Below are 56062 nucleotides of genomic sequence, written 5' to 3' on the forward strand. Positions count from 1 at the left end.
CGCTACCGGGCCGGCCGCAGCTTGCAGCTCTTGAGAGCTTCCCATGTGCCAGGCACTGGGTTAATCATGGAAGGTGGATTCCCTCATGCAGCTTCAGACAGCTCTGTGAGTAGTGGATAGAAGCTGCGGTGATTGCTATGGAAAACTGGGTTTTCCCCAGGCCAGAGGCTCTGCTGATGTGCCCGGGAGCCCTGAAACCCCAGAATCAAGACAAGCAGCCTCTTCCCTGGCTGGAAGCCCCACCCCCACTTCCTGTCTTCCTGACCTGGGGCTCACTTGAGCCAGGGCCCACGTGAGGCAGTGTGGCTGGAAGGAGGCGACCCTCTCCTCCTGCCCACAGCCTGGCTCTGCTCTCACACAGCGGCCCTTGGGTCTCCTCTGTGTCTGTCTGCTCTGGGCTCTGCAGGAACAGCCTCAGCTGGCCAAGACTAGGGGCGGCTCAGCAGATTCTCACAGCTACTGACCCTGGAGCATGACCCACTCAGCTGCTGTGTGCAGCTGAAGACACTTCCAAGAGCTCCGGGTGGGGAGGGCTGGACAGTCCCCTGACACAGGGAAGGTGCAGTGGACCTGGTGACAGTCCCAGTCTTCCCCGAGGGCGGTGCAATCTGAGGGGCAGAGGTACCTGGGAGCCCCATAGTTCCACGACTCTGTACCCCTGGCTGCTGAACAGCTTATCAGTCACTGTCCAGTAAGAAACAGAACCTCTCTATGCATTTTGAACAGAAGGAATTTGATTTGGAAGGAGGTTACACAGGTGAAAGAAGATCCAAGAAGCACCCCAGAGATTAACAACATCCAAAAGACACTCCAGGGGCTGGCCCCGCGGCCAAGTGGTTAAGTTCGCTTGCTCCGCTTCAGTGGCCCAGGGTTTCACTGGTTTAGATCCTGGGCACGGACATGACACTGCTCATCAGGCCATGCTGAGGTGGCGTCCCACATGCCACAACTAGGAGGACCCACAGCTAGAATATACAACTATGTACTGGAGGGGTTTGGGGAGAAGTAAAAAAAGGAAGATTGGCAACAGATGTTAGCTCAGGTGCCAATCTTAAAAAAAAATAAAAATAAAAAAACACGACACTCCACTCCTTTGGCTGGAGGGACAGGCAGAAGTAGTGTTATTGATATCCAGGACCTGAAGCTTCCTGACAGAAACTGGAAGCATAGCCAGGCCTGTCCAATGGGACCTGACACCACGAGGGGGGGGCCATCCAGGGGGGGCGGGAACCATGGAGAAGACCAGCACAAGCAGAGATGCTGCCTGAAGCAGAGAAAGGGAGAAATACCCTGGGTTCTCTTATCCTCCCTCCTGCCAGTGCTTCCCGTTGGCCAAACCCACCAGGAAACTAGAGGGCCAAGGAGCCTGGGAAGCAGTTCCCTGCAGTGTGGAGCAGAGCAGGGCAGGGGATGAAGACGAGAGCAAGCAAACAAATAACCAGCCTCTGGTGAGGTGAGCTGCTCAGAAGGGGTGGCTGCAACTCCTATGCCCACTCTGGCTGAACCTTCCAGGAGCTGAAAGCTGTCCCAAACCTGCAGCCACTGTTTAGAGCTCTCTTTTCATTCACAGACTGTAAGGATGTCCAGACCCCTGATGACAGGCAAATGGGCCCAAGACGAGGAACCCAGAACCACCCTGAGATGTCCTGGAAACATGGAGGTTGCCTGAGATCTCAGCGTTAACTGAACAGCAGCAGCTGGTCCTCCTGAGCCCAGTTATGCCAGAGCCCATGAGGACAGATCTGGTCCCCTCTTCTCTTTGTTCCCTAATCTGCTACTGGAGCCTCCAGCAAGGAACCTTGGTCCCCAAAGCTGCTGGGTCCCCTAGGAACACCCCAAGAAGATGCTCCTGGTTGCAAAGGGCCCTGAGCCCAGGACCAGAGTTGTTGCTCCAGCAGTATCAGGGTGCCTGATTATTGCCTGCCCGACTTGTCCAGGTGCAGTGGACAGCAGAAAGCCCTATTGCTGAAGACAGGCTGGAGAATCTGGGCCGCTCGCGTTCATGAGCACTGCCCTGGATGAGAAACCTGCCCAGCCTGACCCACTTGGCAGCACCAGGGATGGCAGAGGAGGGAAAGTCCCAAGAATGCTTTGGGGTGCATTCTGAGGAAGGGCTGTACCCAACCTCAGCCAGGCCCTCAGCAGCCTGGACCAGGGGGCTTCATCTACATGGGTCAGGGGCCAGGCCTTGTCACTATTCCATACAGGGAGAAAGACAGGCCTTGCAAAACTTCCTCCAAATTTCATGCTCTCTCTTCTGAAGTTCCCCATAATAATGATAACTGTGTTTATGGAGCACAAATGAGCCAGGTGCTGGGCTAAGTGAATTTATCTTAGTATCTCATTTAATCCTAAAAAGAACCTTGAGAGATAGAGACTATGGAGATCCTCAGGGGTGGGTCAGAAAGTATGGCCCACAATCGAATAAAAGTCTGAAGACAGCAATGACAGTAATAACAGCATAAAAGGAAAACAGTGCTCCCCGGAGATCTAAGGAAGGAAAATTAATGTTTGAGGAAGTAGTGAGAAAGCGGAGACACACGAAAGCATTTCACAGGAAATACAAAAATGTGAAACTACCACCTTCCCTCAGTATCCCCAGGCGATTGGTTCCAGGCTCCCACAGACACCAAAATCCCTGGAGCTCAAGTGCCTTCTATAAAATGGAGTAGTATTTGCATACAACTTATCCACATCCTCCCATGCACATTAATCATCTCTAGATTATTTATAATACCTAATCCAATGTAAATGCTAAGTAAATAGTTGTTATACTGTGTTGTTTAGGGAATAATGACAAGAGAGAAAAGTCCGTACATGTGCAGAACAGACACAACCACCGTAGGCCTTCCAGCCCACGACTGGTTGACTCTGTGGATGTTGAACCCACGGGTAGGGAGGGCTGACTGAAATTCTTCAGTGGAGATTCTCCACCCACAACAGTCAACCCACACTCAGGCAGAAGACGCAAAGAGAAGGCTAGTCATGGCCCGCACAGTCTCCACCCAGATTTCACATTAAAAAACAAAAACAAACAAAAACCCTGGTTACCACCAAGAACAAAACAAAAAGACGACCCACCAACCGGGAGGAAATATCTGCAAATCATATCTGAAGCAACCCAAGTGCCCTTCTATGGATGAGTGGATAAAGAAGATGTGGTATATACATACAATGGAATACTACTCAGCCATAAAAAAGACAAAATTGTCCCATTTATAATGACATGGATGAACCTTGAGGGTATTATGTTAAGTAAAATAGCCAGACTGAGAAAGATAAACACCCCATGATTTCACTCATACGTGGAAGATAAATAAACACATGGACAAAGAGAAGAGATTAGTGGTTACCAGAGGAGAAGGGGGTTGGGGGTGGGCATAAGGTGTAAAGGGGCACATTAATATACTGACTAACAAATAATAATGTTCAACTGAAATTTCACAATGTTATAAACTATTATGACCTCAATAAAATAAAAAACACCCTGGTTTCCAGCTTCTCTTAAAAAATCAGAATGTTTGGTACCACTGGACCCTCATTCTGATGTGGCAACATCGGTTGGAGCCACGAAGCTGCAAGCTCATTTAGACTGAGCGTGTATGCTCTGGTCCAACACAGTCCCCACCACTCCCTAATGTCTTTCATCTGGGTCTTCCTCTCATTTGCACCACCTGCCTGGCACCACGGAGCATTTACTTCAGTTTGACTCCATGGCACCTCCCAAGCCTACCTCAGCTAATTGGTAGAGCCCTGCTGCCACCTGGTGGTCATAGCTCACCTGTTCTGTCTACACAGCAGTGGTACTCCTGAAGTCATCCACAACTATTCACGCCACGCCGAAGTTTCATTTACTCCTCTCATTCACCCTGTGAGAAGAGGAATTGTACCCGTTTTACCGAGAAGAAAACAGAAAAGGTAAGCTGAGAAAATACTGATAAGAAAACAGATGAGCAAGGTTGAGAGAATGGATTGTTCAGGATCCCAGCCCCTCAGGATGCTGCCAGGAGTGCAGTCCCGCTTTTTTCTCATCCCGAGTCCAGAGTATTTTAGTCTCTGCCCTACCACAACAGGCCCGAAAAGGACTCTTCCAGGCCGGAAGTCAGGTCCTGGTGGAGGGAGTCAGGGGCGCCTTGATAAGCCAGAACTCCACAATGAGTACATTGCAGGCAGGGGCCTCACCAGCTTCTTCTCATGCAAAAACCATGATAGGTGCATTTGCTACTTGTCTATTGGCAAGTAGACCTTGAACTCAGGTGTTCTAAGTCCAAGCGCCGGGCACTTTTCACACCACCTGCCTCCCCAGGCCTGAGCAGCTTCTCTTTCCCTTTTCATTTCCCTAAACCTACTCATCCCACAAGGCCAGCACCTGCCCCACCTCCTCCAGGAAGGGCTTCCTGACCACCTCAGCCACCCCAAAACTCCCCGTTGTCTGAGCACCTGGTCCATAGGCCTCCTCTGGGGCGGACAGCATCTTGCCCCTTGGTGCCAGGTGGCTGCCTGATGCTCATGTTGTTGCTACAGCTGACGGTGAGATTCCTTGGAGGCAGGCTGTGGTGTTCCCATCCCCTCTGGGATGTTTCCCTGAGCAATACGTACTGAATATCTGTTATTTGAGGCATGTGACGGATGCTTAGGGAGATTTCTGGATGAACCAGAGCTTGCATCCTAAAATACAACCCTGGCATGTCACTCCTCTGCTTCAAACCTTTCAGTGCCCCCTCCACTGCCTCAGGATAAAACGCAAAGCTCCTTACCATGCTGACCTCTTTAAGCATCTCACTGCACCCACCACGGCTTCACGCACCTGTGTGCTAGCTCTACAGCATTTCAGTTCTCCGACGAGCCACGCTCGCTCTCAGCTCTGGGCCTTTGCACGTGCCCTCCACCCCACCTTCACCTAACCCTAGTTACTCATCGGGCCTCAGCTTGGATATCACTTCTTCCAGGAAGACTTCCTAAGTTGCCAAGTCTGAGTCAGGGACTGCCCCTCTCGGGCTCTGGTGGCACCTGTTATTGCCCTATCCTAACACTTCCACTGTCTGTAACTAACTTCTCTGTCTCCCTCACCAGACTGTGGGCTTTGGGAGGACAGGACCCCGTCTGCCTGATTTCTCGCTGTACCCCCAGCAGCTAAGACCAACTCTGGGAGACACCAAAGGTGTGCAGTAGACACTCATTAAGTGAACACCTGAATGAGTGAGGTGCCATATTTATGTACAGCAGGTGTCAGTGAACAAATGTCACACTGGGGCATCTGACTACCCAACGGTTAGAGTCACACCAATTCCAGACACACTTCCATCTTTGAAGTCCTTTATTCCCAGTAGTTCACATCAGTTATTCACCAAGCTAGAGCTTGTCATATTAATCAGAAATTCACTCATCTTTCCTTTGATACTGTATCTTGGCCTCACGTCCAAAACTGGGTTGGGGCCCCAAAGGTTGAAGAGCTCTCAGTCCGTCGCAGGGAGCGAGGGGCACCCTTGGGAGTCAGTCTCCAACTCCTAAAGTCTTATTTGGTTCATAGGCAAATGCTTGAGCAAGTTTAATACGTGACAGTCCAACAGTGAAATACATAAGACACAGTGCAATGGTTCCAGGCATTCGAGGGGAAAAAAGGGCACATTACACAAAGTCCCCTGGAGAAAATTCAGGCCATTCTCCATCTTTTCAATATACATTTTCTCACCCTTCAGTGACTTTTAATCTCATTCGCTGGTCTACGAGAAACCATAACTCATGTGCTACTGAACCCATTCTTATTTTCCCTTCATGAGACAGATTTGATTCCAAGTGTACTTCAGTTTTCTCCCTTACGCCTACAAGAACATCCAATTTTGCGCAGGTCCCTTTTAACGGCACTTAATAAATATACATTCTGGGACCTGACAAAACAGGCTGTCCTCGTTCAAACCACCTCTAAAGCTGCCTGTTCAAAACATCTGAGCTAGTACAAAGCTCAGACAGGGCATGTCCTAGCTTATAGTTGTGGCCATTTCTGACCCCACGACTATCTCGTCCACCACTACGTGGCTAGGGCAGAGGTCTCCAACCCTGGCCAGACACTAGAATTCTGGAGAACTTTTTGAATTCCTGAGGCTCGGGCTACACCCCAGACCAATTACATCAAAATCTCTGGGGGGGGGGGGCGGGGATCCTGGCGTCACTCATAGTTGAAAGCTGCCCAGATGACTACAGAGAGCAGCCATCTCGAGAAGCCCTGAGCTCGAGTTCCAGCACACAGGAGCTCTCACAAGCACTGTGGACCCACCAATGGATTTCCTACTTTATCATCTGCTCCTCCATGCTTCCTATTTGTATCAGAAAGCTGAGCAGGAAAGAGAAAGGAAAATGAGTCAAGAGCATCTGGTACAGTGAATTTGGCGCCAGGAAAGGGATGGTGGGGACTGAGTTTCTCTTGTATTATGCAGGCTTCAAGCTTTCAGAAGCCCAGAGGAGATGAGTTAAGGACTGACACAGACATGTCTCTATTTCTTAAAATTAGCCCTCCCAAAACCAGAGCTAACAGCTTTAGGCACTATATTATAATCACATAGAGATGTTCTTGGAAATAAGGCTAAACTGCCACCTGCTTTTACACACACTCTAACTTGGGCTGGTTCCAAAATTTGTAATTCATATTAAAGATCAGGCTGGATCACCTTTTCCCTCTTCTGTGAACCTGGCAATTTATCATAGCCCAGAGTGACAACCGAGAAGGGATGATCCAACAGCAGCTGCACCCAAAACTGCCTCTCTGTCTTCCTTGAACAGGAAGTGGTTTTCAATTTCCAGGTTCTAGAAAGGGATGACCATAGGGTTTGACCTCACTGAGTACAAGAGATTGGCTGCCTAGAACGCAAGAAGGATCCTGAGGTAGATCCTGGGTTTACGCGAAAGGATGCCATGTTGATTAACGACATCGGCCGTGGGCCTGGGCATGGGGCATGGCGGCAGGAATGCTTCCAGTGCAGGCAGGGCTGGCCGATGCTGGGGCCATCCTGACACCACTTCCAACACATCCTGCTTCCAACGGCAATTTACATTTATACCACACCCTGCAATGCAAGGAGCTTCCACATCCTTAGCCTCACGTCATTCTCACCGCAAAACTGTGAGTTAGGGCTTTATGGATGGGAAAACTGAGGTGGTGTCCTATGTCTAAGGTCCCACAGCCAAGTGACTTCACGTCCACTGTTGCCTCCAGGCCTTGGCAGGCTCTTGAAACCACTGGAGGTTCCTCTGGCTCCCCAGCTTCCAGAAACAGGAAACCAAGCCATTACCTAACCTCCCCCACCCACCAGGACTTTAACCACCTGAGGCACAGTTTCCCCTGTGATTTGCATGCGCCTTTGTCTCCAGTCCAGAGAACACAGCAGCAGTGTACAACTGCTGCCAGCAGCCTCGTGCGCCACACCTGACATACCCTCAAAATCCCCTCTTACCTGGAACAGCCTCTGACTTTGCCTACACACATTCCAGAACCGTGACTTGGTGACGCCCACTCCCAGGCCCCACCAAGAGTCTTCTGGGAACCTCTGCACTGCCCGGACAAGCCCGCTGGAGAGGGCTCCCAGAGTTCACCGCCCAAGACAACTCAGCTCCCAGCAGGGAGAAATAAAAGGTGACTGGTCGGCTATGGTGTCTCCTGATACCACATGTGGGGAGGGAACCGGCAGGCCAGCCCGTTCTGGACTTCTCCAGCGCCCCTCCCTGCAACCACAGAGCACACAGGCAGCATTCACCTGGGTGACCCACTCGCATGGGCAGGCCCAGATGGGGCAGAGGTAAGACTGGCCATCAGCTACAAGTCCTCATCAACTTGACCCGCCATCCAGGGTGTGAGACTCCAGGTTGGGGCAACCTCGTAAGCAGACATAACGAGTGGTCCTGGCTGGGGTCTTCCATGCCCACCCACGCCAGGCACTCTTCACGGCCCCCTCCTTTTCTGGGTGCCCTTCATCCCACTCTGGCCTGATCTCCCGTTCCACCCTCGCCTTCTCTTTGCTTTTCTTCTCTCCTGGGGTCATAGCCTCTAAGCCTCCCCCCTCTCTTGCCAAATGGGCTCCAAGGAGGGCACCCTAAGAGGGCAGACTCCAGCCCCACGGAGCCGGCCTTGGGGCCCTGGCCAGGAAGCTGGAAGGCACATATCCCCGCTGTCCGTCCACTTCCACAAGGCTCCACTCCGGGTTCCCCTTCTTGTCCTGGGCCTCCAGCACAGTCACTGGCTGGCCTGCCTGCAGACTCACTTCATGGCTGCTTCTGGCCAGAAAGGGGTACACTGCCACCACCTGAAACACATGGGGAGCGACACAGAAATGGTCAGGGTGGCAAAACAGACAAACCCAACCCAGAGAGGCTATTTATCCTGTTCCCTCCCACCTGACTCAGCGCCCATAGCTGGGCAGCCACCGCCTCCCAAGCACATCGTTTGTGCTAAAGACACGGCTACTTCTGCTCCTACCTTCCCTATGGCAGACTCTATTCCAGCACTTTGCCTGGTTTTGATTTTCACAATTCTATAATTCTCTTTGCCCCATTTTTCAGATAAGGAAATTGGGACTTGGAGAAGTAAAGAAATTTACTCAAAATCACACAGTAGTGAAGCTAGGCCTGTCTGGCCTCAGGACGAGTGCTCTCAGTCCACGCAGCCAACTCACTGAGCAGAGGACTCAGCACCCTCCCCGATGCCGCCCAGATCTAAGGGTGTCATCAGCCCAGGCCAGTTTCCCAGCTTGGAGTAGAGACAGGAGGTTTGGTGACTTGGTTATGTTTTGGGGAGAGGCATCAAACTGGAGTAAAAACTGGAGGGGAGGGCATTTATTAGGCTAATATTTCACCTCTCTGCGCCTCTGTTTTATCATCCGCAAAATGGGATTAGGGACAGCCTCCCCTCCAGGTAACTGTGGGAATTGAATGAATGAATGCCTGTGTCTGGTACATAGTAAGGGCTCAATAAACGCAGGCTGCTTTGACTATTTTTACCATTACTGTTATTACTGTGGACCAAGCCTCAGGACCAATCAGGAGCAAGGGAAGATGTGACCCCATGTGAGTCCCACTGAGCAGCCCCACAAACAAAAAGGAAACTGCTGATGTGTCTGCGTACATGGACAGCTGAGCTCACCCACGTGAGCCCCTGGGTGGGGGTTCCCAGAGACACTGCTCACCCTGGCTGGGGCTGGGCCTGAGTGGGATCCTTGAGGGTCCTTTGCTGATAGGTGGGACTGTCCAGCAGGAGGCAGCCTGGGTGCAATACTTCTGGCTAATGCTCCAGGATCTTGGCCTGAGTGGCTTCCTGGGAGAGTGTCACAAGCTAAACAGCACAGCTTCTGCAGGCTTCTATGCAGCCCACTCCAGGCTCCTCCAGCCGCCCTGGCCAGAGGCACCCCACAGCTATTCACTGCAAGCACGTCCTCATTGCCTCTGGGCTCCCGCCCCTCAGCCTGGGTTCTCTCTGTTGCTTAACTGTCACCTGCAAAGCTCTCCTTTCTGCTGACGGTAACTGTGAGCGTAGCCTCCATTTATGGAGGCTCACACAGGCCCGGCGGGGCTTCACAATCTCATCCAATCCTCACAGTGACCCCACTGAGCTTCTTCCCCCTTGGGGACTCTGTGCCTGAACAGCCAAATCCTTAAATAGCTTCCTATCAATTCTTTTTGTTTTGAGATATAATTCACATACCATAATATTCACCCTTTACAGGGTAAAATTCAGTAGTTTTTAATATGTTCACAAGGTTGTGTAACTATCACCCCTTCTAATTTCAGAACATCTTTATCACCCGCAAAAAGAAACCCCATACCAGCTAGCAGTCACTTCCCATGCCCTCTCCCCCGAGCCTCTGCCAATCACGGATCTACCTTCTGTCTCTATGCATTTGCCTATTCTGGACATTTCCTACGAACAGAATCATACGATACGTGGCCTTCTGTGTCTAAGTACATGTATCAGCACTCCATTCTTTTTTATGGCTGAATGATATTCATTTATATGGATATACCACATTTTGTTTATCCATTCTTCAGTTGATAGACACTTGGGTTGTTTCCACTTTTTGGCTATTATGAATAACGCTGCTATGAACATGCGTGTACATGTTTCCCATTGCTTTTAAGAGAAGACCAACACCCCTGCCAAGGCCACAAGGCCCTGCCAGCCTGGCCCTGCCCACCTGTCCAGCAGCACCTCATTCTCCCTGCCCCTCACTCTTTCCAGCCACAATGGCCTCACCCAGTTCCTCAGGGCCCCCTATCCTCCCCTGTCACTAGGCGTTTGCATTCTCTGTGTACGCTTTCTGGAGCACTCTTCCCATGTGCACCCCAAAACACCCCCTTTATCCAATTAATCCCTACTCACCCTTCAAATCAGAGAAAAAGCATCATTCCTCTCAGAAGAACCTTTGCTGAACCCCTCCCACACCCAGGGCTCTGGCACTTACTGTGTGATATTGTGATTTATAAGAAATACACATTGCTCATTCAGATGACCAAAATATATTTCTCATATATATTTGGTCTTCATCCATGGTTCTGGACTCACAGCTCCCCAAACCCTCAGAATTTCCTAAGTGTTGAGAGAGATAAAGGTATCGTTTGTGATGTGATGAGGTGACTTTTGGAAGCACCTAAGGATGGGGCTGGCTGCCAGGAGAGCCGACCACGTGATCAGCGGGTCGGAGCTTTCAGTCCCACCCTCTGACCTCCAGGCACAGGAGAGGGGCTGGAGGTTGAATCAATCACCAACGGCCACCAACGGCCAATGATTTAATCCATCACACCTATGTGATGAAGCCTCCATAAAGACCCAAAAGGAGAGGCTAAGAGAGCCTTCAGGTTGGTAAACACGTGGGGAATTGGGGAGAGGGCATGGACGCCCCCCACCTTCCCACATACCATCCCCTATACATCTCTTCCATCTGGCTGTTCCTGGTTGCATCATTTTATAGTAAACCAATAACCTAGTAAGTAAAATGTTTCTCTGAGTTCTGTGAGCCGCTCTAGCAAATCACTCAAACCCGAGAAGGGGGTCGTGGGGTCCTCTGATTTACCACCTGTCGGTCAGAAGCACAGGTGACAACCTGGACTTGAGATCAGTGTCTGCAGTGTGGGGGGACAGTCTAATAGGACTGAGGCCTTAACCTGTGGGGTCTGATGCTATCTCTGGGTAGATAGTGTCAGAAGTGAGCTGAATTGTGGGACATGCTGCTGGTGCTCAAGAATTCTTTGTTGGTGTGAGGAACACCCCCTCCCATTTTGGAAATTGGGTCCAGGAAGCTAATTCAACTGCTATAACTTTACGATTATTCATATGACTGTTTTATTAATTGCTGTTCTCCCCTCCCCAAGATTATAAATTTGAGGAAGGCCAGGACCGAGATTTACTTTTGCCCGTCATTTTCTCTCTCTCATCTAACACAGTGTCTGGCAAATACTGAATGAATGAATGAATGAACAAATGCCACTTGCCCTACTGATGGGCAGCAAAGGGTTAGCTCTCTGTTGTTGATGTGGCAGGGACAGGAGGCTCCCTTCTCCGGTCCACCTCTGGCCAGGACACTAATGTGGCCACTGATCAAGGCCATGGGCTCACAGGATGGTGGCCCCTCCAGAGGAGGAAAATCAAAGCCCCACTCTAGGTGGCCGTGGGGAGGCAAAACCCACCCCTCTCCCAGACTCACCTGGGTCATGGTTGGGACAGAAGAGACTGGCACTGGAGTGGGCTCTGGTGTTAGATGTCGGGAGTCCTCGTGAGGCCCCGCCTGTCCTCTGAGCTCCTTGTCCCTGTAGACGACGCGGTACAGCTCCAGTTTCCCAGCTGGCACATATCCTCGATGTCCTACAGGATATGTAGAACATTATCTGGCTGCAGAACAACCATCCCCATCCCTTTTAGCGGGAGAGGAAGTCACCACTGTTCGTGGATATGAATGCCCCCAGCACAGCTTCTCAGCCCTAAAGAGGACCTGAATAGGTAACCTGGGAACCTCACAAACCCACTTCCACCCCACCCCGCTTCCAGGGGTTTCCAGCTTCTGCTTACACACCCCCAGTGACACGTAGCTCATTCCCTGCTAAGGCAGCCCACTCCGTTTTAAACAGCTCTGACAGAGATACAAAGTTCTTCCTCGGACTGGTGTGAAAACTGCTTTCTTAGTCCCCTACCCCTCTAGGGGCAGCCCTAGCAAGGTTGCTTCCTTGACCCAGGACAGCCGGTTCTAGAAGGCAGAAATTGCCTTTCTCCTCCCCAAATGCCCCCAGTTCCTTCACATGTAGCGACTACCCCAGTGTTCCTCTGGCTGTTATCGTTATGAATGGCCAGCACTGCCCTAGAGCTTGCTAGGTACCAGGCCAGCATTTGATTATCTAGTCTTCCCACCAACTCTCCATTTTACGGCGGAGCCAACCGAGCTCAGAGAGGCTCCATGACTTCTCCAAGATCACACAGTTCGTAAAGTAGCAGAGCTGGGGTCCAAACCCAGTCCTCTTGACCCCAGGGGCCTCACTTTAATCTCCATGCAGCAGTTTTGCAAGTCGAGTCATGAGACTGTCCTTTCATGATTTCTGCTGGATTTGTACTGTTTCTTAATTTTTTAATAGACTCACTTTTTAAAACTTAGTCTTGCACCATACAATATGAATAAAATCCTGGTTTTATGTACTAGCTATGTTTTTTCTAATACACACTAAAATACTTAATAATTGCAATAAACTATCTGAAGGGGGAGAAACTCTACATAGACAGCACCACTCCCGCCAAGTAGTCCTGTGTGACCTGCATCTTGTGGTCACATGCCCTTCTCTGGAAGACACTCTGCTGGACCATCTCCTGCTGGGTTCACCTGCCTCCTGCCTCCTGCCCCGTTACACCGGGGCACCCAGAACTGAAGAGCACACCCAACGGCGTGGCAAGTGCAGAAGGAACAGGATAACCCCTCCCTCAATCTGGATGTCTGTCCACGTAGCTGGGATCCAAGCATCCCTGCTCCGCATATCTGCATCTTCCAGGGTGATGCTGAAGTTCTCTCCATACAGCTCCGTTACCCCAGTGGTCTGTGAGGTCCCCAGGGTAGGGTCCCTCTTCCTTGCATAGCACCCAGCAAACAGTAGGTGCTTGCTAACGGCTGTTGCAATGAAAGACTGAATTCCTCTTTTTGGCATTCCATGTACCACACTAAGCCAGCTGTGCCCCAAGCCCTGCATTTTCACCTCTGCTCATTCCCATGCAGGATTTGCACAGCCAGCCTGGCCACAGGAGTGCCTGCATCTCCCCACTGGCTCCTGTTGGGTGGTTTTCCCAGAGGGAGGAGAAGGGCTCACAAAGTCCCACGTACCCCCAGTGTCCACCAGCCAGCGGCTGCTATTGCCTTTGGTGTCCTTGTTTTGAAGGAGGGCCACAACTTGGCCCCGTGGCAGTGTCAGGTCCAGAGTCCCAGCCCCGCTGATGTTGCTTGTCACCTGGTACAGCTTTCCCGGGCCATACCTGCTCAGGAGGGCCTGCACTTGGCGTTCAGCCCCTGGAAGGAGCGGCTGGGGGAGGAGGGAGAGAGACAGACACAGGTGCGTGAGTGGGCGTGCAAAAGCCGGCTCCAACGTGTGCCCACATGCTGAGAGCCAGTTGCTCTGGGCCCATCCTGCCTCTGCCGCCAATGGGCCCATCCCAATCGGGGCAACAGTCTCCCTCTAACACATGGCTGGATTAGACGAGAAGCACATGCTCTTAGTATCGAACAGCATCTCAGAAGAAACCTCTAATTTCACCTCTAATATCCTTCCCAAGTCTAAATTTCTAGGATTTTCTAAAATTCTAATTCAGGTTCTGAAATTTCTTAGTTCCAACACTCCAGGAGTGCACCCCAAATTCTGCCCATAGCATCAAACTAAGTTATCCCACAGGAAAAGGCCTTACAGAGGTCTTTCAACCCCAAGGAGCAACATTATGAGCTCCATGTGGACACCACGCCTTACTCATCCAACATCTTTTTTTTTTAAAGATTTTATTTTATTTTTCCTTTTTCTCCCCAAAGCCCCCTGGTACATAGTTGTATATTCTTAGTTGTGGATCTTTCTAGTTGTGGCATGTGGGACACCGCCTCAGCATGGCCTGATGAGTGGCGCCATGTCCGCGCCCAGGATTCGAACCGGCAAAACCCTGGGCCGCCACAGTGGAGCTCACGAACTTAACCACTCGGTCACGGGGCCGGCCCCTCATCCGGCATCTTAAACAGCCAGCACAGGGCTGACACATGCAGACCCTCACACACGTGGGAGTAAAGGGAATGCTATCTTTTATTCCACGAGTTTTCAGTCCACAGGTATTTATTGAGCACCTGCTGTTTACAAGGCACGGTAAGCCTTGTGAATGGTATAGCAGGAACACAGGAGAGAGTTTTTCCCTGAAGGAAACTGCCGTCTAGCTGGAGAGAGAGACTCAGTGGCACTTTCAGCTCATCCAAAAATCTCCTGGCATTGCCTTTGTTTTTTCATTCACTGCTTCCCGCAAAAGTATCAGCAAGAAGGCACTCAGGGTGATTGGCCCATTTTTGTAAAATAAAGAAGAAACTAAAAATGTTGAATATAGATATACTATATATTATCTCTTATGATAAACAAATAGGTAGATAATGTATATGTATTCACCGTGTTCTACATGGCCATCTCTGGGTGGGAAGGTGCTGGGTGTAGGGCCGCCCTTCAGGGACATTTGGGCACAGACCCTGCCATTACCGATATTCCAATGGGTTCACTGAATGGGTTCAGGATCAAGAACCAGGAGGACCGATGTTTCTAAATAGGCCCTGACACGGAAGTGTGGAGACGGGGAGCTTTTTTTCAGGACAGTGGTGTCAAGGTGAGTACAAAAGCGAGTGGTGTAGCCAACATCGGTCCACTTTCTCTAGTCCAGCAGGCCCCCTGCTGTGCAGAGACCAGCAGCACTCCCTGGAGGGACTGGGGGACGTGTGTAAAGACATCACTGGGACTGCTCCTGTCCTGGATGGCCACCTCACATCTGTGGGTCCTGTACCCTTAGCCAAATAAGTCAGGAATTTATGTGCAGTGCGCACGCACACCTGTGTATGGCAGTGGGGGGTGTTCTGGGGAGAGATGGGGAAGGGGGGGTCTCTTCTCTTCCTACCAATTTATAACATACACTGGGATTATGCTGTTCCCATTTGTTTCTTCTTTTTGTTTTTCTGTGCCTTCTCTTTTTTCTACAATCAGCACGGACTGCTTTTCCAACAAGAAAAATGTTATTTTAAGCAGGGACAGGAGGTTCCCGTGACTCACGTGAGTGGCTGCTCTGTTCTGCTCCCAAGCTGCAGGGCCCATGGCCCACACCTCTGCCAGGGCAGTCTCAGTGTGGGGGGAGGAGGCAGGGACAGCTGCGACCTGAGAGGCATCAGCCGCCCCTTGGAGTAGACGTGCATCTCTGATGTCTTTGCCCTCCCCTGCACGCTGGCCCGACGTGAAGGTCGCCTGTATCTGTCTCTGGGTCCTTTACTTGTCTCTGGGTCCCCAGGCCCCCTTCTCCCTTCTGGGGAACCTTGGAGCTGTTTCCTGACCCCTCACTTCTCGTCTCCCATGGGCCTGGGTACATTCAGTCTTCTCACACCCGGGTTGTGTCACACTCTGGGAGCCCCTTCTCCCTCCAGCTACTTCAGTTACTTTAAAAACATATAAGACCTGGGTCTAGCCTCCAAGTGGACTGGAAGATACGCTTTCCTTCATTTTAGAGAAAAATACTTTAGCAAGAAAAGCACTTGGCTAGCCAAAGTTTTATAAACCATAAAGCAGCTGAAACACTGTCTTTTGCGACTAAAAATTCCACAGCAAAAAGAAAATTTAAATGACTCCTTACTCAAACTGTGTATTCACCCTGAGTGCTGGTACAGTCATACGTTGCTTAACATCAGGGACATGGTCTGGGAACACCTTGTTAGGCAATTTTGTCGTTGTGTGAACATCATAGAGTGCACTTACACACACCTAGATGGCACAGCCTACTACAGACGTAGGCTGTATGGTACTAACTTATGGGGCCACCAGTGTATGTATGGTCCGCCGTTGACTGAAACGTCATTATGTGGTGCATGACTGTATTTGAAGCAGGTTCAGTGAGGAGGTGGTGAGGAAACAGTAAATTTTGATGAAAAATTTGAAGAAGTTCCAGGTTTTTAGATGTTAGTGCCACTTGCCCATTATTATATCTAATTTCACTTAATATTAAAATGTTTGGGTTTTCTTATTCTTGATCTAAGAGTTCTATTCTGCTCTTATGCTTACTGGCCATGAAGAACAGGTGTGCATGGGGGTGTGAACCCCGCCTGACCCCACGCCCAGCTCGCAGGGAGAAAGGAGCCAGGGAGAGGGGCGATGTCCCCGCAGGTACCAGGAAACGCTGGGAAACGAAAAGGCAAAAGAAATAGGGGATTGGGCCTCCGCCCACCGGCAGGTGAAGGAGTGACGGTCTTTAGGATGGACAGTCTTTGTGGGGAAGGAAGGACACTTACTTGTATGGTAGGAGGTGGCAGCACTTTCTCGAAGTTCTTCTGAAAGGAGTGAAGCTGGTGACTGGTCTGGCCTAGTGCATCCTCCACCAGTTTCCTGAAGGCCAGCTCAGGGATGTGGTGGTGGGGTAGCTGGCGGGGGGACAGACACTGTCAGCAGAGCCTTCGTCGGGAGAGAGGGGACAGGGAGACCCTGGCAGTCCACACTCTGGCTCCAGGTATATTAAGATGGGCCTTTCTGTCACGGTCACCTGTTGTTTCTGTCTGCCTACTGCCCCACTTCCCTTTCAGAACGCATTCTGCTGGGGCGTTGAGTAGCACTGCCCATCCTGGCGCTCCAGCCCCAGGTCTGGCAGCCATGGCATCCTTTCTCCTATCCACCACGATCAGTCCAACGATTGGACAGTGGATCCAAGCAAGGCCAATTGAAATCCTCCCACCAGATCTAGAATATGAAGGCTGGAACAGCAGGGTCGCTCTTCCTTTGGATCCTGAGATGTAAAGGTAAACGCTTGCAGCTCTTGTGGGCCAGCTCTCCCATCATGCAGGAAAAAGCCTGCCTGAGAATAAAGCGAACCCAGAGAGGGAACCAGAGCTGGGGAAAGTCAGAGTCCTGACAACATCATTGGTACTGAATGCTGATGGGCCTGAGGCTGGGTTCCCTCAGGGCCTCCTATTTATATAAGTCAACATGGTCTTCTTTATGCCTGAGCTGGTTTGGAACCCAAGGAGCTCTGAGTAATGCTCCATCCTCAGACCTTGGTGCTGTTAGGCATCTCCTGCATTCTTATCACACACCCTAGGCATGAGAGAGACCCCGCAGCTAACAGAGACGTGTCCTTTCTGCTTGTCACTAAACTCACTGCTCTTGGTTCTGTCCTAGAGCCGCCCGCCCACCCCCAGGATGCAGACAGATTGAGGTTCTACCCTGCAGGCCCTTCCCAGGCCTCACAGGACTGGTCCAGGTGAATGGGCCATGGGCACAGACAAAGCTGGCATCATCACTGACAGGCCCTCACATTCTATATTACAGGGGCAACCAAGAAATGCCCTCCTTCTGCTTTTATAAAGTCGACCCCCCCCCCCCACTGGCATCCTGTAACACTCCCCAGCCCTGCACATCCCCTCCAAATAAACAGGGGTCTGGCAGCCCTGGAGAGAAAGCTAGAGGGCGGGGAGAGAATGAAAGGATCGTCTAATCAGATTTACCCTCTGCCTTCAGGGAAGAGAAATGCTTTTCTGCAGATGGCTCAGGCGTAACTCAATTCAAAAAGAGCATCTGAGACAGAACTAGAGACTAAATGCAGTGAGGGACAAAAAGCAGCAGCCCACAGTCCCAGCCCTCCTCAAGGAGGAGAAACAGCTTCATCCGTCACGCCAGCAGAAGGCAGACTCTGAGAATGCTTAGCAGGGGCACAACCTGAGGGCTGCTGGAAGATAGGGGATGGGGAGATGGGTTCTCCCACCTGGGGGAGGGGATTCTGAGAGCTTCATGGAGAGACTCATTCATCTGTCACATATCTAGGGAGTTCTTCCCATACACCACACACTGTGAAAGGCACTGGGGATGATGAGGAGGGGCATGCCAGGCCGAGGAAGCAGTCTGGGCAAAGGGACTGGGGTCACACTCAGACGTGGTGTGCTGGAGGTGAGGGCTACAGGCATAGAGTGGGACTATGAGCTGGAAAGGCAGTGAAGGGGTCAAATTTTAGAGGAATTTTCATGGAACAAACTGGATGGGAAAGCTGAGCTGGGCAACATGGAGCACAGGAGACAGCATGTGGTACAAGGAGTACTGAAATTACTCCGGAGGTTGGACCCACAGGCCATTCAGCTCTGATGCTGACATCAGAGAGAGATCTGAAAGCAGCTGAGTATTCTTGCCTATATCAACTCCAGTCTTCAAAATTCTAAAATCAAAGTTTGTACTTAGAGGTTTGTCCAAACCTCTCTGTGACCTATTTATGCTTTCAGCAGACAGCTCCTCTCACCAGCTGTCGAGCATTATGGTTCAGAGCCCAGGCTCTATAGAGTTGAACTGCCAGGGTTCAAATCCTACTAGCTGTGTGGCCTTGGGAAAGCTGCTTAGCCTCTCTGAGCCTCAGCTTCCTTTTGAAAGGAGGACAGTAAGAACACCAACTCTGTAGGGTTATTGTGAGGATTAAGAGAGAGAATACACAGAAGGTGCTCCACACAGATACACAGTAAGTACTCATGGGGGAGGCAGCTGCCAGAAGCAGTAACAGGAGCAGGAACACCAGCTCGAGACACTGACTCCTGACAGTATAGAAGGGACCTTGCCTCTGTCATCAACTTCTAATCCACCCCAGGGAGCAGTCCCAAGGTCTGCTATTTTCCCAGCAGAGCCTCCTCTGCTTCTGAGTTCCAGAACCTGGAAGTGCCTGGAATCCCAGTTCTATCCTTGCTTTCATGGTCTGATGCCATTAATGGAGGGAGAAGATGCACGAGAGAGAGCCAGGAGGTCCCCTGGGCTCCTCCTAAGCACCTGACGGCCTGTTTGGAAGGCCCAACCTCAGTCCATCCCAGCTCCTGCAAGCAGCGGCCTGCAAGGGCGACAAGGCCTTGCCTGGCTCTTCCCCAGAGGCGCCGCAGTCCCAGGGGCCTTACCTGAGCCAAGCTGCCCTCTGCCCTCTGCAGCACCTGCTTGGCAAGGTCCCTCTGGAGGGCCACGAACGTGCACAGGATCTGGCGCAGCCACTGCACGGCCAGCTGGTTAAACTGCGGGAGCTCGGCCACCAGCATGGAGTTGAGTGCCTGGTACGTGTGCCGGGCCACCTCCTCCTCGTAGGACACACTGCCCACCTCCAACAGCTTCTCTTCCACCCGCTCAAAGTCCAGGAGTTTGTCCAGACGCTTCTTGATCAGGTTCTGAGGGCCGGCCAGGGTTTTGGCCAGGCTGCACAGTGGCTGCCACACCAGGCCTTCCAGCCGCCGCTTCTGTGGGGAAGGGTGGGCTTGGGAGGCTGGGAAGGAAGTGGCAGAGGGCAGGCACTGGGAAGGGGCTGGGAGATAGGCAGGACCAGGCTCCAGTCCCACCCCTACGAACTAGCTGTGACCTCCAGCATGTTTTCTAACCTTTCTGGGGCTCTCAATGTGCCCACCTGAATACATATAAGCCAATACATGTAAGCCAATACATGTAAGGAGCTTAGCAGAGTGCCGGGCACAGAGCAAGTATTCAGTGTATGTCACTTCATATCATCACCGTGCACAGATCTTGAAAAAGATTTTGTATCGAGTGGTATCAAAAGCACAGTCTTTAGGGCTCAGATGCCAGCTTGCCAGTGACATCTGAATAACCCAGGAGGGCACCCTCTCTGGGCCTGAAGCTCTCATGCGCAGAATGGGGCTATTAATAGTATCTGCCTCATAAGCCATGTTGCAAGGATTAAATGAGGTGAAGAATGTAAAGGGCTTAGCGCAGTGCCTGGCGGATAGAGAGGCTCCACAAACGTTAGCTGCAGCTATTTTTATCAGGAGAATGCACTGATGATAATCTCCGTCCTGCTCACTATCCGGGTGGTTATGAGCGTGACAATCCTGTGAACTGCCTGACGTCGAAATACCATTCTTTCAGGCTCTGCCACCTGCCCACCAAAGAAAGGGGAGCGGAGAAGTCCCACTCACAAACTCCGGGAAGGCCTGGAGCTGGAGGTCTCTCGTCAGGCTGCAGTACTGCACCACCGGCCCCCCGCCGACGTCCAGGTCACACTCCTGCGGCCGGAAGTGGAGGAAAGCCTGGACCGGGGCGGATGGGGGACAGCGAATCACAGCCTGTCGTGGCCATCTCACACCTGAATCCCTCTCCACCATGCCCCCTCAGAGGTTGTCCAGGCTGTCCGCACACCTGCCATGACAGGGAAGCACACAGCCTATTCTGTCCTTGCACATCTTGAGTGATTAGAGAGTTCTTCCCTAGACTGAGCCAACATCTTTCTCCCTATTCCAGTGCTTCCCAAACTGCACATATTTGCCCATCACCTTTGTGATTTTTTTTTTGCCATGTCCATATTCCACATGTTCTAGTAATACTTTTCTTTAAATCAACTAACTATTCCTATTTAAGTCAATGCATTAGGGGGCTGGCCCCATGGCTGAGTGTTAAGTTTGTGCGCTCCGCTTTGGCGGCCCAGGGTTTCACGGGTTCGATCCTGGGTGCAGACATGGCACTGCTCACCAAGCCATGCTGAGGCGGCATCCCACATGCCACAACTAGAAGGACCCACAACTAGAATATACAACTATGTACTGAGGGACTTCAGGGAGAAGGAAAAAAAACAAAAGGAAGATTGGCAACAGATGTTAGCTCAGGGCCAATCTTTAAAATAAACAAACAAACAAATGCATTAAAAAAAAACCACCTTATGTCACAACCATAAGGGGAAAGCCAGTAATAATCACCATAAGTAGGCATGTATGAATAATAGCTATAAAAACAAACACTGTTATTAAGTTCTGTCTGGACGTCACTGCCTGCTGCTCCCAGCCGGAGACCTGCTCCATCTGTGTCAGACACGCCAGCGAAAGGCTTTTCTTAGACTCAGGGAATTGAAAGAGGGAGTCGCCTTCTCACTTGGGGATCCACGTCAACACTGTACCTGTTGTGTTAAGTCCTGCATCTATGGAAATGCAGCCTTATATATATATATACGTCCAAATGTCCACAGACCCTACAAAGCCAGCTGTCTCTCCCCAGGCCCCACGATTCCTTCTTAGGACACAGCTCTGAATGCCTTCCCCTTCTGGTTCACTGTGTTGCTCAGACCCTTCCACTGGGGGTCCAGGATGGAGCAGGAATACGCAGCGAGCTCTCCCCACACGGGAGCGTGGCCCTGTGACCTCACTCCTTTTACACACTCCCGATAAGGCCACCCCAAATCCCACTATCCAAAGAGCCTGTTATCGTCTGACTACGCTGGTCTGCGCAAACAGATGTGATTAACAACAAAACCATGTAAAAGGGACGGAGTGGAAGCAATGAGTCAGCAGCAATGACAAGAATGAAGGGGGATCTGGGCACAAGGAAAATGACATGCTGGACGGTCACGCAAACTGGTGTTCCTGCGGGCTGAATGCAGTGTGTAGAAATATATTGTCTTGGGCCTGCAGAGCATTTAAATTTCTATTTAATTAGTTGCTCACGTGGATACATCATGAGATTTCACCTGCAAGTCTGAATTTCCACGGTTTTTTTCTTAAAATCGGAAGAGCAGACTACACTGAGTCTACCTTCCCACAGAGCAGAGACTCCCCTGAGATTTTATCCCCTTTTAGATTTTATTCCTTCCTTCCTTCATTCAGTCATTCAAATCCCAAATATTTTTATAAATTTCACTACTGGAAAGTCTCATAAAGTGTCTGTTAGATATTCAGCCTCACACATACGTACACATTTCACTCAATAATATTACTTGCCAGGCCCCTCCAGGTTCCTGAGTTTGTCACCTGCTCCAGGTGCTGGTCTGGAAGGGTCCCTCTGGAGGGCTCTGAGCGCAGTGAATTTTGACCCTGCCCAGTGAGAACCTCACCCCCTGAGAGCTCAACGGGCTACTCAGAGCTCATGCCCTACTCAGACGCCCTGGGGGCTGAGGAGCCCTCGCACATGGCCCTGCTTCTGGCCTGCAGCCAGTGACTAGATGACCACCTCCTTTGGGCTCCTGTAGCTGGTGCCTTTGCCAGCTTGTCCGATGAGCCCCACATACCTCCTGCCTGGGGAACCCGGCCCAGCCCAGCCCATTATTAACGGCAGGCAGGATCCTCACCTCCAGATTATCCAGGTAGGCAGCCACATTGTTCTTCGTCTCCTTTACACACAGCGACACCCAGTGGAACCTTTCTTCTAAATCATCAAATTCTTTGTCTTCCGTCTGGCGGTAAAGTTATGCTCGTGAGGGCCCAGAACATCCACACAGGGGAAAGGTACATCCCACACCCATGTCCCAAGTCCTCACTGGGATCACATCAACAGACCCGCGCATCAGAATCACTTCCCCCAGCCCCCAAGCTGAGCGGGATGGTTAGAGGCAGTGAGTGCAGCTTAGTGGTTTTATATTCAGACCATGGAATCAAACACTCAAGCATATGAGTCCTGGTTCATTTGCTTCTTAGCTGTGTGACCCTAGGCAGATATTTTACCCTCTCTGGGCCTGTCTTCTCATCTGCAAAATGGGGTAATAGGAACACCTACTTCACTGTGGATCAAATAACACCTGGTTCAGAGTAAATACTCAATCTTGGTCTGCCCAGACCCAGAGATTAGCACTTCTCCTATCTGTATAAAGAGATGCTCAGGGAAAGAGTAGCACAAGATGCAGTGGAGAAAGCCCTCCCCTGGCTCTTCAGAATCAAGTGGGGGTGCCAACTCTGTCTCTTCCTGGCTATGCAACGCTGGGAAGTCACTTCACTCCCTCAGCCTCAGTTTCCCTCATCTCCACAAGGAGTCTAAGCCCCCTGCCTTGCCCACTGACAGTCTTGCCCCTTGGGATGGTTGGGACGAGACCCTTGCTGCCCATGCTCACCCTGGGCACGAGCCCCGCCTCCTGCTTCAGCAGCTGGCTCAGCCGGGTGGTCTTTTTGGAGAGGGTGTGCGTGTTGATGCGGGCCAGGCGCTCCCGGAGGGTCAGCTGCTCCACCCTGGTGTACTTGGAGGCTGCAGGGACAGGGGAGAGGCAGGGTTCGGGGACCAAAGCTGACCCAGGAAAGCAGGCGTCCCTGACACACCAGGCCAGGCACCCGCTTGGGCCCACTTCTCAAACATCAGGGTCACGCCCATCACCACGCTGGGCATGGAGGAAAAGCACAGGGCTCGGAGCCCTCCCTTTGAATGGAAGCTGTGGTGAACAGCTCCCTGCCTGCTTGACTTTGCCAAGCCACCACTTCTTGAGCCTCAGTTTCCTCATCTGTAAACGAGGCTCACCACCTCACAGGATTGCTGGGAGGATCCCATAAGACGATGGGTCTGAATGTACTTTCTAAAGAAGAACCCAAGCGGGAGGTGATTGGCCTGAGGTCCCTCAGCCAGTGTGAGCCAGGCCGGGTGGGAACCACGCTTTCTCAGTCCTGGCTCAGGCTTTCCCCCCATGTGCCACCTCCTGACCTGGATGGAGAAGCAAGTGAGGAAAAAATCCGAAATTGCCAGATGGAGTCTGGTGTGGGAGGGAAGACCACGGGCCTGAGAGTGAAAGCTAGCTCTGTCCCTTACCTGCTCTGTTACCTGGAGCAAAGGACTGAAGCTCTCATTTTACCCAACTGTGAAATGGGGCTGACAGTGCCACCCTCAGAGGGCTATTGTAAGGATCAAACATGACAACGAATAAAAAATGCATCACAGTTAGCCCTTAAGAAACATTAGCAAAATTATCCGTATTACGTGCCTCAGTTGTGCAACTGAGTTTCTCTCTACTCGGGACACGGCTTCATTTTCCAAACCTTTCTGTTTCAACAGCCTGAGAGGCACAGTTCCCCACCTTCCTCTGCCCCTCACCCCCACCCCAGGATACACAATGCTCTCTGCCTCCCCAGTGTTTGTTTCTCCTCCACAGTATAGCAGCCACGTGGTTTTGATAGGACTGACCTCACTTTAGCTCAAGGAGTGGGTGCTGACTGGTATAAGCCAATTCATATAGTCCCATCCGCTGGCTACAGTGATTGGTTCAAAGAAGGGTACATAACAAGACCTAAGCCAATCAGCTCATGGCATTCGCCTAACCATAGTGATTGGTTCAGGGTGAGCACACGACCCAAACGGGTCCTATCAGAGTGAAGCTACAATTTAATTTTTACTGTTAAGGGGAGAAAGGTCCTGTCTTGTCCTGAAGGGTGTGGCTGCAGACGTGAGTCTTGGAACAGCTATAGCTATTTACTACTATGAGGGAGGCCAGCCTGAAGAGGAAGAGGACACACAGTAAAGAGTAGAGACAAGAGAATTACAGGGAAATGAAGCCAGCACCCTAATCAAGCCCTACCTAAAGCCCACATTATCTCTGGACTTGTAGTTACATGAGCTACTACATGCCCTCTATTGGTGAAGCCAGTTTGAGATGAGTCTTTTGGTAACTAGCAGCATTCTCACTGCTCTACCCTAAATGTCCTGAGTCCTTACCCACTTCTTTGCGCCTCTTGTATTCATTGATGTTGGCGTTCACATCCTGGAGGGCATGGGTAGCCCTCTGAAGGACAGGGTAGGCGCTGGCATCAGGGAGTGTGTTCTCCAGGATTTTCTGCAGCAGCAATGGGTACTTGGTAATCCTCTGCAGAGGGATTACCAGTAAGAAACTGAGGCCTGAGGATCCAGCTTGTGGCCTGAAGGAGAAGGCGGGTGTTAGGTCAGTGAAGCCCATCCCTGGGGGAACCAGAGGGCCTGGGCTCTAGCCCCAGCTCTGCCAACTGTGTGATCTCAGGCAAGTCCCCCTCCTTCTGTGGTCCTCAGTTTCCCCATCTATAATTCCTGAGGTCTAGCTGTTGGACGAGTGCTGCTAGTTCTCGCTTTGCCCCTTTCTGGGCCTTGGTTCCCTGTCTGTACCAAACGCAGTGGTCAGTTCTCTGCCTGAGCTCAGCTTACTTGTCTCTCGACAAGAGACACAGCTGACCACTCCCTCTTCCTCAAAACACTTTCTTCTTTCAGCCCCAGAGGTGTCCTTTGTCCAGCTTCTCATACTCCACAGGCTGCTCTCTTGGCCTCCTCTGCCGGCCTCTCTCCAATGCCAGGGTGCCCTGGGCCTCCTCTCCTCCCTCTCCACTCACTCTCTGCCTGATCTCACTTAGTCTTACGGCTTTACACACGTCCCAAACCCAGATCTCCACTTCCAACTTCTGCCCAGAGCTCCAGACTCACACGGTCCACTGCCTGCTTCTCATCCCCGCTGGGGGACATCCCAAACACAACTCTACGTGCTGGTCGGTCATCCACATGATATTTCATTAATGAAATGGTTCTGCTGCTTTAAAAAAGAAGTTTTTAAAATCACAGGAACTTAATGTTTAGAGATGCATTCAAAGCATTTAAAGGTAAAAAGTCATCTGCATTTTCCTTTAAATAGTTGAGCATGAAAATAGATGAAGCAAAAAAAACATAACACTGGTTCATTTCAGGTGGTGGGTATATGAGCGTTCATTACATCCTTCTATTTCATTAAAAAAAGTAAAAAAGAAAACAAAACACAGGAACTAATAGTGTCCAGGTCCCTTCCAGATGTACCATTTGTTGCATCGATGACTATTTCTAGTTCCTTTCTCGATGACATCTGGAATTTGCAGAAAGAGCCCCTGAGTCAATGGCATCTAAGAAGAGGCTGCAACAGTCTTGCCTTGATCATGACCAGACCCACATTCTGAGAAACCCACGAGGCCTTCAAACCTCAGTGTCCAAGTGTGTCTCCTCCAAGATGACTCACGGACACAGCTCAGGACCGTTTTCTGGCCCCCTCTCCATGGCACCCTTGCCTCTGGCTCCTCTTTCTATGGAAAAATCTCCAGACCAAATGTCCAGGAAAGATCAACCACGAGGCTAAGGGTAGGCAGGGCAGGTGGGAGCCCCCTCATTAGCTGCAGGGGGTAGGAAGCAGGGGTGGGACTCTCTCTCAGGACACACCTACACTGACCACGTGTTCTCACCACGGGTTTTCTAGTGCTTGGTTGACCACGGGCAGGGGAGGTGGAAACAGTTAGCAGATATTTGTAAAACTGTCCTCTGGGCTTACTTTGCATGGGAAAGGGCCAACTACCTCCTGGGGATAGCTGTTCCCTCACAAATCAGAGGGTAGGGGGTCTTCCAAGAGACAATCACAGCTCTTCCCCACAATCATCGAGGAGTCAGTACAGAATTACAGCAGCCTCTGACACGGACAGCCTTTCTTAGGTAATTTGGAGAAAAGATTTCACGCAGCCTTTCAGACAGCCAACAAAAACTGAAAGACAATCCCCAGAGCTGGGTGAGTGTGGGAAAACAGGCACTCTTACATTCTCTTCATGGGAGTATCAGTTGGAGAGAGCTTTTTGGAGCACGGTTTGGCAATTTGCGAAAGGTACAAACCCTCCGTTCCATTAATCCTACTCTAGAAATCTACCCACAGAAATATCAACTCAAGAGAGCAGGGATGAAGGCAGAAGTTATTCTGCAACTCTATTTATGACAGTAAAAAACTGGAAACAACCCAAATATCCATCAATAGGGCAATGGTCAAATAAACCACAGCCTATGAGCTGCCATGGATAGGAATTCTACACAATCATTACAAAGAACATGGTAGAACTATTCGTACTGTCGTGAAAAGATATTCATGACCATGGTTAAGTGAAAAAGAAAGTTCTAGAACTGCATGTATAGTAGGAGCCCTTTTAAAAATTCATTCTATCTATCTATCCATCCATCCATCCATCCATCCATCCATCTATCTAGACTTTCCCATGGAATGTGTGCTTCCTGTCTGTCTGCCTACCTGTCTGTAAATATACAGAAACTTGGGTGGAAAATGTTAAGTACTAGGGGGAAGGACAGGGAAACAGGAGACCAAGAAGGGATGGACTTTTACTCTTTTAGTTTACATACCTGTGTATTATTTGAATTTTCCTTTTTTCAACAAGCATGCATTACTTTTCTATTTAAAGCAAACAAAAATTGCCAATAAAGGAAAACAAAGGAAATTATTTGCCGTCTCCAAACACTCTGCCTCAGCCATCATTCTGGAAGTGCGGGTGCTTTGTGCTGGACTGATGCGCCTCTGCACTGCAGCCTCCTCCCACCCCGATGGCTACCCCATTACAACAGTCCTACCTAAGGCAGCACTCCCTACCCACGCAAGGATGAGCCTGTGATCCCCTCGCCTTTAGCTGGGAAGCTCTGCCTTAAGACACAGGCTAAACTGAACACCCACTCACCCACCCAAAGAAAGGGTGGGAGGCAGCATGCATTTTGGAATCACAAAGAATCTGATTAGATGGTGCCATCTATCCTAACTGGCTGAGAAAGAACCATTTATGGCTGGTGTGGTGATTCCAGGTGGCCAAGTTCCAGAAACATTCCCATGATCATCAGCACAAGAAAGCGGGGATTACTGCGTCAAGATGGAGGAGATCAGAAGTCACGCTGACGGGAAGAACATCATTCCTGGTGCAACATTAGACCAGAGGTTCTCATCGAGGCCATTTTGGAAACCTGTAGACTCGGGGGTGCTCCAGGCATTTCGTGGGCAGGGAGCGAGGACGCAGGACACCCTGCGAGGACAGACCTGTACTGTGGAGAACTGTCTATGTCTCAGATGGCCCTCGGAGCATTCAGAGACTGAATGAAAGCCTTGAAATGTGCTGCGATGTCAAGAACTGAGACATTTTTTGCGACACTTCAACTCCATCCAGTCCCATGTCATAACCCTGGGAATTGTTATGACATTACCTTTGATAAATAAGACCCAGATCATCTGCAAGAACATCATACTTCCTCCTTTCCTCTGCCTCCCAGGATGTGCTGTTATCCCTACTTCCATTACGTCATTTCCTTCTTTCTCTTACCATATACAAGGAAGTCAGGCTTGTCATCAGTGCCAGCTGCTATTCTAGCACAGACACACTCTCTGCTCTTCCATTTTTCTATGCTTATATAGGACGGCTTCTGACTTTTCTTTCCTTAATCCAAACTTATTTATTGTAAGTAGGTGCAAGCATCTGATGGCTTCATTCTATCTTCCAGTGTAGTGGTGCCCAAGCACTTTGCACACTGAAATATGTATTACTTAATTAGAAATTATTTTCCTTTTATTTCTCCTTTTTATTATGTTAAGTCATTTTACTGATTTTTTTCCCTGTTAGGTATATAGGTAGGCGATATATATATATTTCATATATATTTTATATCTCAAGATAATAAATTCATTTAATGTTTGTTATAAAAAAGGGGCAGCGGGACTGATAGAGCTGAGGACCACAGTGTGGTCCCAGAGAAATATAATCCCTGCCTAGCCAAGATAACTATAATAGCCGGGATTTATTGAGTGTCACTTGTGTGCACTAAGTCAATGTTCCCAGGAGCTGCTGTTATTATCCCCACTTTACACATAAGAGAACTAGGTTCTGAGACTGAAATGGCTCTGCCAAGGTGGGTCAGGGGCAGAGTCAGAGCCGCTACAGGCAGCCTGGCGCCAAAGCCCGTGAGAAAAGCCTGGGCTGGGCTGGCTGGGAAAAGACCAGAGTGCAGACGACATGACAAACAGCAGCCTGTGTGCCAACCAGAGGTCCCCCACATAGTGTTTCTAACATGTCTGAACCAGAGGCCAACAGTTAATGCTCAGGAGACATTACATCAAAATTTCTGGCTTCACCTGAAAAATCAGAGCATCTGACCACAGTGGACTCACATTCCTACATAGCAACTGAGGCAGACGGTTGGCAAAAATGGCTGCAGTTACTCCACTCTCTGCATCCGCATCGTTTAAATATGACTTTGAAGCTCCTCCCATCAAGAAGTGGGTCTATTTCTCCACCCCCTGGGTCTGGTACAGCATGCCAACTCCCAGCCGAGACCTCCAAAGGCCTTGTCCTCCCTCTCCCCCAACTTTCTTTCCATGCGTCTGTCTCTCTCCTCTTAGAACCCTGTGACCACCGTGTGAACAAGTCTGGGCTAGCCCGCAGGACAATGAGCGACTGTGTGGCCAGAGCTGAGTCAGCTCATGTGTCCCAGATGCATGAGAGAGTCCAGCCAAGGTCAGCAAGGCTGACCTGCAGCTCATCGCAGACATGTGAGGGTGCTCAGCCAGGACTAGAAGAATCATTTACTGAGCCCGGCTAAATTGCTCACATGCAGAAGTGTGAGCTAAATAAATGTTTGTTTTAAGCCATTATGTTTTGGGGTGGCTTGTTATATAGCAAAAGCTACTTGATATAGCAATAATCAGCTCAGGCTGGGCTGCAGCTACACTCTATTCAGAGTCTGTTGGCTCTGGTTTGCGACAGTCTCCACTACTCCCTTTTGTCCCACATCTGGCATTTTCCTTCCTTCATTTCAGTTATCTGCCTCACTTCTGTAGAAATGTATTCAATGATCCTTGCAAAAGCCTAAGTTTGTAAGACCCACAAAGAGATGAATCAAAGGGGAAAATGAATGTGGTTTTTCTGGAGACAGGGAGGGGCTAGGACATAGGTACTTGAAAAAGAGGCTTCAGGGGCTGGCCTGGTGGCATAGTGGTTAAGTTTGAGTGCTCTGCTTTGGCAGCCTGGGGTTTGCCAATTCAGATCCTGGGCATGGACCTATACACTGCTCATCAAGCCATGCTGTGGTGGCATCTCACACAGAGGAACTAGAAGGACTTACAACTAGGTTATACAACTATGTACTGGGGCTTTAGGGAGGAAAAAAAAGAAAGAGGAAGATTGGCAATAGATGTTAGCTCAGGGCCAATCTTCCCTACCAAAAAAAAAAAAGGAGGGGGCTGGCCCTATGGCCAAGTGGTTAAGTTCGTGCACTCTGCTTTGGTGGCCCAGGGTTTCGCCGGTTCAGATCCTGGGCACAGACCTAGCACCACTCATCAAGCCATGCTGAAGCGGAGTCCCACATAGCAGAACTGGAAGGATCTACAACTAGAACATACAGCTATCTACTGGGGGCCTTTGGAGAGGAGGAAAAAAAAGGAAGATTGGCAACAGATGTTCGTTCAGGTGCCAATCTTAAAAAAAAAAAAAAAGGTGGCTCCAGGGGGTTAAGGGGTGAGGATAAGATAATGGAGAGGAGGGGGCTGGCCCCGTGGCTGAGTGGTTAAGTTCGCGCGCTCTGCTGCTGGCGGCCCAGTGTTTCGTTGGTTCGAATCCTGGGCGAGGACATGGCACTGCTCATCAAACCACGCTGAGGCAGCGTCCCACATGCCACAACTAGAGGGACCCACAACGAAGAATATACAACTATGTACCGGGGGGCTTTGGGGAGAAAAAGGAAAAAATAAAATCTTTAAAAAAAAAAAAAAAAAAAGATAATGGAGAGGAGGGGAGGTATCAGGAGGCTCCATGTGAGATAACGTCACTTCAAGGACTGAAATCTACACCGTCTTTCTCTCAGGTGTAAAGGGAATGTCTGAGTGAGATAAAATAATCACAATAATAACCTCCGTTCCTCCTACACTATTCTGATTTCCAGAAAACGACCTTCACCTATCTTCACTTGGTGAGCTTGCCCTGGGGAAGATATAAGCCTTTTCAAAACAGAAAAGAGGGGCTGGCCCGGTGGTGCAGCAGTTAACTTCGCGCCTTCCCCTTCAGTGGCCCAGAGTTTGCTGGTTCAGATCCCAGGAACAGACATATGCGCCACTTGGCAAGCCATACTGTGGCAGGCGTCCCACATATAAAGTAGAGGAAGATGGGCACGGATGTTAGCTCAGGGCCAGTCTTCCTTAGCAAAAAAGAGAGGAGGATTGGTGGCAAATGTTAGCTCAGGGCTAATCTTCATCAAAAAAAAAAAAAATAGAAAAGAAGTGGAACAATTCACAGGAAGGAAACACAGATGACTCTTAAATACATAAAAAGATGGTCAATTTTAATTGTAAGAAGATAAATGCAAAACGAAACCATACTGGACATCATTTTTCACCTATCTCAGTAGCCAATCTCTAAAGTTTAATAACACTCTGCTGGGGAGGCCATGGGCAAACTGACATCCCCGTGTGTTGCTCGTGGGACTGTAAATTGGCAGAGCCCTTACAGAGGAAAATTTTGCAATATTTATCAAAATTATCAATACACACTTCCTCTGACCTAGCAATTCCACATCTGGAAATTTACCTAACAGATACATTTGCACCTGAGTAAAATGACATATGTTCATGAATAATCACTGTAGCACTGTCATAATATCAAAAGAATAGACATAGACCAAATGTCCATTAATAGAGTCCAGTTAAACTGTGAAACAGTCACATAGTGGAAGAATATGCAGCTATTGAAAGGACCATGCACTTATGTATTGTGATGGGAAGATCTCCAAGATACACTGAAAGTGAAAAAAAAAATACAAACTTTCATTAAAAATTTTGGAAAGTAAGAGTATATATTTGTATTTGCTTGTATATGCACAAAGGAACTGTGCAAAGATCCATAAGTAATTTTAAATGGTTACCTTACCTTTGGGGGTGGGAAGAGCATTCGGGTAGATGAAGGGACAGGGTTGGGAAGATGTTTTACTGTACAAATTTGGATCTTTTAAAGCTTTTGAACCATGTAACTATGCTACCCACTTAAAATTATAATTTAAAACATTTTGTTCTCTACATATCTCTTCCTGGAGCTTCGACCCACTGGTGCCAGCTCTGGGCTGTGATGCCACCCAGGGCAGTTCTGATGCTGTTCTGTGGGGCAGACTTCAGCCATCTGGAGAAGGCCTCCCCAGGTGACACACACCTGCGTCCCACCACCGAAGCTTCCAGCACGTGGTTCCCACCACCTCACCACCCTTCCTACGGTAGTCAAGAGTGCTGTTCACCAAACATTTCTGCTCTTCCACCTCTGGACACAGGGCAGGAGAGCACGCCCTGGCCTCCTGGTAGTTGGACGAAGCCATGTGATGAGATCTGGCCAATGAATTATGAGAAGCGATGGATATCATTTCTGGACTGGAGTGTTTGATTACCAGTGTTAGACCCTCCAGAACGTTTTCCCTTTGCTACCATTACTGGCAACATTCCAGATGTAGCTGCTGTTGGCATGGGTCCCAGAGTGAGGATGCTGCAAAGAGCCCAAGTCAACCCACAACGGAGCTCAAGGAAGGTACAAATGTTTGTTGTTTGAAGCCACCAAGACTTAGGAATTGTCTGTCTCTGTAGCATAGCCTAGCCTATCCTCACTGAGACACTCCTGATGCAGCATGAGCAGCACCAAGTGGGGGTGAAATGGTAATGGCCCCTGACCTCGGGGTCAATGGCAACAAGAGCGAGTGCTCACAGGTCACGCTACTCACACCACTGCCTCAATGATGCCCTGGATCTCCCGCTGCAGCTCTGGCTCCTTCCGGTAAGTGTCCACCAGCAGCAAGGCCTGGTCGTAGCTGGCACAGTAGACCTTATAGACTTGCTCCAACTCCTCTTGGAATTCCAGGAATAAGTTACCTGACAGTGAGAAAGCAACAAGGCATTCTCAAAGGCATGTCTGTATGTCCCCTTGTTGGGGACAGGGAGGCGGTGGGGGAGACAGCTAAGCGCTCCAGCTCCGCGGTGAGACGGCCAGGCAAGTTACCTCATTGTCCTGAGTTTCCGCTTTTCATCTCACTTTCAAAATGCTGCTATAAGAATTAAGTGAGAGGGTGATGGAGAGCTCAGACTGGCACACTGTGAGTACTTAATAAACGGTAGCTATAATTACGACAATAACATTGATAGTTCTCATACTTGTACGGTGTTTTACAGTTTACAAAACACACTCACGTTCTATCTTCACAATTACCGTGAGTGGCAGGTACAACTCCCAACCCCGGGTTTACAAGGACACGCACTAGCACGGCACAGGCAGTCACAGCACGCTTTGGAGTCAGAGAGACTGAAGGCCAGACCTCCTGCCAAGCTTTCCCAGTCGTGTAACCTGGGGCAAGCACGTGACCCCTCAGACTCTCCATTTCTCCACCTGCAGGTTGGAATAAAAGCCGTACTCGCTTCCACGTGTTTTTTGTGAGGGTTAAATAAATAATGCATCTAAAGGACCTGACACAAACTTCCTTCACCAAATATTGACTAGCTGCTTATTTACTGACCATGTGCTGGGCACTCTTGCAAGCTCTGTGAACAAAACAAAGCCCCTGCCTCTTGGGGCTTCTATTCGAGCAGGGAGGACAGACAATAAATAAATTGATAACATATGCCAGGTAGTGATGAGTACCATGAATCAAGACAAAGTCAGAAAAAGAGTGAGAGAGCAGCAGGAGACCTCCAGAGGGAGGGCCTCCATGAAGATGTGAACATTTATCAGAGACCAGAAGGACCCGTCCTGGGAATGTTGGGGGAAGAACAGCACCAGACTGAGGGAGGGACAAAGCAAAGGGCATAAGGCCGGTGAGCAGTGGACATGAGGACAACACTAGGAAGGCAGGTGTGGCTGGAGCAGAGTGTGCGAGGGCACAAAGTAGGGAAAATAAATAGGAGACTGAAGCCAGATGATGGAGGGCCTCGAAGTAAGAGAGGTGGAGTAAGGTGTCTGGATTTTATTCTTCTGGTGGCAGCAAGCAACTGGAGGGTTTTGAGCAGGGGTGACATGATCTGGCTTCCTTTTTAAAAGGATCACTCCAGCTTAATTTCAGCAGCACATATACTAAAGTTAGAACAATATAGAGGATTAGCATGGCCTCCGCACAAGAATGACATGCAAATTCATGAATCATTCCATATTTTAAAATCAGAAACTTATAAGATTGGTTACTTGTAGGGGAAATGAAACAAGGTGGAAAGAAGGAGAGAATGGGATGGGGTAGCAGGGATGAGAGGGGAGCAATGCTCTGCTGACTAGACCTTTCTGTACAGCTCTGACTCTTGGACCCGTGCTCCTGTTTCACATATACAATTCAGACCCACCAGGATGTGCAGGGGGAACCCCAGACGGGATACAAACAATAAGGCATGAACCTCATTCTACTACAAATGAGTAACATAACCGCACTGAAGGGTATGGGGAGGAAATTAACGTAAATAACTGTTTTTCACAAGGGTACAGGTAATTCTGAAACTACCTTATGTGTATACTAACTCTGAATAAATAAATAAATATATTGTAGATGACAGCCATTTCTCCCTGTCAGAGAAAGACGTTAAATAAGAAAAGAGGGAAGACTAGAACGAACCCTGTGACTCTGGACTGGCATTGGAGGTATCATGAACTCATGGCTTTATATATATAAATACAGATGGACAGATATAGAAAGAAATGTAGATGTGTGCAGATGCACGTATTAGCAGATATACATATATTTGCCAGCTCTGTCAGCTGATAGGGCCTAGGAGCAATGACACTCCAGGAACCATGAGCAAACGTGGAGCCTAGAACTTGATGTCTAAACATCATTTTCCAAAGACAGGAACCAGGGCCCCCAGGAGAAATGGCTGATTCCAAGGATGGTGCAGGGAATATACAAGATGAGCCTGGAACATCTTGTGATGTCAGAAAGTCAGGAAGTGCTCAAAAATTGTTGGAGGCACATTGAAAGGACACAGGAGCCAACGTGAAGGGGCTTCCAGTGGCCAAAGTTGGTAAAATTTGAGCAAGAAAATGAATAATGATAGCACTGACTCACTGAATAAAGTAAATATCCATGAGTTCACACTGATATAAATAAATAATTGAATAAAAAAAGAATGGGGGAGAAGAGACAGTTCTTGCTTATAGAAGAATTACAATTAATAAGTATAGAAGGAATAAGGGAAATAGAAAATTACCATTAGAACACCAGTAATAATTATTGTAAGCAAGATCCATTGATGGATGCTAAAATTAACGGATGAAAGTTTGAGAAGAAACAGAACATGTGCATACTATCAAAGTTTCTCTTCATAAGATATTTATTAACCACAAAGAGAAAAAATAGTAACTTTATAGTGGAAAACCTAGAAGATAGCACCCTCTATCAGCTACGCTATCAGAGTTAACATCATTCTAAGTAATAAAATACAGCAACATGAGGTGCCCCTGCTGTGACACACGCGGAAGGACGGGACATTGATTATGACATTCTTGCCAAAAATGTATAACCTCAGTTTAATCATGAAAATAAGTTTAATTTTATAAATCATATAAAAGGTTATAAAATATAAAAATTTGATTATAATGCAAGTTTATGAAATGTTTCATATACGTCATGTGTTGTTTAACAACGAGGATGCGTTCTGAGAAATGCGTTGTTAGGCGATTCTGTTGTGCGAGCGTCACAAAGTGCATTAACACAATCTAGCGCACACCTAGGATACATGGTCCTAATCTTACGGGACCACCGTCATACGTGCGGTCCCTCCTTGACCAAAACGTCATCATGTGACACACGACTGTATAAACTTTCATAAAATAATTTTAACTTTATAATTGAAAACCCCAAATTGAGGGATATTCTACAAACTTGAACTCTTCAGAAGTGTCATAGTCACTAAAGACAAAGAAAGACTGAAGAACTGTCACAGACTGAAGACGACTATGGGAACATGACAATAAAATGAAATGTGGTATCCTAGATTGGGGCCAGGACCAGGAAAAGGATATTAATAGGAAAACTGGCAAAATTTGAATAAGTTGCACTGATGTTAACAGCCGGTGTCGATAATTGTACTATGGATACGTAAGGTGTTAAAAATTAGGGAAGCTGGATGAAGGGTATATAGAAGCTCTCTGTGTTATTTTTGCAATTTTTCTGTAAGTCTAAAATTATTTCAAGATAAAAAGTTTAAAAAGAACCTTGAAGACATTAAGCTATGTGAAATAAGCCACATACAAAAGGATAAATATAAGGACTCCACTTATGTGAAGTACACAGAGTGGTCCAAGTGATAGCGACAGAAAGTAGAACGGTGGTCCCCAAGGGCTGGTTATCATTTGGTGGGTACAGAGTCTCAGGTTAAGAGGATGAGGAGTTCTGGAGATGAATAGTCTGATGGTGGCACAACAATGTGAACGTACTTAATGCCACTGAACTGTATACTTAAAAATGGTTAAAATTGTAAATTTTCTATGGTATGCATATTACACCACAACAAACAAATTTTAAAAAGAGATTTTTAAAAACCCTGCACCCTAAGGTTATAGGAGGTTTATTCATAATTACCAAAACTTGGAAGCAACCAAGAAGTCCTTCAGCAGGTGAATGGATAAATAAACTGTGCTATATCCATACAGTGGAATATTATTCGGTGATCAAAAAAAAATGGAAATGAGATGTCAAGCCAGGAAAAGACATGGAGAAACCTTAATTGCATATTACTAGACAAAAAAGCCACTCTGAAAAGGCTACATACTGTATGATTCCAGCAACATGACATTCTGGAAAAGGCAAAACTATGGAGACAGTAAAAAGATGAGTGGTTTCCAGGGGTTGAGGGGCGGGGTGTAAACAGGCAGAGCATAGAGGGTTTTGAGAGCAGGGAAACTACATCCATCCATGTCTTGGATATAGGACATGCTATGTTTCAGTCTGTTCCCAAAAACAGACTCCCAGTGAGCGGTGTTTCCTTGGAACTCTGTAGACAGTTCGGCAATTACCACATGCTGAGGACAATTAATTCCACGGGAATCTAAGGTGGACAACTGCCTCTTCTTGTGCTTACCAATTAGCTGCACTTGATCCTCTTCCCTGGAGGCTGTCTCCTGCAGACCATGAAGAAATCTGCTGTTCACCTTGACGATATCATCAATGTTTGAGAACAGGACATCCAGATCTCCCTGCGGCAGCTGGAGGGAACAGAGAAGCCATGGGAGGTCGCTGGGAGTTCGGCAGAGTGACTTTATTTGCAGGCTTTGGAGAGTCGTCTAGAACACTCACACCCTCAGGGTCCCATCACTCTTGGGAAGACTGTCCCTGTGGAATGTTTGCAAGGACTGTGAAATTTTATTAATTAGGTATTTTCATTTCCCTACAAGAAGAGAGGAAGAGATGGAGCACTCAGCATGAAAGGAAGGCTGAACTGGGGTTTTATACCAGGTCTGCTGGCAGCTGTCATTTTTCTTCTCTCAGTTTCCCCATCTGTCATATAAGGATGGGAAGTTGCACTTCTTTCCAGCTCTGACACACTTGGCACCTACCACCATTACTTTGAGATATAGTCTGAACTCCAGTCCCTATTAACCAAGCTATATCACTGTTAAAAAGGATGCAGGATATCCACATATGTGCATGGGCATATAGAGGATATATACAGAGAAAGATGTACTAGATACAGGATCAAGTAGGAAAAGCTAACTGTAGAAAAATATATGGAGTATGCTCTTATTTTGTTAAAATAAGTAACAACCTATATTTGTTTGTTCTGTGCCTACAGAGAAATCCTAATTTCTTTTTTTTTTTTAAAGATTTAATTTTTTTCCTTTTGCTCCCCAAAGCCCCCTGGTACATAGTTGTATATTCTTTGTTGTGGGTCCTTCTAGTCGTGGCATGTGGGACGCTGCCTCAGCGTGGCTTGATGAGCAGTGCCATGTCCGTGCCCAGGATTTGAACCAACGAAACACTGGGCCGCCTGCAGCGGAGCGCGCGAACTTAACCACTTGGCCACGGGGCCAGCCCCGAAATCCTAATTTCTAAAGAGCAAAATATGAGAGGACTTTTACCTCCTATGTTATGTAGTTAAGTATGTCATTAATTCAAGAAACATTAGTTAAGTCCACTATTTACATGTCAAGAACAGCAAAATATTGAACTAAGTAGTCTTTACCCTTATGGAGCTTACATGCTAGGGGATGCTTGAAATTTTATAGAGAGAGCCTATATTATTTCTGAAATCAGGGGGGAAAAAGATATAAAAAAGGAACCCTAAAATAGAAACCCATCATAGTGATAACTTCTCCATGTCATCACCCCCCAAAGGGGACAATCAGAATGTAGGTCAGTTTAAGCAATCTGTTCTAAACTTGATAAAGGGCTCCTTTACCCATTAGCTCATTTAATACTCTGAGGTGATTATTCCTCTCCCCATTTAGCAGATGAGTTTACTAAGAGTCCAAGGCCTTGCTGAAGGTTGCGTGGACAACAGATGGAAATAGTGGGGCTGACATCCAGAAGATTTCACATCCATCATGCCTTCCCCTCCATCAAGCCTGCCCCAGGAACAGACATGAAGTCTTGAGAGCAGAACTCACGTTTGTCCCTATAAATATAGGCTGTGTGTGGCCCCACGCAAGTACCTGCTGCAGGCGGCCCCTGATGTCCGAGGCACAGAGCTGGAGCATGTGCAGATAGGAGACCTCCGTGTCGATGAGTTCCCTGATGGCCAGCCTCTGATGGAGCAACGATCTGTCCTCAGACACCCGGCCTTCCCCATCCGGACTCTCTGTCCTGGGGGACGGTTCCTCAGCCCCGGGATCGGCCATGTCAGCAGGTTCTGGGGAAGGCAAACACATCCCAACTCACTTCCGGGAGCTCTACCGGAACACGCTATCTCTAATCCAAAGACAACTATTCATCAAGCTGCCTAAGAACATCTTTAGCTGCATGCAGAGTTGAGATGAACTGTGTATTAGCATTTGTGGGCAGTACCTGGACCATCGTAAAAGGCAGAACACAGCTCAGATAATTGGTGCCATTTAAAATTCATTTCCCAGGATTCAGACAATGTGCTTGCCTAGCTTTTCTTCTGTTTCGTCCCCCAGCTCTTGACCCAGATTTCTTTATCTAGTTCGGCTGAGTCCCTCTCCCTCTCTCTCCCTCAGTGGTTCCCTCCTCTCCACCCCACTACCCCATTCAGGCCGTGTGCAACCTATCACCTGGTCTCCAGGATCATCTTTCCAAATCCAAACCCCTCTCCCACTGCTGCCACCCACGCCCTTTCATCCTGGACACGCTTCCAGTTTAAACTTCCTGAAACAAAGCTTGGGATCACGGTATTCCCCGCTGTGAGACTTTGATAGCTCCCTGCTGCTCCGTGGTCCAGCTCCAACCCCATTTTCCCTTTCTCAGATACACTCCAGTGAAAGAGTTATGTGCTTTTCTGCATACCTGCATGGTCACTTCCTGCCTCTGTACTTTTGCTCCTGCTGTGCCCTCTCCCTTGTCTCTAAACTCTGGCATTCATCTTCTCTAAGGCCTTTCCTGACCCTCCCAGCCAGAGGTACTTTTCACCTTTATCTCTACGTTTAAAAAGTACCAATGGCAGTACTGCGGACAGATGGCCTGAAAAGCTGCCTCCTACAAAACACCTGGAAATGCTGGGTCAGCTATAACACACTTTCATTTCACTGCAAGGCAGCACTTGCAAGAGAGTAACGAAAATCAGCAGGCAGGGCTCCCAAACAGAGGGAACTACAAACCAGAGCAGGAGCAGCTGAGCTGACACAGCCGTGGCCAAAGCGGACAGGGTGGGCTGGAAGAGGGCACTGCTGCGCTCAGTGAAACACGGACAGGGGCATCAGTGCCCAGGCAGGAACAGGAGACGAGCTCCTTCACAGAAGTGGGACCTCAAGACTTAAGCGAAATGGCGATTCAGAAAAAAATGTCCCCCTACCCACACAGAAGATGACAAAGATGTTTCTCCATCTTGGCTTGGGTCCTGGGGGAGGAAAAAGACTCCTCTGAAAATTCATAACAATAGGCCTGTTTTCTCTGAGTTTTAGGTTCAAACTGATACTACACATTTGGTCCAAGTAGCCCCAAACTGAGAAATTAACAAAAAAGTTCTGGACTAATGCTACTCTGAGGGGCCACAGGACAAATAAAATGTCTCCAAAGGGACATATCCTTAACCTAGGCTACATGGTACGCTAACAGATAATCTTGTCCTGAAGATGAGTTTAAAATCCAAAATTACAAGAACTCTACTGTGAGCGAGCATTATCAGAAACAACAAAGAGCAGGATTAGACCCCAAGAACATCAGATAATCAAACGATCAGACAGAGACTATAGAGCGAGAAAAGAAAAAACACTATAAAAAGAAATAATGACCTATTTGATTTTTTAAAAGCACCAAGTAGAACTTACAGAAATTAAAAATTTAGTCTTTGAAATTAAAAACCGAATGGACAGATTAAACAGACATTTAGGAAAGAAAAATAGTAAAGGGACAGATAGATCCAAAGAAATTATCCGGACTACTAAAAAGAAAGAAAAGCATGGAAAATCTGAAAGAGAATTCAAGGGATCTGAATATTGAAATAAGAAGGCCGTGTATCAAATCTGAGTTCCAGAAGGCAAGAATAAAGAGGGTGAGGGGAGGCAATATTTGAAGAGATAAGACAAAGAATTGTCAAGAATTTATAAAAGTTATGAATTCTTAGATGTAGGAAGTACAAGTCTCAAGCAGGATAAGTTAAAAAAATCCACATCTAAACAGGATGAGGAGAAATTGCAGAACCTGGAAGGCCTAGAGAATTTACCTTGTACATTCTGTTTTTATTTTTTTTTTTATATAGAGGTTTTTTTTTTTTTTTCCAGATTTTTATTTTTTCCTGTATATTCTTGTTCTCAGGAAACTATGGGAGAATGTGCTCCATCAAAATAAAGAAATAAATCAAGCAAGAGGAAGACATGAGATACAGGGAATTGGTGATCTAATGTAGGAGAGGCACTGAGGAAATCCCCAGGATGGAATAAGGGAAATCCTAGGATTGACTATTGGCTACAGGCGGACAGCAAACAGTCTGGATGAGAGTACTTCAGAAGGCACTAGAATGTCTTGAGAACAGATTTATTGAATTGATAGAGAATATGGTGTTTCTGTAGGCATAATTACATAAATACACATGAAACTAAGAAACAAACCAACAAACAAAAATAACTGTTATAACAAAAAAATTGTGCAGAAAAGATGAAAGTCATTATATGTTACTACCTGGTTCAGTTATAAATAGAATTTACACACATAACACAAGCGATCTAATTAATATTGTGTATAACTATATGGAGAGGATAGGGTAATAAGAAGGCTATACATATGTGGTGAAGGAGGAGTAAAAAAAATAGCTGAATCCTCATCTTTCATAGCAGAAAGTCAAAGAACAATGCCTAAAGCAAAAGCTCAAGAAGCAGCAGCATATGTATGCTATTTAAAGATATGGAGGTAAATACTAAAACAATCAGCTAAAATGATAGAAGGAATTGCCTGGAACGAAAGACAAGTAGACAGACTGTTTTCCATAACAAACGCTGCAGAATTATCTGTCTCTTTTCTCACAACAAGGGTAGAACTACCCATCCCTTTAAATTACATGCTTTTATGGCTTTGATGTGAACCAAAAACTAAATGTGAGAAAAAGTGAGAGCTCCTCATTTTTGCTGGAGACCAATATTCAAAAATAAATCATATTCCTATATATGCCAACAACAGTATGTACAAGTACAATTTAGAGAAAGATAGCATGATAAAAAAATTTAACAAAAAATAACTACTATTTATTCCTTCCTAGATATCTTAATTTAACAAAAGATGTACAAGATCTTTAGGAAGAAAATTATAAAACTTTATTGGAATACATTTAAGAACTATTTTCATGGATAGGAAGAATCAGTATCATAAAGATGAAAATTCTCTACAAAGTTATTCAATACAATTCCAATAAAACTCCCAACAGGATTGTTGTTGTTGTTTTAGTAGAACATAATAGAATGATTCTAAAATACACAAGGAAAAGGAAGAGGGTAAGAATAGCTAAGGCAATTCTGAAGAACAATGTAGGGGGAACTGTCTTACCAGATATCTAGATCTACTAGAAAACGATAATATTTATCAGTTTGATACTGACACAGGTGATACTGACAAATAGATCAGTGGAATGGAGTAGGGAGCCCAGAAACAGACCATGGTAAAGATGGGAACTTGATATATGACATAAGTGTCATTATAAGTCACTGGGAAAAGGATGGTCCATGGGATAATTAGCTTGCCATATAGAAAAATAACCAAATACAATACCACATCACACCCCAAATAAAGTCCAGATGGATTAAAGACCTAAATCTTAAATGCGAAACTCTAAAATTCTTAGAGGAAAATATTTTTATGCTCTCCAGACGAGAAGGGTTTCTTCAACAAGACATAAAGTGTAGAAATCCCAAAAGAAAAGATTGATAAAGACTGATCAATCTGACCACAATAATACTGAAATCTTCTATTAATAAACAATTCTACAATCTAAAGGAAAAGAGGGGGCTGGCCCGGTGGCAGAGTGGTTGAGTTCGGATGCTCCACTTCAGTGGCCCAGGGTTTCGCCAGTTTGGCTTCTGGGCACAGACCTAGTACCACTTGTCGAGCCATGCTGGGGCAGCATCCCACATGCCACAACTAGAAGGACCCACAACTAAAATATACAACTATGTACTGGGGGGCTCTGGGGAGAAGAAAGAAAAATTTAAAATTTTTTTTAAAAAAAGGAAAAGAGAGGCCTCAAACCAGAAGATACTTGTAATGAACGTAACCTGCAAAAGTTTAATATCTAGACTTTATAAAGAACTATGAATCATTAAAACAGGGAAATCTAAAAGAAAAATAGACAAATGATATCATTGCAAATACAGTGTTTGGGTTCATTCAATGTCAGTTTTAACCTCCTTCTATTAGATCTTGCTGTAATGCTGAAATTGGAGAGCTAAAACCCAGCTTCCCAGACTCCTTTGCAGCTAAGACTGCAAGACGTGTTTTCAGCCCCACCAATCAGACGGTCTCAAGAGAGCCCTGAATTTAGAACCGAGTTAAGTAGGAAGGAAGGCACGCTTGAGGCATCCATTTAATGGGGCAGGTACTGCATTGTTCTGAAGCCAACAGTTTCAGCACTCCATTGTGGCTAAAATCATGGAATCCTGAAGCCAGCAGCTGGGACAGCAGCTTCCCAATTCTCCAGTTTCCTGATTGTTCCCGAGGGTAGCAGCTCCCTCGGAGGGCCTTTCCTGTAGTATTGATTTTGGACTCATTCCTAGAGGCCCATTCTGTGACCTGCTTCTCCAGCCCTTCCACCAATTTGGTAAGTACCTAATGTCCTCTTGTAAATCCCTTTCTGGTTAAAATAGAATGATTTGTGTTATCTCCAACTAAACTCTGGCTGATACAGGTACAAACAGGTAATCCACAAAAGAAGAAATTTAAATCGCTAACACACAAATGAAAAGATGCTCGATTCACTAGTAACTAGGCAAATGTTAATAATTAAAACCACAATGAGTACCATTTCATGCCCATCAGATTGGCAAAATATAAAACTAAATTGTTGGTGAGACTGTAGAGGAATGGGAAGTCTCATATACTGATACGAATAATGTAAATTGTTGCAACCACTCTAAAGAGCAATTTGGCAATATCCAGAAACACTGAAAATACACACACTGTCAGGTCAAGGAGTGCTACTCCTACATATATCCTGCCTTCAAGAAACTTCTCCACATATACACAAGGAATGTAGACAAGAATGTTGACTGCAGCACTGTTGATAATAACGGAAAATTAGAAAGAACCTAAATGTCCCAAGGAAAGTGGATAAGTAACGTACAGTATAGCCATTTAATGGAATTATGAACAAAAGTGAAAAGGAATAAACTATACATTCATGTATCAACATGGCCATCCTCGCAAACACTGTAAAGAGGGGGAAAAAAAAAAAAAGAAAACCCAAGTCCCAGAAGGGTACATACAACATGATACTATTTTTAAAAGTTTAAAATATGTAAAACAATGTTAGATACTATTTAGGGACATACATATGTAGCATAGGTATTAAAATTTTTGTGGAGGTGATTGGCAATAAATTCAGGATAATGGTAAACTCTGGAGAGGGAGGCGGAGGAATGGAACTGGGGAGAGTATCAAAGGGGACTTAATGGCATCTGAGGGGGTTTTTAGTTAAACTTTTAATTTTGAGATATAGATTCACATGCAGTTGTAAGAAATAATAGAGGTTCCATGTACCCTTTACCCAATTTCCCCATTGGTAACATCAGGCAAAACCAAAGTACAATATTACAACCCGGATACTGACATTGATACAGACAAGGCACAGAATGGTTCCATCAGGAAGATCCCTCGTGTTGCCTTTTCACCCACTTGGCTCCAGCCCCATCCCATCCTTAATCCCTGGCAACCAGGAATCTGTTCTCCATTTCCATAATCTTGTCAGTTCAAGAATGTGTGTAAATCGTACAGTTTGTGACCTTTTGGGATTGACTGTATTCTATCAGCATAATTCCCTGGAGATTTATATAAATTGTTGCATGTATCAATAATTCCTTCATTTTCACTGCTGAGTATCTGAGATGTTTTATTTCTTTAAAAAAAAACAAAGCAAATACGGCAACAATGTTAAAATTAAACAAAGCTAGATGGTAAGAACATGGGAATTTGTTTTATTGTTCTTTGTTCTTTTCTGGATGGTTAAAATATTTCCTAATATTTAAAGTGGCACACATCCCATTCAACCTTGTACTCCGGTTATTTAGGGCTATGCCTCATCTCCATGGCTAAATGTTAAGCTCTTAGAGAACAGATGAGCACCCGTTCATCTTGTGTCCTCCTCTGTACCTCACAATACTGGTGATTAATACATTTTTGCAAACATAAATGGTCTATTTGAATGTATTAGCAGCAGTAGAAGTTTCTGTCCTATGCCATGAGCACCAACCCGTGGGTCAGATAGCATGTAAACAAAGTGTTTGGGGAGAGCAAGGTTATTCAGAAGGCAAAGGGCCCAGAAAGATCCCGGAATGCATCTGCCTGATGCACAGCTCTATTCCAGCTCCAACACTGCCTGTGGTCTGCTGACATGTCCCTGACCTGAATCGCTGACACTCACCACCCTGTGCGTAGCTTCTCTAGAAAGATCACGACAGGATTTCAGGGGAGCTGCTCAGGTTCCCCTACTCAGAACTGTTGCTCAATAAACAAAAAGCGTAAGCAATACTTTACAGAGAACTGCTGACTATTTAAAATAGCAATAATTTGCATAGGTTAATTGCAGTCTAGACCTCCAAGCAGGCTGGGCAAAGCCTCTCTTTAGCAGCATTTTGTTATCTCTCACTGTATACCCATGTAATGGAAAGAAACACACTTGCATTTCTTTAAAAATACTATATATTATTTGGCAATGACAAAGAACGAAGTACTGATATGTGCTACAACATGGATGAGTCTTGAAAACATTATGCTGAGTGAAAGAAGTCAGTCACGAAGGACCTTATATTTTATAATTCCATTTATATGAAACATCCAGAATAGGCAAATCTTAGAAACAGAAAGTACATTAGTGGCTTCCAGGGCTGAAGGCATAGGGTTTTGGGGTATGGTGGCTATTGGGTGCAGGGTTTCTTTTGGGGGTGATGAATATGTTCTAAATTTATTGTGGTGATGGTTGTACAACTAAAACTAAATATATACTAAACATACTAAATATACATTAAATATACTAAATATATTAAATATATACTAAAAACTTTTGATTTGTACACTTGAAATGACTGAATTATATGATGTGAATTATATCTCAATAAAGCTGTTACAAAAAAATATTATATAACACTAAATGCTGGCAAGGATGTGGAGAAACTGGATCTCTCATACATTGCTCGTGGGACTGTGAAACGGTACAGCCGCTCTGGAAAATAGTTTGTCAGTTTCTTTAAAAACTAAACATACACTTATCAGCAATCACACCTCAGGGCATCTATTCAAGAGAAAGAAAACTTCTGTCCACATAAAAACCTGCCCACAAATGTTCATAGAAACTTTATTTGTAACGGCCAAAAACTGAAACAACCAAAATGTTGTTTTAATAGGTGTATTTAGGAGGTGAATGATTAAAAAAAAGCTGTGGTACATCCACTATCACGGAATACTCAGAAATAAAAAGACATGAACTATTGTTACACTGCAGCAACTTGCAAGGTTCTTGAGTGTATCATCCTGCCTGCAAAAAAACAACCTGAAAAGGTTACATACTGTGTGATTTCCTTTATATAAGATACAATTTTATAGAGACAGAGAACAGAGGATGGAGGGCAGGTGGGTGTGACCATAAAGAAACAGCATCAGGGAGAACTTTGTGGTGATAAAACAGATTCTATCTTACACTGAGGAGGAGGTTACTCAAATCTACACATGTGACAAAATGGCGTAGAACAATCATGCACATATACTATACCGATGTCAGTTCCCTGGTTTTGATATAGTGCTATATTTAAATAAGATGTAACTATAGGAGGAATCTGGTGAAGGGTACAGAGAATTTCTCTGTATCATCCTTGCAACTTCATATTGATCTATAATTATTTCAAAATAAAAAGTTAAAAACAAACAAAATATATAGCCTACGTTATCCACTATCTTTGCAATACTCTCAGGACAAATGCAACTTAAAAGCCTGCGATAGCAAGCTGGGCACCCTTGTTCCATTTCCTGGTCTGGCCTGATAAGGAGGCTTGTCTTGGAGAACATACTCCAAAAAAATGTGGTTTTCCTTATCATCCAGTCCATCCTTATTCCTGATATCTCTTTGATGCCCTATGGTAGGCAATTAAGAACTAAAATTAGGGGCCTGCCTGGTAGCATGGCGGTTAAGTGCACACATTCTGCTTCAGTGGCCCAGGGTTCGTTCGCCAGTTTGGATCCCGGGTGCGGACATGGCACTGCTTGGCAAGCCATGCTGTGGCAGGCGTCCCACATATAAAGTGGAGGAAGATGGGCACGGATGTTAGCTCAGGGCCAGTCTTCCCCAGCAAAAAGAGGAGGATTGGCAGCAGTTAGCTCAGGGCTAATCTTCCTAAAAAAAAAAAGAACTAAAATCAGTCTAGCACATAGAATAGTGTTAAAAAGAAATGCCTGTGGAATGTTCTGCAGCAACTGCTTCTGACTCTAGGAGAGGATAAAACACTTAATTCTCTTTTCCTGTGTCCACACCAACACAGAAGAATTTGGGCATTCACATATTCATTCAACAAATATTTGGAGCAGCTACATCAGGCGAAGCACTTTCCTGGATTCTGTGGACACAAAGATCAAGAAAACAATGGCTCTAAAATAAGGATGGGGCATTTAAAATAGCTGGTTATTTGCTCCAAGTTTCATTCCACTAAAAGCAGAGGAACTAAGGAAGGAAATGTTATAATGTTATGGACTTCCTGATCATTTCATCACTTTCAAGACAGAAGTAGTAACAAGGGGAAATGATAGTCCAAACCTAATTCTGACCAACCAAAGGAACTGAATGGAGAAATGGAAGTAAGCAGATGCCCAGGGCAAGTGAAACCATCATCTCAAAGTTCTTTCAGAAGGAGGGAAAGTTGAACATCCCCCAGGTTTTAAAGGAAGGTCAATTTAAGCATTTAAGGAAAAAAAAAAGGACGTAAAACCTCTGTTCTGAGACTCTAGAGATTAGGATTCATGGAAGGCTGTCACAGGTGACGTTCAGGCATCATGAGAGTAAAAGACTCTGTTGAAGAATAAAGGGAGGAAATACCTATAGAAACAAGAGTGGCTACATAGAGATCCCGGCTAATGAAACCAGCTTATAAAGATATGGGAGGGTCCTGTACAAAGAGCTTCCAGAACTCTAAAACCCAGAAGGACTGGGGATTGACAAAATTGTAAGAATAACCTCCAAAGTTCTGCCCCGTACTATGATTGCCAAGTGTATTTTAAGATTCATGTTCAGAAAAAGTTAAGAAATAGGCATACTATTTGATGGCTTTGCTTCTCTCTTCTTAGCCCTAAACAGTGACTGCAGGAGGCCTTGTGAAGGTTTGGGGCCCAGACTCTAGACCCAGAAAACCTGATTTCAAATTCTGATCCTGCAATCAATTGGCTGGCTTTCCTGGGATAATTATAGAACCTTCCTTATAGGGTTGTTATAAGGTTTCATAGATAATCCATGTAAAGCGTCTAACAAGAGTGTCTGGTACAAGGTAAGCTCTCAATAATAGTAGCTGCTGTTTTTGTTACTATTATTGTTAAACTGGAAAGAGTAGCATCATCGTGGATCAGATGGATGAAGAAGTTGTCTAAGGACACTTGGCTGATCATATTCAAGCAGATGATGAGGACAGCTAATCATGATGATAATAATAAGTATTAAGAACTACACACCAGAGCCTAACTGAGCATGCAGCTAATCCCAAAGAAATGGAGTTCAGAAATGGAGAGACTATGAGACTGAGCCTTGATGGCATTCAGTCCAGCCACGATGGAGACTGATGCCTTTTGCATTTTTTTATATGAGCTAATACATTTTCATTCCCCACCCCACTGTGGCCTAAGCCACTCTGAATTGGGTTTCTGCCACTTGAGTAAAACAGATGGTCTGTCAGCCCTTTGAAAGCGAAACAGAGATCACTTGGGGCCAGCATAGGTTAACAAAACAGAAAACAAAAAAACAAATCATAAAAACCTCCCAAAAAATAAAAGTCCAGGACCAGACGGCTTCTCTGGAGAATTCTACCAAACATTCAAAGAAGATGTATTACCTATCCTTCTCAAACTATTCCAAAAAATTGAGGAAGATGGAAAAATTCCTAACACATTCTAGGAGGCCAACATCACCCTGATACCAAAGCCAAACAAGGGGAACACAAAGAAGTAAAATTCCAGGCCAATATCACTGATGAACACAGATGCAAAAATCCTCAACAAAATATTGGCAAATCAAATACAGCAATACATTAACAAGATCATACACCATGATCAAGCTGGATTCATACCAGGCACACAGGGACGGTTCAACATCCACAAATCAATAAATGTGATACACCGCATTAACAAAAGGAGGAACAAAAACCACATGATAATCTCAATAGATGCAGAGAAAGCATCTGACAAGAACCAACATCTATTCATGATAAAAACTCTCAATAAAATGGGTATAGAAGGAAAGTACCTCAACATACTAAAGGCCATATATGACAAACCCACAGCCAACATCATACTCAATGCAGATAAACTGAAAGCCATTCCTCTGCGAACAGGAACAAGACAAGGGTGCTCACTCTCCCCACTCTTACTCAACATGGTACTAGAGGTTTTGGCCAGAACAATTAGGCAAGAAAAAGAAATAAAAGGAATCCAAATAGGCATTGAAGAAGTGAAACTCTCGCTGTTTACAAACAACACGATTTTATATATAGAAAACCCTAAAGAATCCATCAGAAAACTACAACAACTACAGAAAGTTGCAGGATACAAAATCAACTTACAAAAATCAGTGGCATTTATATACTCCAATAACGAACTAAAAGAATGAGAACTCAAGAGTACAATCCCATTTACAATCTCAACAAAAGAATAAAATATCTAGGAAGAAATTTAAACAAGGAGGTGAAAGACCTATACAAGGAAAACTATAACACATTAACGAAATTGATAATGACATAAAGAAATGGAAAGATATTCTATGCACATGGATCAGAAGAATAAACATAGTTAAAATGTCCATACTACCTAAAGCAATCTACAGATTCAGTGCAATCCCAATCAGAATCCCAATGACATTCTTCATGTAAATAGAACAAAGAATCCTAAAATTCATAGGGGGCAACCAAAGACCTCAAATAGCTAAAGCAATCCTGAGAAAAAGAACAAAGCTGAAGGCATCACAATCCCAGACTTCAAAATATACTACAAAGCTACAGTAGTCAAAACAGCATGGTACTGGTACAAAAATAGGCACAGAGATCAACGGAACAGAATTGAAAGCCTAGAAATAAAACCACACATCTACAGACAGCTAATCTTTAACAAAGGAGCTGAGAACATACAATGGAGAAAGGAAAGCCTCTTCAATAAACAGTCTTGGGAAAACTGGACAGCCACATGCAAAAGAATGATAGTTGACCATTATCTTTCTCCATACACAAAAATAGACTCAAAATGGACCAAAGACTTGAAAGTAAGACCTGAAACCATAAAACTTCTGGAAGAAAATATAGGCAGTACATTCGTTGACATCAGCCTTAAAAGGATCTTTTTGAATACCATGTCTACTCAGACAAGGGAAACAAAAGAAAAGATAAAGAAGTAGGACTTCAGACTAAAGAGCTTCTGGAAGGCAACAGAAACCAGGATCAAAACGAAAAGATAACCCACCAACCGGGAAAAATATTTGCAAATCATATATCTGACAAGGGGTTAATCTCCATAATACATAAAGAACTCATACAACTGAACTACAAACAAACAAACAACTCCATCCAACAATGGGCAGATGATATGAATAGACATTTTTCCAAAGATGATATACAGATGGCCAATAGGCACATGAAAAGATGTTCAACATCACCAATCATCAGGGAAATGCAAATCAAAACTACACGTAGATATCATCTTACGCCCATTAAAATGGCTACAATCACCAAGACAAAAAATAACAAATGTCCGAGAGGTTGTGGAGAAAAGGGCACCCTCATACACTGCTGGTGGGAATGCAAACTGGTGCAGCCACTACGGAAAACAGTATGGAGATTTCTCAAAAAATTAAAAATAGAAATACCATATGATCCAGTCATCCCACTATTAGGTATTTATCAAAGAACTTGAAATCAACACTACAAAGAGGCTTATGCACCCCTATGTTCATTGCAGCATTATTCACAATAGCCAAGACGTGGAAGCAATCCAAGTGCTCATCAACTGGTGAATGGATAAAGAAGATGTGATGTGTATATATATATATATATAATGGAATACTACTCAGCCATAGCAAAGACAAATTTGTCCTATTCGCAACCACATGGATGTTCCTTGAGGGTGTTATGTTAAGTAAAATAAGTCAGAAAAAGATAAACGCCATATGATTTCACTTATTTGTGGAACATAAACTTACGGACAAAGAGAACAGTTTAGTGGTTACCAGGGGGACGGGGGGTGGAGGGTGGACACAAGGGGTGAAGGGGCACACTTATTATGGTGTCTGACAAATAATAATGTACAACTGAAATTTCACAATGTTACAAACTATTATGACTATAATTTAAAAAATAAACTTAAAAAAAAACAAGTAATGCCAAACTACTCTCATTTCCTTATGGAAGGTCAATTAGGTCAGTAGATTAAAGGAATGCTGTAGGCTAGTATAACTGGACCAGCGAGGTGTTGACTGTCTCACATGACATCCTTACATGTAAGAAATAAAATGCAGCGATAGAATAAGACGTGGTTATAGACGCTGGGGGCAGGCAACAGGACAGTAATATGGACTAAAAACTGACGACACTACTGAACGCAAAGTGTTAATCAGTGTCAACCTCTGGGATCTGCCTTGTTTTAGTAAGGCTACCCATCAGTTCCTTCAGCGCTTTCCATTTCTAAGATCACCTGAGTCTAAACCTCCATCTCCTTTCTGCTGGATGAGTACAACAGCCTCCTGAGAGGATGCACAGCACTAGCGGGGAGCCGTCACTCAAAAACATGGAACTGAATGCTTTACTTCTCTGTTCAAAACCCGGGCAAGTCTTCCCTGACTCCCATCCCCTTCCAAAGAACCACTCCTTTCCCCCAGTAATTATTTTTATTCTATTTGTTTTACTGGCTGATTCAATAAAGTGTAAGCTCCACAAGGGAAGGGATCAAGTCTCTTTTATTCATGAATGCATTACCTGGTGTCTACTCTACATCTAGCACATAGCAGGTGCTCAATTAATTGAATGAATGAATGAATGAACATGGGCAGAATAATGATCAGATTGCCAATGACACTATTGCATGTGGAGTTAGACTAATATGATCATACGCAACTCTTAGAAGCCACCAAAAATTTGAGGTCAGCTAAGAGATAGCAACTCCCCTTGAATTTTATATAAATGGAATTATACAGTGTGTACTTTCTAAAAGCTAGTTTATTTCTTTTGGCAAAACTATTTGGAGATCCATCCATGTCACAGCATGTATCAATAGTTCATTATTTTTTAATGCTGAGCAGTATTCTATTGTATGGATATAAAACAGTTTATATATCCATGCACTGGACAAACAATCGGTTGTCTCCTGTTTCTCTCTTGTAATAAAGCTGGACCTAGGAATGTCTGGATCACATCATAGGTGTATATTTGACTTGTTAAAATGTCAAACTTTTAAAAAAGTGGTTCTATCATTTTACATTCCCATCAACAGTATATAAGAGTTCCAGTTCCTCCATAGCCTTGTCAACACTTGGTATAGTCTTTTCAATTTTAGCCAACCTGATAGGTATAAAGTGATACTGTGCTTTTAACGTGCATTTCCCCAATGACTAATGATCTCCAGCATCTTTTCAAGTGCTTATTTGCCATCTATATATCTTCTTTAGACATCATGAGTTGGTTGTTTGTTTAAATGAGAAAAGAGGCTCTTCCTCACTACATAACTAGACAAACAATAGAGAAATTTATAAAGAATTAGTAGTTCCCCACCACCAATCCCCACCCCCCAGCACACACACAGGCACCAAAGGTGCATAAGAATCACCAGGAGCACTTACTAGGCACACAAACTCTCACCCCGCTCTTGAAGATCCTGATTCAGTAGGTCAGGGGTGGGCATTCTAACAGGCCCCTAGGTGATTCTGATGCACGTGGTCTGTAGATCATTTCTTGAGAAATCCTGCTCTTAATCTGGTCCTGCTAAGGAATGGTTGAAGGAATGAGGCAGTGAGTCTGGAGGGGAAAACACAACAAAGGGGGCACGGGCCACCTTCTAAGAAAGGGCCTTTGCCGAAGAGAGGGAGCCTGTTCACTCTGTGATGTACCACGGGGTGCTGATGTTTGGAACCTAAAGGTCAAATTAGAAAAAACTTTGCCACAGGCCTCCTATGATACAAAATCAGGCCACAGAGCCAGAAGGGAAGAAATTTGCCAAGGTCACTGAGCCTGCAGAAAACGGATTTCTCTGGGTTGAGAAATGACTGATTAGGGGTGAGACAGAGAGACGGCAAGAGAAATTCCAGACATACGCACATACACTCACTCTTCTCCTGTCCCCCTCTCTCTCAGAGGAAAAATTCCTCTTTATAAATACGTGAAGAATGTAACCCACCAGACAGGTAGTGTATGTCTTAACCCAAATTAAATAGCAGGAATTTGCCCTAAGCCATATTTCCCTGGCTCCGTGTGCCAGGCCTAAAATGACAGAGAAAGAAGACAATACAGTATTTTGTAACAGTAGTTCTTTTGATAGATCAGTAGGCCTGCACAAGCCCTGTCCTCACAATTTTGGAGCCACAGATTTTAAAGTTCCGAAGCCTGTCAATAAACAACAATAGGTTTGGACAATCAATCTCAACAAACGCCACTTGCCTCAGTTATAGCACCCAAAGACACACACCCCCATCAGTTAAATAAAAAGCCATTTATTTGATCTAGAGCAGAATCAACCAAGTCACTGTTTACCACAGCAAGCTGCTGATCCAAGAGGGACGTGAGCCAACCGCCAAGCAACTCCTGTACCCTGGCAGAAACTCAGCCCAACCTCCAATGCCAGGCAAGACTGGGTGCTGCCCAAGTCCCCACGTATGTCCTTTCATTTAAAAACTACACAGGTGCCGGCTCCATTCAAAAGAAGCAAGTGAGTCCCAGTAAACAGTCCTTATTAGAAAGTCTATTAGTTTCTCCTTTTAGCATTTTACCTTGGGTCAAATATCGAGTGCAGTGCACTATTCTAAATAAGTGCATTCATTTAGGTTTCCATCACCAAGGTATGTACCTGGTTTGTAAGTCATAATAGGGTTGACTTTATATTTGCATGTTTACAATTTTTAAATTTTTATTTTATTTCAGATACAGCCCAATTTCCTCCAGGTCATCACCCTTTCCTAACTGGCACAGCTGTGATGCACTGGATTATGCACGCCAGCACTTTGGTTGAGCATCTACTACATGCCAGGCACTGGGATCAGCATCCATTCTTAAGTCTGACAATAACCTGAAGGACAAAGCAGACCATCTTATCTCTATTTTACAAAGAAAACTGGACCTTGGAGAGATTAAACCATGAGTCCCAGATCCCACAGCTGGCGGTGTCAGGATTCCGTGTGGACTCACAGGGGGTATTCGCTCCTTCACCAGCTGCCTCCCTTTAAAAGGAGCAAATACACTGCTCTGAAGCGGCGTGGCCTGAGCGCCAGCTGTCAGCCAATCCTGACAGCAGGAATGCTTCATGTCAAATCTCAAACTGCCAGGCTGTGTGTGAGGCCCTCTGTGGGCAGGGGACCCAGATTTCTAAGGGGTCAGTGATCCCAAGAAGGTTAAGAACCAGTGCTGGGCAGGCTGTCAGCTTCTCCTTCCCCCACAAGGTCCTGGCGCTTACTGTGCAGGGAGCACTATGGCGGTACGGGACGTTCAGGCTCCTAGTCGCAGCTTTGGCACTACTTTTCCCAGGAGCTCGGCCAAGGCAGCTCACCTATGGACGGCAGACTTCCGTTCTCTTTCCTCCTGGCCTTGACTGTCTATTTATAATTATACTTTCTTTGGCAAGGATCTTTACCATTGTTTGTATTATTCCATGGTTTTAACATATGGATTCTTATTAAAAGTCACCCCAAATCCTCCACTGAAGCAGGCAGGATATAAAAACAGATACAAAGAACACCAATTAGTTTTTACTAGACCAGCTTACCTCTCTGGGCCTGTTTCCCACCTGTAAAACGACGCGGTCGGGTCACGTGGATCAGGTTGCCGGCACTCCCAGAAGGATCCACAAAGCTAGCTACCGAGCAAGGGGGACCGCGCGTCGTCGCTCCCGCGTCCCCCACCTCCCTTTCTGGAAGGACCAGCAGCTGCTTTCCCGCGCCTCTCGCCGGCCCCAGCCCGCCGGCCCCAATCGCCCGGGCGCACTCACCGCGCGCGCAAGGTGCCGGCGCTCCAGCGCGGAGCTCGGCCCCCAGGGGACCGCGCAGCCCGGCCGGGAGCGGGGTGGGGGTGGGGGGCGCCGCAGTTCCCACGGAGGGCGCGGGCGGGCGCGGCTCTGCCCACGCGGCGTGCGCGTGTGCGCCGCGAGGGGCCCGGGCCTCCAGCCTTTGTTAATTGTCTATTTGGAGCCGGGTTGTTTTCCCCTCGCGGCTCCCGGGAGTCGGCCTCAGCCGGGGTGGCCCTCCCCTAGCCGGCATGGCCCGGCGGCAGCCGAGCGCTGGCCTGCAGCCAGCACGGAGCGTTGCAAGTGGGTGTTAGCGCCGCGCCCGGGGACCCACCCACGGGACCCACATACCGGCGGCTTCTCATTAAGCCGTCTTCTCCTTGCTCCAGCTCGTCACCCCCAAAACACAGGTCAGCACTTAGGCCACACGGTGGGAATGTTGACTCTGAATCACTGGATGTCTGTCAGTGTTCGTTCCCGAATCACCAAACTCCCGGGCTGGACCTTGATTGAATTATAAGTGTCGGCTGCCCAGGACCTCTGAGTTCTTGTCCCAGCTCTCCCGGGAGCCCTGTGCGCAATCTTAGACAAGTCTGCCAGCCTCGCTGCGCCCCAGTTTCTCCTCTATGATAGGAAGCTGTTCGTCCACTCTCTCACTACCGTGAGCAGGACTCTGGTCTAAGTACTAACTATCCAGCTGTCAACCTGACAGACAAGGTCCCCGCCCTCTTCGGGGTAAGTCAGACGTTGAACACAATTGAAGGTGATAATTGCTACGCAAAATAGGGAAAGGCAGGGCCACCAGACCTTATTTGTGGACTCATTAATGGACTAGATTAACTTTTCTAAATCCTCCCGGTTCTAAGGTTTATTCTCATTGTCATGATTAGGGCTTATTATTTATTGTGATTGGTGATAGCAGTAGTAACATGGCTTACTAAGTGCCAGGTACTATACTAAACATTTTACTTGTATTTTCTCATTTATCTCATTCACAGCTTCTCTGAGAGATAGGTATGCTTATTATTATTATTATCCTATTTTAGAGAGAAAGACGAGGCTAAAGAAATGAATGTAACCTGTCCACTGTCACAAAGTTACAAAG

The 56062-nt window shown here is 46.4% G+C and overlaps 1 protein-coding gene and 1 non-coding gene across 11 annotated transcripts; one reads left to right on the forward strand and one right to left on the reverse strand.

The window, feature by feature from the left end:
- Window positions 1-5299: 5299 nt before the first annotated feature.
- ARHGEF37 (Rho guanine nucleotide exchange factor 37) lies at window positions 5300-55741 on the reverse strand. Of its 10 annotated transcripts, none has more exons than XM_070517205.1 (14): window positions 54943-55250; window positions 52608-52727; window positions 38361-38557; window positions 36791-36914; window positions 32461-32608; window positions 24634-24833; window positions 23051-23181; window positions 22295-22399; window positions 20160-20270; window positions 19140-19469; window positions 16515-16643; window positions 13338-13533; window positions 11685-11842; window positions 5300-8294 (listed from the first exon to the last, which is right to left on the reverse strand). In XM_070517205.1, the coding sequence occupies exons 2-14, from the start codon at window positions 52648-52650 to the stop codon at window positions 8085-8087; spliced, it is 2082 nt and encodes a 693-aa protein (XP_070373306.1). In that variant the 5' UTR covers window positions 52651-52727; window positions 54943-55250; the 3' UTR covers window positions 5300-8084. The 10 variants fall into 10 exon arrangements, with proteins under 10 accessions (XP_070373306.1, XP_070373307.1, XP_070373304.1 ...); XM_070517206.1 differs by lacking the exon at window positions 52608-52727 and adding an exon at window positions 39677-39721 and having other exon boundaries at window positions 54721-55250; XM_070517203.1 differs by having other exon boundaries at window positions 54721-55250.
- On the forward strand, window positions 33780-33881 carry LOC123289090 (U6 spliceosomal RNA). Its single transcript, XR_006532859.1, has one exon. It is a non-coding gene; the product is annotated as a U6 spliceosomal RNA (small nuclear RNA).
- Window positions 55742-56062: the final 321 nt, after the last annotated feature.

This window comes from Equus asinus, chromosome 9 (genome assembly GCF_041296235.1).
Source record: "Equus asinus isolate D_3611 breed Donkey chromosome 9, EquAss-T2T_v2, whole genome shotgun sequence".
NCBI classification, from domain to species: Eukaryota; Metazoa; Chordata; class Mammalia; order Perissodactyla; family Equidae; genus Equus; species Equus asinus.

What these genes read in the sequence shown, in the direction of transcription:
- ARHGEF37 (XM_070517205.1), bottom strand. Translation starts at nt 52,650, where the DNA reads ATGCCCACCCCTGACCTACTGAATCAGGATCTTCAAGAGCGGG. An exon ending in CAAGAGGCGCAAAGAAGTGG is followed by an intron (nt 23,182 to 24,633) that starts GTAAGGACTCAG and finishes CTGTCCCTGCAG; the next exon opens with CCTCCAAGTACACCAGGGTG. An exon ending in CAGAGGGCAGCTTGGCTCAG is followed by an intron (nt 16,644 to 19,139) that starts GTAAGGCCCCTG and finishes TCCCCCCGCCAG; the next exon opens with CTACCCCACCACCACATCCC.